Here is a 72,089-nt window from a genome sequence, read left to right on the forward strand (position 1 = left end):
ATCAAGCCTTTCAACCTAAAAGTAGCACATTCTTGTACAAAGCAAAATAATATCATGATCCTCTCTCTACTCGATCAGATAATCACCATCATCAGGTAGTGGCTGCGTTGTTACGGCCACAAGCACATCCTCGTGCCTGCAAACATCATATAAAAAACAATCAGCAATCCAGTCATTCACCTGTTTCAAATAAGAGGAGCATCTATGGTAGTGGAATGATAGGAAAAATAGGACGACACCTACTGTTGCTGCGTAGATAGGTTGAAGGTCAAGATTCACAGGTTTCAAAAAAGTGTTGGCATCACTAACATCATCAAATACAAATAAGAATTAATATAAATGGCCATGGATACTGCAACAATTAATTAAAAAGAACAAACAGTCAGAGATGAATTAACCATGAATACTGCAAAATCAATCCAAAAGAACAATGAGATAGAAATTATAACGGATACCAGTATGCATCAGCAAGAAAAATAAAGTGAGCCTTTTACTATTTTCAGATAAAGAAAATGATTCGGGCATACAGTACCCTAGGAACAACAAATACTTATTCAACTAAGGTAACAATTACAAATTAACTAATACATCTACCTATTAATATGTAGAAACATTAGCTAAAATTTCACTGTGTTTTCAGAATAATTAACACCCTATGAAGAACAAATAATAATTATGCAAAGGAAAGCATTATAACTTGACGAAGACCTCGAACTATTGTGACAACAGAACACTTATGCAGAAATATTAGCTGAAATTCATTGCCTTTTCAGAATAAGCAGCGCATCACACTTGCCAATAAAAGAGTATTTGTATCGAGAAGTTGCATAAGTCACTTTTCCTAACAAAAGTGTACTGCACACCAAGACCTACCTATGCACTAACAAACATACCAGACCTACCTATGCACTAACAAACATATCTTTGCACGGAAAAATTATGGCCACCCTGGTATTATTTTAGTAGTATCTTAGGACGAAGGAAAGATTTGTTTTTCCAGTAGTACTCAAAAAATCTTAGTGTTGCACATAATAGCAAGCTCAATTCGAGCACCAACATAGTACGAGCGACGATTTTAGAAGTATACATAGTGTGAAAGGTAAGAGAATCTAAATAAGGTCAGTTAACATGAGCTAGACGAAGGAAAAAGATATGATCTCCACATTGTACCTGAACCAATGAATGATGCATATAATTTCTAAAGTTAATGTGCATGAATTTTTTCGAGGTGGTAATGTGCATGAATTTACACTTCAAAATAGAGTAATCAGTAGAGAGACAAATATAACCAACGAATGATGCACATAGAGTAATCAGAAAAAAAACAATATAAAACCATGTTGATGAAAAGCAGAGTAGAAAATAGGAAACACCAAAGCTGAAAGTGTTTGAGCTGTTCTCCTTGCAGGACTTTATCTTATTGATACATTAAGAAAAACTTCATTTGAATCGTCTGACTCCTCTTTACCCAAGAAGCACGTGCTCGAAATAACCAAGCATGGGCTTTTCTTGTTAAAACGTATCTTGTCTAAAGCAGTTTTGCAAATATTGAAACATGCATGATTTTGATATAAACACATAAAGTTTCTTTTTGTGAACATTTTTTATCTTATTTGCATTTTTCCGATTATATATGAATTAGTTATGATTTTTACAAGCTGAAATTTTGTCTGAAAAATAGAGAACTGCAGAATACAGAATTAGTCCTTTAAACTCTCTGAAAAGGTCTCACTGACTGTTAGGAAGCACTGAGTTTAGATGTATTCTTCCTACCATCAGGCATCGTTTAGCACTGCCCCCTTGGAGAATGATCTGGTCATGGTGTTTTTGCCGGCATAGCAACCTTGAGCGATGGTGTGTAGTACAAACGAACTCTCAGTGCATGAATAACACCATTTTTCATATGTAAGCGGGCACTATCTACCCAGCAGAATGAAATGGGAAGCGAATTTAGAATCCTAGAATAAATTCTTCCTGGGTCGATGCCCGAGCGGTTAATGGGGAGACTGGAGATTTCGCCTCATTGGCATGAAAATATTTTTGGGAAATAGCATCTTCAGTATAAACATTGATAAGCTGGCACTATTTTTTCTTACCTTACACATACCTATGGTATTTTAAGACCAGGATAATTATAAGCAGCTAATAGAAGTTAGCTATTTACTTTATGTTAATTATTATTGCAGTGCAGATTTCCAAATATATGGCTTATAAGCAACTAATAGAAGTTAAAGTCTTATGTATGTAACACAGAAGATAAAAAAAAATTGGCATTCATGTCGCAACTGTAGGTCTGGACATGACAGATGCATGCCTTGCATGCCCTTAGATGAAATCAGACAAATTGCGAACAAAATAAATCATGGCAAGAAACAGATTGACCATCATATTAAATTATACAAAAAAATGGAGATTTAACATGGCTATATATGTCAGGCAAAGTCAAATTAAGACCCTTTTTCATAAATCATGGATGTAAGGGCATGTGATGTCTTGTTTATGAGAAAATACCTTTCAAAACATTGTGAGATGTATGGGCAACCTGTCTAGCCTAGCTCAACTTTGCAAGTGGCGGCACACTAAAATCCAAATAGACATGGCAAATATTATCCACTAAAAAGTGCAAGTACTTACGGGCTTAAATTCGAGTATAATTTCCATGGACCAAACCAAATGATTAAGCTATTGATAAAATATGCAAACCTGGAGCGATTTGTGGCAAAGCCTGAATTTTGAAAAAGATAGTTTGGGTGCTGCTATGAAATCTGCATGGGTAATGGAGTAAATCAAGATAAGAGAGATGATGTACTATTACAAATAGCTCAAATCACTACTTTGGACAATCAATTTGTACATTGAAAAATCACAATACACTTTGTGACCTGGCTCCAACCTTGTTCAGATAGCTCAAAATAAAGAGTACATATAGTTTCAGCACCAGTTTTTATCCTTTGGAGTTACCTGGTAAATGAAATGATACAAGAAAAGGTAGTCTAGAAGTAAGCACAGCTGAAAGAAGAATCAAATATATTTTCTTCACTTGATACATCCCATCAACCTTCAGGATCTAAAAGTTTATCTAGTGTTACAATTGTCGCATTGCCTTTTCTATAAAAGGAGAGCACGGATTATATTCAATACATGAATAGCTAAGTAATTCTTCAGTACAAAGCCACTACTTTATAAGCGAATACATTTAGTCTGGGATTTCTTCTGTGCCATACCTCCTCTCCAAGTGAATTTTTTAAAGGAGAAACCAATCTTGATAAAAGATAATTACCCTGACATATCAAATTTTAACAGTTAATAGATAGTGTAAGTGATCAAGAGATTTATACGTACTGCAAAAAATAGAACATTAACTCTTCTAGCTACTTTGCTTAAAGTTCAGCAGTCTAAAATGAAGTAATTATTAGATTTAAAGCTAGAGATCCAAATTCAGATAACTATGCTAATTGATTTTAGCTGCTCAAGATAATTATAACTTCCCAGAATAGTCATAAGAACTTGAACACTGGCTACTTCTAAAATTCAGAGACTTATATGAGCTTCTGCACTTTCAATAAAAGACCTGCAAGCAGACCTAAAGAAATTAGCTTCCGACTAACATGAGGTACTTCACTATCAAAAGAAGAATATGAGACATGCAAGAAGAACCACAAGTCTACAACATCCCTGTAAATTACTTTAACAGCCCTACACACTAAAATTGCACATAAGAATATTTTCATGCAGTGCTCCCTGTAATGTCCTTTTGTGCTCCATTTTTATGCTTTACAGCTTAGCATAGCAGATAGTAAGTGAGCCTCTCTGTGAGCCGATAGTTTTTTTTTTCACTAACGGTGTAATGCATTAACTTTCACCATTGCATGTATTACAAAACCAACTGCATCAAGAATGGCATTTAGCAAAAGGAAACCAATAAGGGGATCAGAATACGTATATCTACTGGATCCTATTCAGTTGACCTGAGAACTCAGCACTCACCAAGAAACCAATCCTATTGCATGAAAACGAGATTGAGTTGATGTTCAGATCTTCACGCTTACCTCGAAATTATCTCCGATGTTGACAATGAACACGCCCTCGACTGGACTGACAGGAAACCAGATGTCATTCCTCTTGATCTGCACACCTTGCACATTATTTACTTGGAGCGCAAGAGAGCAGATCAGAATTGGAGTGTGGAGAGAAGCTGACGACTTTGTCCGGCTGCCGCATGCACAGGAGACAGGGACAGTAGTTCATCCTGAATGATTGTATCCCGCTGGCACATTTCTCAGCGATTGTTGCTGGTTCCAGTCCTAGATTCCTCGCCACGGTGACCAAAAGAGAATCCAGTATGTGCCTCACGGCGGTAGAATATTTATGCGTGTTGATCTGAATGAAATTCAGTCAGACACATGATGTTCCATCTAAGAATGTAATGGCAAGACTTACAACTAAAGATTAGTAGGCGATAGTGATACCGAGACCAGAAATGATATTTATAATTAATTTTCCCTAGCAAGTAATAGAAACACATTTTACTATAATTAAGTTGCACAGTAATGATACAAGTACAGTCGACAGGCAGTGAGCAATCAGATTCAGACCTGAAATTAGAAGGCTGGTTAGGCCAGAACTTAGGTGGCCGGCTGTGTGTACTGGTAAAGGATGTCATCCCAGTAAAGCTTCCGATCCTCCGAGACAACAAATCATTGGCCATAATCTTCCAACTGCACTCGCTCCTTGGAACGCCGAGTTCTTCGTCTCTGACGGTAATTGGAAGAATCGCTGAATGTTGTCTTCATCCCCTCCATCTCATCGTCTGGAACACAACTGTAATAAAACACCAATTATTTTCCATCAGGATCAGTGGTCAACTTCTTATGATTTTCTAATTACCAAGACTAAGGAATCATCCACTTAAACCACAAATTGTACATAATTATAACTGAAAAATTCAACTGAAATACAGGCACACCAGGCAGCCGTGATAATTATAGAATTGTAGAATGCAAGGCTCCGTCGATGGCCTCCGCCATGGCCAACACTCTTCAGATGCTATGACCTGCTGCAAGTTCACATCTGATCTCTCACTTCTTGGCATAAGATGGAGGTGTGGTTCTGCAGCTAGAGGAGGGGCATGGTATGGGAGATGGAACGCTGCCGGCGGCCAAGATGGCAGCAGTGCGAGGCGACGATACGAGCGGCGGCCTGCGCTCTTTCTCCCGGCCACAACAAGGCCCCGTCCGGCTCTTTCCTCGCCGCCGTCCACCTCCGGGATGCGCCCCTGCAGCGCCTCCCGCCCGCCACCAAGCTCCCATGGTATGGTGGTGCTGGGAGGCCTCCAGCGATGTCGGCGCGGGAAAACTCGGCGGTGGGAGCAGCGGTGCGGGAGAAATCGACGGAGGCGGCGGTCGCTCGGACATGGTTGTGTCCGGAGGACGCCGCCGCCGTTGCTGCTCTCCCTACTGGTCCGACGAGGGGATGTGGCGGCGTGTGTAGCAGAGAAGGAGAGACGGCGGAAGGGCGGCGAGCTAGAGGAGGAGGAGAAGCGGGATGGAGGCGATTGGGCTGCGGAGACGAGCGAGACGACGAACGTGATTGGGGGAGGTCGCGCTGAGATAGGCGGCTAGGGTTTGGCAAGCCTGGTTTTTGCTCTCTCCCGCGAGACGCCGGGCCAGGCGGGCTTTCCATGACCCATGGATAAAAAGCGGGTTTACGGGAGGGCCTCACGCCCTGGACGGAATTCGGCCGAGATCGCGCCACGTCACCTCAATCGAACGGCCGAAAATCCAAACGCTTGTGAAGCCCCCTATGGGGGGCATCATATACACCTTTAGATACTTCACAGAACCGAAACAGACAAACAGCTAGACGCTTTGTGGTCGAAATTTGTAGTAGCCTCTGCCTACCTCTGCTACGAGGACGGAGTTGCCTGGACGCTAAATTGTAACAAGTCCAGTTTGTTGAGGCGTTTCCTGCGAGCCCATCTCTGATAAAAATGTAGTTAATTAGTCGGTGAATTGATGTGCGCATTCATCCACAATACTTAAGTGGGCGATTTGCACAAAAATAACCCAAAAGTGGAAGAAAAGCACAGACTGACCCTCCGGCGAAACTATTTCACCAATCTAACCCTTTTGTGTGGCGCCCGTGGGAGCGTGCCCATGTGGCTCCCATCCTGCCGGCGCCACACACCCAGCCGACGTGGCCCCATCGACGCTGAGCTGGTGCGCCCGTCCGACGTGGCAGCATGTGTGGCGCCCCTCCCAACGGCGCCACACATGCACTTGAATCCCCGGAACATACTGTGAGACAATTCCTGCGGGACTTAGCCGTTTTGCGAGGCTCGATGTGTGGCGCCGATGCCACGGGCGCCACACCAGCCTGTATGGCGCCGATGCCACGGGCGCCACACATAGAGCCTCGCAAAACGGCTAAGTCCCAGAGGATTTGTCCCACAGTATGTTTTCGACCCAATGGTTCATATAAGTTGGCATGTGTGGCGCCGATGCCACGGGCGCCACACTAGCACTTGTGGCGCCAGTGGGAAGGGCGCCACACATGGACTTGTGTTGAAAACATGAAAAATCCTACCAAACTCCAACAGTTACGAGTACAACATTGGACACAACAAGTAGCAATTTCATGACATACACATATAACACTTCATAGGTCACATTGTAGCACATAGATTCAAACAACAAGTAGCATTACAGACCATGGTTCGAAATGACATAGGGTTCACAAATCGATACTTATGAATATAGAGTTCACAACAACACGTAGCACATCCTAGTAGCGTCCTCGACGTGCCGTCCTTGTGGGCTGCTTCCGGACGGCCATCCTCTTCGTCCGCTGCCTTGGCTGCTCCTGCTGCTGCTCCTGCTGCTGCTCCTGCTGCTGCTGCTCCTGCTCCTCCTCCTCCTCCTCCTCCTCCTCCTCCTCCTCCTCCTCTGAAGAGAACGGCTCGTCGTTCCTCATCCTCGACATAGCTGATCTCCGCGGCGGCCCGTCATCCTCCTCAGTGACAACCTTCTTTCCTCGGTTGACATAATCTTCCGGAGTGTACCGGTTTGGAGCCTTGCCCCTTGGCTTCAACTGGTAAGCTGACCGTTTGTGGTGACCCGGCATACCACTGCATGGTGTAGTATGCAAGTCTGATATAACACCAATGAAACACCGTTCCACTCGTATTATATCGCTCAGAGTGGTACAACAGAAACATATGCGGGTCCAAGGCATGTCTATAGAATTACAACACAGACTCTTTACAAAAGATCCACACAGCCTCCTACTTTACAATGAGGTAAAACTACAAATAAACTCCAGAAGAACGACTCGTGATCTAATCTTATCACGGACTCTATTTATAGAGTATTTAGCTAGCTATAGGGGCTATGAATAGATTCTAGCTAAATAGGAGCTGGGTTTAGGAAACTAGTTCCCTTCTATGGCTAAACTAGGTTTTCTCCTTGATGTATTTGGTATCTGACTCCTCTGACATGGTCCTGTCTCGTGAAGTAGTTGTTGACTCCTCGGTCTTCGAGTTGCACTGTAGATCCTCCTTCGATGCCTCCATATCTAAGCGGGGATTTAAGAGTGGGATGAGTACGAGCGTACTCAACAAGTTCATTATAGGAAAGAGGTGTTTAATGCACTAGCTACAGCATTAGACCGAGAAAGTCTAATACCAATGCAGGTTTTCATAACCATTTCTTCAAAAGGTTGCTTTTATTCGGAAGAACTATGTCCGTCAGCCTTCACCGGTTTACTAGAACTTCATGGAGCTCCTTTCCGGCAGCGTTCGCAGCTTCCATATCCCGGAACGGGGAGTGACAGGTCACGGTTCTTTACACTCGCAGAGGTGTGTTGCTTTACCCATAAGAGATCTTAACCTTGGTGCCAACCGGGAATGACCCGTCCACACTTCCTATGGTGTGAGGCCCGGTATAAGGTCTAGCCAATCATGTTCCTCCGCTACCTCGAACACCCACCCGTTGTTGCATGCGCCGACCCTGGGTCCACGTCGGTCCCATTATTCCTATAGATTTCAAGGTGGACCCCGACCACGACAACGATGCTTGGGCTCTACCATACACTCCTACGCCGGTGGCTGCAACCCATCATAGACCGCAATACCGTGGGGACTTAAGGCTTCCCCAGCCTACCGCTTGTTCTTCGAACGACAAGTGTCTACGGACTGTGCCGTGGGGACTTAAGGCTTCCCCAGCCTACCGCTTGCCGCCGACGGATACAAGTGTCTACGGTAAAGCGCATCCGTTGATGAACGAGAGGTGGAAACACTTTTGACTACTCCGTCCCACTCCGGATCTTATGGTTAACACGGGTATTACGGCACAAGAATCACTCGGCGACATTTGTTGTTTAATCCTAGATGGATATAAACCCGTGCAATGGAACCTCCACCATATCAACACAATCCATGGTTCCATTGCCCACCACATAGTCATATTCATAGTTATGAAAGTAGTGGTTTTGATTTTTATGCAATAGTGATAACCATAATACTTTGCAAGTAATTTGATAGAAATACTCAAATGACATGAGCAAGTGATGAACTTGCCTTTCTTGACTCGCAAGATTATGCGGGCAAGGTCTTCGATACGCAATAACTCCAAATTCTAAAATAGCATCATCGTCCGATAAGGACGATGTTTAAAAGATTGGCAAGGATGCAATAATGCATAAGTATGAGATGCAATCGCTCTAAGCGTGACCTAACCCCAATGGTTGAGGATCGGTGAGTTGTAATGCTTGGTTCAAGGTGGGTTGCACTTTTAGAGTGATTCACAAACAAGGTTCTTATTAAGGATTGTTTGCTTAGTATCATAAACAGATGCTGTAATAAATCATAATAATAACACTAATAGCATATAACAATAACATTTGGTATAATCCTAACATGTAATGAATAGTGGTGGGTTTTAGCACTATATGGCATGGTTAATGATTAATTATCATATACTTCAGAAGAAGAACTTTTGAAGAACATGTTCTTTGATAAAGAACAAGTATGATAATTAGGTTGGTGAGGTTCTATGGTTTTCCATGGTTTTAATTGGTTGTTTGAGTAAGTAGTAGATGGATCCCAATGTTGGATTCATCGACACTTATGTCTGGTAAGGCTGAGGTAAGCCTAGGCATCCTAAGCATTTGTTCCTACAAGGTTGCTATCAAGACTGGTTTACCTTGTTGGTGATAGCTAGCTAGGGTTTATAGGTCCTTATAAGCAGGGTTGATGATGGTTCTCTGTTTACTTCAAAAGAATAACTTTTGAAGAATATACTTCTTAAATAATAAGAAGTATATCAATTAGGTTGAGGTTGTTTAGGTTTGCTATTTAATTCCCTAAGTAAAGAATGGTTGATTCTTAGATGGAATGGTTCCTAAGTATTTCACACTAATAGGGTTTAGTGGAGCAGGGTTATGTAAAGTAAAATAGCAGGTATGGTTGCTATTAGGGTTCATCATAATGGTGTGATGCTAAGTAGAAATGAATATGGATGATGGATTTGGTAATAGGATCTAGGGTTTACACTTGGTTAACTCTACTTGATCATCTAGGTTTTATTAGGATGAGTTCATGGTATACAAACTTATAAGTATTATGGCTTTTATTATTTTATGAAAACAAGAACAAGTACTTAGTTACTAATTATGTACCTATAATGAATGTTAAAGTAGTAGGATTAAATTTCATGGTCCCTAGGGTTTTTAAGTCTCACATGAAATTATGGAGTTACGGTTTTATATATGCTCCACTATAAAAGAACAAGTATTAGGGTGAAGACATGAAATGAACAATTTAATTGGCATCTAGGACTTGTAAGCATTTAATAAAAGATGAGCCTATATATTTGTTGTAACATCAAATATAGTTAAGAAAAAGAGCATTAATTCCTTTGATATTTGTCTCCATTATAAAATCACATTTTAAGTGATTTTAGGTTAGAATTTGGAATTTTGAATAATTAAATATAACTTTACAAAAATAAGTGTGGACTAATGGATTATAGTTAAGAAGTAACCTTTGCATACATGTTATTTTGTATTTAAGATTTTCTGTTACCAAATAATATTACTTCATTTGATTTCTAGTATTGCTTTTATTCAAAAGAATTTCTTAAATGAAGAAAAAAACAAATAGACAAAAATTATTGGGTCAAACCCAATCTAATCTGGTTGGGCTAGACCACCAGGTCCGGCTTGACCGGCCCAGCCTGGTTTGGCCAAGTCGGCCCGACCGACCCGCTCCTCTCCCTTTCACTCGCCTCTCTCTCGACCTACACACGCACACGGCACACGCGAACCGGAGCGCCCCAGGTCGATTCCCCTTCCCGGAGATGGCGCCGATGCTGCTCCGGCCGGCCGCTGGCCAACTCCGGCGCCGCCGCCACCGAGGTTTCTCCGCCCTCTCCTATGTCTACTCCTCCAACTCTCCCTCGCCGCGACACCTCTATTGCCATCGCTCGCGGCCTCCACGACGCTCGTCGCTTCGCTGCTTTCTCTCGGCCGTTCCCGGCCGACTCCGACGCCGGCGAGGTGGAGTCTTTGCTCGCCCCAACGTGATCTACAACCTTCCCTGTTTGATTTGATTTTTGGTGGTTCCTTACTGTCGTCCCCAACCCCGGAACCCTAGCTCTGCCTCTTGCCCGCCCGGCCATCGTCGGCCGCTCCTAGCGCTGCGGCACGCCGCTGCTGCTCCACCTGGTTGACCTCCATCACTCCTCACTCGCCGCGACGCTCCTGTCGCCCGCGCCCGCGCCCGCGTCCCAGACTAACCCTAGCTCGTGGCTTGGCCTGGCCGTCGGTGTGATTCTGGTGCCGCCACGCCTCTGGTTACTCTTCCTCTTTGACTGCCTCTCCATGGTGCTCATGCTGCACCACTTCGCCAGCCCCAATCCTGAAATTGCGGGATGGCAGGGACTGCAACTCGGGTTTCTACAACTCCCTACCGTGGCGATGGTGTACCGCGGGGAATGATGTGGATGTGGTGATGTTGCCTGGTGGTGGCATGGTGTTGTGATGCCGATGATGGTGCCGTGCTGCTGCTACTACCCCCTCGACCTTGACGCCGGCGGGACGGTGCCGCGGACGCAACCCCGGCGTCAACTTCTTCTACAGCTACAATTGCAACGTGAGCTAATCCTCCCATTTTCCCTCTATGACTCATAGCTACTACAATTTGGTTACTGCTAGTCTGCAGCTATAATGATTCATTGATCTGGTTGTGATACTTTTGCTGGCCTGTGTTAGCCCCTGTTTGGGTGATTTACTCATCCAAGTATAATTTGCTTGCTGGGCTATTATCTCTGATGAAACTGAACCTTGACAGTTTCAGTTTCAGCCTTATCATAAGCATGCGCTCTTGGCTTATAATTATTTACTGATGGGGATGTGCTTTGGCATCTGTATGGATATAAAGTGATCTTATGATCCTCTAGATACTCCTTTATGTGATCTATATGTTGGTAAAGTGTTCTAGTGCTGGTATTTGATAAAATCAGCTACATACATGCTTGTCCAGGTAGTTGGTGATGCTTTTCTAAGGCTGGTCACTGCTGTGGTGTTCCAGGAATTTATTTGGTTGGCCTGGAATGACTTCTGGACCCCAAGTAATTCCTGGAGCAAGTTGTGTATTACAGGCTGATTATGGTGATGACTAAATCGAGTACACAAACAATACTGGACAGATCCTTGCTTAATAATTACAGTGATGCCTCTAATTGGATGATTAATCATCCAGGCATATGTAGCCGGCTGTATTTCCTTTATCGATGAAGTTGAGTATACACTCGCAGACATGCATTATTTACTTGATGCTTGGTTTGGTGGTTTGATCTGTGAGCTTAGAAGCATGCTTACGTAACTTTGGTGCCCCATTTTACTTGTGCTTTTAGTTATGGGATGTGGTTACTCATTCATAGATTATGTGTATATATAATCCTGAACAAGCTTGTCTTGGTGGTGTATTGAGATCTATCTCTGGATAGATATACTGCTTATAAATGGATCCTTCATATGGTGGTTAGCTTGTGCTTAAGTCGATGTTCTTACGACTTAGGTTTAATGTCTTTTCTTCCTTTACATAAGTGCCCATGTGCTTTCTAATTATCACATCTATCCTGTGGTGCCTCGGATGAGTGTGCACAGGATACATATGTATGAATAGGATCTCGGTGCCTGTAGGTGCTTGTGTAAAATGAGAAGTAGGCATTGATCATAGCTGTAGGGTCAGATGATGCAATCTGTCCATCCAAGCTCCTAATGATGCTTGAATTAACTTGAATGGACAGATCGATGCTTGCTTTAGCCGATGATGCAAAGGCTGAGGCTCAATATTGGATAAGGATAGATACTAAAAGATGGCTTTCCCAATCTCGATGATGTTGCAGCATAGCACCTCTATGCCTATCCGAGAGAAATAGATCCCTCCAACCCTCCTAGATCAAAATCTAGTTGCGGGGTATAAGGACCCGATGGCTTCATGTTTTTCCCCGTATTTCACTTCATGTGGTTATGCAAATGCAAGAACAGATATTTGCATTTCTGGTGGATTCCTACCTTCTGATCTTGATAGCTTGAGCTTCTTGATTCTGGAGTAAAACCTTTTCCTTGTGCTAGCCTGTAGCTCCTGATGGCTTAATTTGCTTCCTGATGGTTTTGAGTGGCCAACTATGGGGGTTCTTGAGTTCTACCTTTTCTGGATAACTACTGATGCGTGTGTGCTAGGAGAACTGCTGGTACTATTTATACTGTTGTAGCTGTGTTGACAACACACCAAACTGCATGTGTGTGTGAGCTGCCTGCCTGTGTGGTGCAAGTTTCCACCAGGTGCATCTCCCCTTGAGGATCAGCTCGGCCACCAAAATATCTATACTGTTTATCTTATTCTAACCTTGCCATTTGGCAATCACTTCCCTTTTTGTGTTTTGTTTGTTTTGCAGGGGATTGAGTTGTACAAGAAGATGATGTTGATCTTCTAGATTTAGTTTAGGATTTAATTTTCCTTTTCTCCTACTTGTAATATTTGTAAGTTGTATTAATATTGGATATTGTAATGACTTTGTAAATGTGTATTCAATTAATAGAATGTAATTTCCCTATTCTTAATTCAACATTGTTTGAAATATGATAGGAAAGTTATAATCTGAATTCAAATTTGAATTCAAATACTTATTTGAATTTCTTTTATATTTTATTGTATATGATTGTTTGGAACCCAAATTCAAATTATTGTTTGCATAGTTGTCATTTATATTTGAGTCAAGTTTCACTTGCCTTTCTCACAAGTTCTGAAATCAACAAAGGTCATGTCAAAGTTTATCGCACTCATGTCGCTGACCTTAGTCAATTCCCATCAACACAAGCGAAACCTTGATCTCTTTGTGTTTTAAATAAAAGCGCGAAAATTCCCCGGATTTTCTATGCATGAATGCAATGCACACATCTGTTTGCTCTATTTTTGTAACCCCAATACCTGGGATATTACAGTCTCTACCCCTTAAACTAAACTTCGTCCTCGAAGTTTGATCTCTCTCACGTTTCTGGAGTGTGGTTCTGACTTGTGCAGACTATGACTTTTCTCGAACTCCGTAGTGATCTTACTGGATATAATTGAATATATCCCTTGTCGAGATTCTTCCTGGAATCCAATAGTATCTGTCTCTGAACATTAGTTTCTTACTCCAGTGCTATGATTTTTTCTCTAGAATCTAATAATACTTGTCTCTGAACCATGGCTTCTAACTTTAATTAGTCTTTCAACTCTATAAGCTTGTTTCCTTTCTCATTGAAGATTCAATGATTGGGACTTATTATGGTGTTGTCAGTCTTAACTGAAACTAATTTAACAACATACTCCTAATTGGTAAATAGGTCTTTGTTTTCCCTTACTACCAAAACTGCAATAATGGTACTTGGTAAGGTACTTAACATGGAATGGTCGTGATAGTTTATTTTCCTAAGAATGGAGTAGACTCATTTAGTCCATCCAATCAAGGTTTACAGTTGATACCTATAACAATTTTGGTTTATTTAGGTTTCATGAAAGGAATCTTTCATGTAGTCTCTGATTCTGGTATGGTCACATCCCTTCAGTCTTTGACCTTCTTGAACTGTAATTGGTCTATAATATTTTCCTCGTCCAACTTCTTTATGCTTATCTTACTTGAGCTTTCGTACTTCTGAGTAAATATTACTCACTTTCTCAAGTTATAGTCATCTTCTTACTTCCTCGAGGTATAAACCTCGGCTTCTGGTCTGACATCCTTCTGAAAGTAGTGTCAAACAATCTTATGAAAATAAGATTGAACTTCCTCTCAGTTCAGACCTTCTTCTTCTATTATGCTCAAAGTATTGAGTTATTGTACATCCAACTCAATCTTTACTCTACCCCTTAGAGTTTTCTTATGGTCTTCAACTCCTTTTCTTCCAACTATTGGACTTATGGTTGGAATATTGGTCTGGTTCTAACTTATGGGTTTTACTTCTTCTAAGATCTCGCGAAGAATGTTTGTGGTGTATTCACTCAATTGTGGACATCCAATGTAAATCCTTTGGCTAAATGTTTATAGATCTAGCTATTTGGCGGACAAGATTTTTATTTGTTCACAAACTTTTGTTACAACTAATTAGATCGTGGACTATTTGTAATACCAACTAATACCAGCTGTGGTTATTATACCAACTGTGGCTATTTGATATCTAAAATTGGATTCTATTATAGGTTCTGATCAACTGGATGAGACATCTTCTACTTTATCTCGCCGTATTGATCCTATACAACTGTGGTCTTCTGTTACCAACTGTGGTCTTCTTATATTTTCTATGGTTTCATAGGTCATCTTCCTTTCTTCGAGGGTTTATTGTTGCAAGAAAACCATTATGAATATAGTTATCCAAAGTGATTTCCCATGCATTCCCTTTTCCATAATGACTATGGTTCTACTTCTACTTCTCCATAATCATCGTATTTCTCACCTTCATACTTCTCATGTACTAAAGTACTCCTCTGTTGAGGTAAAGCATGAATTCTGATTGTACCTCCTTCAGAGTATTGTGGTTACTTCCCACAACTTTACTTCATTTCTCCGATGAACCTTCATCTTGTCTTCGGAATCTTCCAGAATTCGTCGCTTCCTCACACGAATACTATTACCCTCTAGATCTATAGCATCAAGTCAGAACTTGATATAGCAACATGCATTTGCATATCAAAGTCGAACTTCATGTATGGATCTAGTCAATCAATGAAAATCCAATAAAATCCAAGAAAATCCAGCTTTGTGTTATAATATACACCATCATAAGCCTGAATATAATAGTTGAGTAAGACATCTCTAAACATCAGGCTCTGATGTGTAGTATATAACACCACATAATATAGGTTTATATCGTGATGCTTAGCACGAATATAGGGAATTCTACTATTTGTCTCAACCTTTACCTTAATTGCACATTTGCAATGAGATAAACTTGAAACAAAGTGGTCTAGGATAGTTAAGGTTAACCTAAATTTGTTTGGGAGTACTAACAAAGTTTTATATTGTATATAAGTGCTATTAAGGACTATTTTGTATGATACCACTAGTTCTAGTATGGTTACTCTAAATACATATTTACTAGGATATAGTTCCTATACTTCTAAGTGTTTCTACTATAAGCATATGGTCATGATGTGCTTGGCACACTTCCCATATTTTTGGAACACAATTCTTGCACTATTGTTTTGCACTTGGCTTCTTATTGTACTCCTCTTAATTAATTATGAGGTTCTAGTCCATCACATAATGATTCTCAGGTGAATCATATATGATTAGCAACTCTACCATATAAGTAGACAAATTTTATTCCAATCACTCTTCCTTACCTCCCATGATTGACTCATCATGGTCTATACTACCTCATATAACTCAGAGTTATCACTTACTATCAATTGTTTCACCTGTCTATATAATTTTACTTACTCATTACTTAACTTGGTCTACATCTCTTATTAGGATATCTTAATTATCTTCATCAATTGATATAACTCCTATTACCAGTCTGGATAACTCTTACTTAATCATAATATATGTTGGTACACATCTTCCAATAGGATAGCTTCCTTATGGTTGTATCCTCTCTTTGGACTACCATGTATTGTATACCAACTGTGATCTACTCAACTATTGTGTTAAGGACTTATTGATGTTCTACATACTTGGGATTGGCTATCTAACTTTACTTTATCTTGATAAGCTAGGTAAGAAATGTTGACTCGAGTGTGTCAGGATTATTCTCAAGTGAATATCCATCTCAGGTCATAAGAATATTTGGTTTACTTAGGACAACTTCCTATAGACACTACCAATCCTATAGGTCTCCTTTAAAGGGTTTTAATCCTAAGGTCAAAGCATTTGCTCTGATACCAAGCTGTGGTGACCCGGCATACCACCGCATGGTGTAGTATGCAAGTCTGATATAACACAAGTGAAACACCGTTCCACTCATATTACATCTCTCAGAGTGGTACAACAGAAACATATGCGAGTCCAAGGCATGTCTATAGAATTACAACACTGACTCTTTACAAAAGATCCACACAGCCTCCTACTTTACAATGAGGTAAAACTACAAATAAACTCCAGAAGAACGACTCGTGATCTAATCTTATCACGGACTCTATTTATAGAGTATTTAGCTAGCTATAGGGGCTATGAATAGATTCTAGCTAAATAGGAGCTGGGTTTAGGAAACTAGTTCCCTTCTATGGCTAAACTAGGTTTTCTCCTTGATGTATTTGGTATCTGACTCCTCTGACATGGTCCTGTCTCGTGAAGTAGTTGTTGACTCCTCGGTCTTCGAGTTGCACTGTAGATCCTCCTTCGATGCCTCCATATCTAAGCAGGGGATTTAAGAGTGGGATGAGTACGAGCGTACTCAACAAGTTCATTATAGGAAAGAGGTGTTTAATGCACTAGCTACAGCATTAGACCGGAAAGTCTAATACCAATGCAGGTTTTCATAACCATTTCTTCAAAAGGTTGCTTTTATTCGGAAGAACTATGTCCGTCAGCCTTCACCGGTTTACTAGAACTTCATGGAGCTCCTTTCCGGCAGCGTTCGCAGCTTCCATATCCCGGAACAGGGAGTGACAGGTCACGGTTCTTTACACTCTGCAGAGGTGTGTTGCTTTACCCATAAGAGATCTTAACCTTGGTGCCAACCGGGAATGACCCGTCCACACTTCCTATGGTGTGAGGCCCGGTATAAGGTCTAGCCAATCATGTTCCTCCGCTACCTCGAACACCCACCCGTTGTTGCATGCGCCGACCCTGGGTCCACGTCGGTCCCATTATTCCTATAGATTTCAAGGTGGACCCCGACCACGACAATAGTGCTGGGCTCTACCATACACTCCTACGCCGGTGGCTGCAACCCATCATAGACCGCAATACCGTGGGGACTTAAGGCTTCCCCAGCCTACCGCTTGTTCTTCGAACGACAAGTGTCTACGGACTGTGCCGTGGGGACTTAAGGCTTCCCCAGCCTACCGCTTGCCGCCGACCGATACAAGTGTCTACGGTAAAGCGCATCCGTTGATGAACGAGAGGTGGAAACACTTTTGACTACTCCGTCCCACTCCGGATCTTATGGTTAACACGGGTATTACGGCACAAGAATCACTCGGCGACATTTGTTGTTTAATCCTAGATGGATATAAACCCGTGCAATGGAACCTCCACCATATCAACACAATCCATGGTTCCATTGCCCACCACATAGTCATATTCATAGTTATGAAAGTAGTGGTTTTGATTTTTATGCAATAGTGATAACCATAATACTTTGCAAGTAATTTGATAGAAATACTCAAATGACATGAGCAAGTGATGAACTTGCCTTTCTTGACTGCAAGATTATGCAGGCAAGGTCTTCGATACGCAATAACTCCAAATTCTAAAATAGCATCATCGTCCAGTAAGGACGATGTTTAAAAGATTGGCAAGGATGCAATAATGCATAAGTATGAGATGCAATCGCTCTAAGCGTGACCTAACCCCAATGGTTGAGGATCAGTGAGTTGTAATGCTTGGTTCAAGGTGGGTTGCACTTTTAGAGTGATTCACAAACAAGGTTCTTATTAAGGATTGTTTGCTTAGTATCATAAACAGATGCTGTAATAAATCATAATAATAACACTAATAGCATATAACAATAACATTTGGTATAATCCTAACATGTAATGAATAGTGGTGGGTTTTAGCACTATATGGCATGGTTAATGATTAATTATCATATACTTCAGAAGAAGAACTTTTGAAGAACATGTTCTTTGATAAAGAACAAGTATGATAATTAGGTTGGTGAGGTTGCTATGGTTTTCCATGGTTTTAATTGGTTGTTTGAGTAAGTAGTAGATGGATCCCAATGTTGGATTCATCGACACTTATGTCTGGTAAGGCTGAGGTAAGCCTAGGCATCCTAAGCATTTGTTCCTACAAGGTTGCTATCAAGACTGGTTTACCTTGTTGGTGATAGCTAGCTAGGGTTTATAGGTCCTTATAAGCGGTGGTTGATGATGGTTCTCTGTTTACTTCAAAAGAATAACTTTTGAAGAATATACTTCTTAAATAATAAGAAGTATATCAATTAGGTTGAGGTTGTTTAGGTTTGCTATTTAATTCCCTAAGTAAAGAATGGTTGATTCTTAGATGGAATGGTTCCTAAGTATTTCACACTAATAGGGTTTAGTGGAGCAGGGTTATGTAAAGTAAAATAGCAGGTATGGTTGCTATTAGGGTTCATCATAATGGTGTGATGCTAAGTAGAAATGAATATGGATGATGGATTTGGTAATAGGATCTAGGGTTTACACTTGGTTAACTCTACTTGATCATCTAGGTTTTATTAGGATGAGTTCATGGTATACAAACTTATAAGTATTATGGCTTTTATTATTTTATGAAAACAAGAACAAGTACTTAGTTACTAATTATGTACCTATAATGAATGTTAAAGTAGTAGGATTAAATTTCATGGTCCCTAGGGTTTTTAAGTCTCACATGAAATTATGGAGTTACTGGTTTTATATATGCTCCACTATAAAAGAACAAGTATTAGGGTGAAGACATGAAATGAACAATTTAATTGGCATCTAGGACTTGTAAGCATTTAATAAAAGATGAGCCTATATATTTGTTGTAACATCAAATATAGTTAAGAAAAAGAGCATTAATTCCTTTGATATTTGTCTCCATTATAAAATCACATTTTAAGTGATTTTAGGTTAGAATTTGGAATTTTGAATAATTAAATATAACTTTACAAAAATAAGTGTGGACTAATGGATTATAGTTAAGAAGTAACCTTTGCATACATGTTATTTTGTATTTAAGATTTTCTGTTACCAAATAATATTACTTCATTTGATTTCTAGTATTGCTTTTATTCAAAAGAATTTCTTAAATGAAGAAAAAACAAATAGACAAAAAATTATTGGGTCAAACCCAATCTAATCTGGTTGGGCTAGACCACCAGGTCCGGCTTGACCGGCCCAGCCTGGTTTGGCCAAGTCGGCCCGACCGACCCGCTCCTCTCCCTTTCACTCGCCTCTCTCTCGACCTACACACGCACACGGCACACGCGAACCGGAGCGCCCCAGGTCGATTCCCCTTTCCCGGAGATGGCGCCGATGCAGCTCCGGCCGGCCGCTGGCCAACTCCGGCGCCGCCGCCACCGAGGTTTCTCCGCCCTCTCCTATGTCTACTCCTCCAACTCTCCCTCGCCGCGACACCTCTATTGCCATCGCTCGCGGCCTCCACGACGCTGCTGCTTCGCTGCTTTCTCTCGGCCGTTCCCGGCCGACTCCGACGCCGGCGAGGTGGAGTCTTTGCTCGCCCCAACGTGATCTACAACCTTCCCCTGTTTGATTTGATTTTTGGTGGTTCCTTACTGTCGTCCCCAACCCCGGAACCCTAGCTCTGCCTCTTGCCCGCCCGGCCATCGTCGGCCGCTCCTAGCGCTGCGGCACGCCGCTGCTGCTCCACCTGGTTGACCTCCATCACTCCTCACTCGCCGCGACGCTCCTGTCGCCCGCGCCCGCGCCCGCGTCCCAGACTAACCCTAGCTCGTGGCTTGGCCTGGCCGTCGGTGTGATTCTGGTGCCGCCACGCCTCTGGTTACTCTTCCTCTTTGACTGCCTCTCCATGGTGCTCATGCTGCACCACTTCGCCAGCCCCAATCCTGAAATTGCGGGATGGCAGGGACTGCAACTCGGGTTTCTACAACTCCCTACCGTGGCGATGGTGTACCGCGGGGAATGATGTGGATGTGGTGATGTTGCTGGTGGTGGCATGGTGTTGTGATGCTGATGATGGTGCCGTGCTGCTGCTACTACCCCCTCGACCTTGACGCCGGCGGGACGGTGCCGCGGACGCAACCCCGGCGTCAACTTCTTCTACAGCTACAATTGCAACGTGAGCTAATCCTCCCATTTTCCCTCTATGACTCATAGCTACTACAATTTGGTTACTCGCTAGTCTGCAGCTATAATGATTCATTGATCTGGTTGTGATACTTTTGCTGGCCTGTGTTAGCCCCTGTTTGGGTGATTTACTCATCCAAGTATAATTTGCTTGCTGGGCTATTATCTCTGATGAAACTGAACCTTGACAGTTTCAGTTTCAGCCTTATCATAAGCATGCGCTCTTGGCTTATAATTATTTACTGATGGGGATGTGCTTTGGCATCTGTATGGATATAAAGTGATCTTATGATCCTCTAGATACTCCTTTATGTGATCTATATGTTGGTAAAGTGTTCTAGTGCTGGTATTTGATAAAATCAGCTACATACATGCTTGTCCGGGTAGTTGGTGATGCTTTTCTAAGGCTGGTCACCTGCTGTGGTGTTCCAGGAATTTATTTGGTTGGCCTGGAATGACTTCGGACCCCAAGTAATTCCCGGAGCAAGTTGTGTATTACAGGCTGATTATGGTGATGACTAAATCGAGTACACAAACAATACTTGGACAGATCCTTGCTTAATAATTACAGTGATGCCTCTAATTGGATGATTAATCATCCAGGCATATGTAGCTGGCTGTATTTCCTTTACTGATGAAGTTGAGTATACACTGCAGCATGCATTATTTACTTGATGCTTGGTTTGGTGGTTTGACTGTGAGCTTAGAAGCATGCTTACAGAACTTTGGTGCCCCATTTTACTTGTGCTTTTAGTTATGGGATGTGGTTACTCATTCATAGATTATGTGTATATATAATCCTGAACAAGCTTGTCTTGGTGGTGTATTGAGATCTATCTCTGGATAGATATACTGCTTATAAATGGATCCTTCATATGGTGGTTAGCTTGTGCTTAAGCTGATGTTCTTACAGCTTAGGTTTAATGTCTTTTCTTCCTTTACATAAGTGCCCATGTGCTTTCTAATTATCACATCTATCCTGTGGTGCCTCAGATGAGTGTGCACAGGATACATATGTATGAATAGGATCTGGTGCTGTAGGTGCTTGTGTAAAATGAGAAGTAGGCATTGATCATAGCTGTAGGGTCAGATGATGCAATCTGTCCATCCAAGCTCCTAATGATGCTTGAATTAACTTGAATGGACAGATCGATGCTTGCTTTAGCCGATGATGCAAAGGCTGAGGCTCAATATTGGATAAGGATAGATACTAAAAGATGGCTTTCCCAATCTCGATGATGTTGCAGCATAGCACCTCTATGCCTATCTGAGAGAAATAGATCCCTCCAACCCTCCTAGATCAAAATCTAGTTGCAGGGTATAAGGACCTGATGGCTTCATGTTTTTCCCCGTATTTCACTTCATGTGGTTATGCAAATGCAAGAACAGATATTTGCATTTCTGGTGGATTCCTACCTTCCGATCTTGATAGCTTGAGCTTCTTGATTCCGGAGTAAAACCTTTTCCTTGTGCTAGCCTCGTAGCTCTCGATGGCTTAATTTGCTTCCTGATGGTTTTGAGTGGCCAACTATGGGGGTTCTTGAGTTCTACCTTTTCTGGATAACTACTGATGCGTGTGTGCTAGGAGAACTGCTGGTACTATTTATACTGTTGTAGCTGTGTTGACAACACACCAAACTGCATGTGTGTGTGAGCTGCCTGCTTGTGTGGTGCAAGTTTCCACCAGGTGCATCTCCCCTTGAGGATCAGCTCGGCCACCAAAATATCTATACTTGTTTATCTTATTCTAACCTTGCCATTTGGCAATCACTTCCCTTTTTGTGTTTTGTTTGTTTTGCAGGGGATTGAGTTGTACAAGAAGATGATGTTGATCTTCTAGATTTAGTTTAGGATTTAATTTTCCTTTTCTCCTACTTGTAATATTTGTAAGTTGTATTAATATTGGATATTGTAATGACTTTGTAAATGTGTATTCAATTAATAGAATGTAATTTCCCTATTCTTAATTCAACATTGTTTGAAATATGATAGGAAAGTTATAATCTGAATTCAAATTTGAATTCAAATACTTATTTGAATTTCTTTTATATTTTATTGTATATGATTGTTTGGAACCCAAATTCAAATTATTGTTTGCATAGTTGTCATTTATATTTGAGTCAAGTTTCACTTGCCTTTCTCACAAGTTCCGAAATCAACAAAGGTCATGTCAAAGTTTATCGCACTCATGTCGTCGACCTTAGTCAATTCCCATCAACACAAGCGAAACCTTGATCTCTTTGTGTTTTAAATAAAAGCGCGAAAATTCCCCGGATTTTCTATGCATGAATGCAATGCACACATCTGTTTGCTCTATTTTTGTAACCCCAATACCTGGGATATTACACCGTTGCTTGGAGGTACGCTTCGGAAGTACGCCTTGACTCAGAATTAGGTCGTCCTCAGGAGGAATCTTCACAAACATGAACACATGAGATTACAAAAGTTGAAATTAGTAAGAACATGTTTCACGACAACAAAATAGTCCATACATGTTCTTCGGAAGAGGAGGATGTAGGGATTTCGCCTTCGCGGCAACCTAGCAAGTTCGCTAACCGCCGCATCTTTCGTGCAGTGTTCTGCGTCATGGAACTCATGGTTACAAAGCCACCAGAACATAATAGTGTACATTCAAAGTTGGTGATCATACCTTAACGAAATTCCGCAACGGCCCGACAGGCTTTTCATCTCTGTGGCTCTGGTCCCACATAGTCTCGCACTCCTCAGCGGTTTTCTGGATCTCCTCCCGCTGTGACAAACATAGCATACACAATTTAAGCGAGCACATGGCAATCTAGATGATGTACTAGTTAGTGAGAGAATCCATTACCACGAAGTTCAGCTCGGAAGCAATAGAAGTCGATCTCCCTCTCGCGAGCAAAAGTGTCGTGCTCGGCTTTGCCCAACCTCATCGAACCGGATGGGGTCGTCCAAGATGTCCTCGGCATACGCGTGCTTAACTAACTCGATACGCGTGTTCGATGGAACCACTCGAGGTAGTTGTTGAAAGCGGTGAAGTCGTGAGGCACAATCTGCTCGGGGCCAGCATTCCGTGCCGCTTCCAAGCGGTGTTGGAACGCTCGTGATGTGGCCGCTATGATGGACTGGCCAATTTGTGATCTTCCTCTGCCGCTGCCTATCAAGCCTGCAAGAATCAACAAGTTAGTTTGTACCTCTTCTATCAAGAATCTTCCATCGCATGATTCCGAAGTTTACCCGTGAAGCGCCTTGTCCGTGTCTTGCCACATTGGTGGGCACTCTCGATACAGCCCAAACTTGTCTCATCACTCTTTGCGGCTGGTGGTGTTCAACAAGCCACATGCATATGAGTGGGCAGCGCATACGCCGTAACCGCGCCTCCTCCGTGCACTTGGGGTTTAGGTCAGCCATCGCCGCGCCAATACGGTAGTAGCTACCATATGGCTGCCATTCCACCTGCAGCATACAATTATTTAGTAGATGCCGAGTAGAATCAATCAAAACTAGGATTGCAACTCCGCGAGTGATCGGTTACCCGCTCGGCGGTAAGAGTGTCCAACTCCGCGAGTGTACTGCTCTGTACATGACCATTGGATCGCTCGTCATCTCCGAGACATTGTCCCAAAGGTATGCCCAAGTGGGCTCCCGATCGGGAAAGTGAGGGAAATGAGGCCATGGCGTCTCGTTGAGTACCCCGGGACGCCCAACCGATAGGCGGTCCCAGCTCCATACGGAAAGTAGGAGCATGCATCCACCAATACCGCCGCTCCCGGTCTTGCTCCCGGTCCTGCGACAAGCTTCGTCCAACTGCGTACATAAGATATTTGGTTACTACTTTGTGTAGCGCACTACTATAGGAAAATAGTACATAGAACAAATCATCACCTGCCGGTAGAGGTAGGCAAGTGCCGCTGTTCCCCAACTCCACCGGTCGTCCAACACCGTAAGCGCCTTCAGCCAACACCAATGGGCCAGCTTACCCCCACCGTCGTGAAAGAGAGTCCCGGAAATCATGTACCATAAGTACACGCGGGCGTACGTCCTCCGAGTGTCCTCGTCGGCCTCTATGGGGCATTCTGCAAAGTTAGTTCTGATCCAAGAGAAAGAAGCGCCGGCGGGAACTCTCTCCTTTGGATTTGCTGGCGCCGGAGGAGCCCCGCCAATAAGCCCCTCCATCCGTTGGCGCCACCCATCGGAAGCTGTGTTCATACACGGTGGCTCGCCCCGAATAGGTAGTGCAAGGATCATGGAAACATCCTGCGAGTAGGGGCCATCTCGCCGGCCCTCAAGTGGAAGGTGTGAGTCTCCGGCCTCCACCGGTCGACAAGGGCGGTGAGTGCCGAGGGGTTCATGTGTGCCCCCCACGGCTTACAAGGGATATGAACGGCATAAGACCGGTAGGCCGGATGAACTCCGTGTACCTCTCGTCATAAGGTATATCCGGTGTGCCATGGTAACGAATCTTCAAAGGGTGAAGATCCGTTCCCCTCTCCGTCATATGAACAGCCCGGTGCTCCCTGTCGTACTCTTCATCCGAAGCCACACCATCCTACATGTTTACACAACCATATTATGAGTCATTCCACTAACAAAAATGAGCAACACATACATGAGAGTTCATATCCAAATACATGAGAGTTCCATACATACACACATACATTCATATCTAGGGTTCCAACAAATATTTGGTTCAAATATGAGTTATTCCATCACAAATAGTAGACATTTCAAGACATACATACATAGAATTTGAACACATACATAGCCATTTTATATCTACATAGCCAAATCTAGGGTTCATATCCAAATCCACCAACATATCCAAATCTAGGGTTCATATCCAAATCCACTAACATATCTAGGGTTCCTACACATACACATTCAACACTTACATAGCCATTTTATATCTACATAGCCAAATCTAGGGTTCATAGCCATTTCAACACATACATAGCCATTTCAACACATACATAGCCATTTCAACACATACATGTAAAATTTCATATCTAGGGTTCCACCAAATCTAGGGTTCATATCCAAATCCACCAACATATCCAAATCTTGCTAGGTTCAGAGCCAAATGCACTAACATATCAATGGTTCATATGTAAATCCACCAACATGAATTTCCATGTCTAGGGTTCATACCCAAATCTACCAAATCCACCAACAATAGTGGACGAATCAGAGGGAATCGAAGGGGAATACCTTGAGGAATGGAGGAGGAAGGACTTGCCCGGATAGATCTGACGAATCCTTGGTCGATTTGGTGGGGGGGGGACGAAGGGGAGTCGGGCGGCGGCGGCGGTTTCCTGGGAGAAGAGAAGAAACAGAGAGAAGAACTGGCTGGGTCGGGCTGGGCGCGGGCGCCACACTTAAGTGGATGTGTGGCGCCCGTGGCATCGGCGCCACACAGGCTAGTGTGGCGCCCGTGGCATCGGCGCCACACATCGAGCCTCGCAAAACGACTAAGTCCCAGAGGATTTGTCCCACAGTATGTTTTGGGGGATTCCAAGTGCATGTGTGGCGCCGTTGGGAGGGGCGCCACACATGCTCGCCACGTCGGACGGGCGCACCGGCTCAGCGTCGATGGGGCCACGTCGGGCTGGGACAGTGGCGCCGGCGGGGAGGGAGCCACATGGGCATGTGTGGCGCCCGTGGGAGGGGCGCCACACAAAAGGGTTAGATTGGTGAAATAGTTTCGCCGGAGGGTTAGTCTGTGCTTTTCTTTCACTTTTGGGTTATTTTTGTGCAAATAGCCTACTTAAGTGCATGCATCCATCCATCACATGGTTGGTATGCCTCAAGAAAAAGCGTGCTGCACCAGACTTCCTATTTAAAAAGAGACATAATAGCACCAGAATAGCTTGTATCGTTATTCATAAGCATCACTCCCCCACCCCCGAGAAGCAAGGGTAGAGTCAAGTGGCAGATCGCCACATGGCATGACGAATCGCATATATGTCACACCATATGTACACGAAAGTACTAGTACATGGGATTAGGAGGCATACGAATTTGCGCAGGAGATCTTGGGCGCCACGATGGCATAAACAAACTTCATGACACCACCAGAATAGCTTGCATCCTTCCTACGTCGTGCATAGGAGCATGAGATATTTGTTTTGATGTTAGGCGTCATGAAGTTCACTCTGAGTCTGCTAGACTATTAATTACATCTGTGCTTTGGCGAACTTCCATCAGTCTGCAAGACTATAATTCTAATATCTTTGTATTTGATTTTGACAATAATATAGGAAAAACATTATTTATATCCTTTGGAGTATAGACCAGACAAATTTAATATGATAGAAATTATCACATAAGTTAATTATACATAGATACTACAAGTCTACAACACATGTTTGCTTATTACAAAATTCCATATCCTTATTCTACGACTTGTAGTTCGAGTGACAAAAGATGATCGCACCAAAGAGCCAAAATTTAGGAGAATTTGATTTAAATTAGGTAATGATGGTTGCGAAATTGCCTTTTTTTATCACTTTGTCGAGTTGTGAATCAAATCTAGAATTGAACTTTTGGTATGGTATATCTGCACTTTTTTGAAGATTTTATGTCTCCTTTGAAAATATAAAGGATTCCAAACTCTATTTTTTTTTCAAGAACACACATGAGACTTGCGTGTCTTCAATATTAAGGTAGAAAGAAGTGATTTTACAAGACTAGAAGGCGAAAACTAGCCACGCACGGCCAGATTTCACACTTACTCCACTCCACTAAGAACATGAATGAAAACCACTGCTCGATCTCTCCTACCGATCCACAAAGGTGAGCCCTCTTGACCTCTTCCACTGTTGAAACTCCGCCTTGATCTTCTTGCATACCTCCATAGGTATGATAGCGAACTTGTCAAAAATCATGTTGTTCCTCTCGAGTCAAAGGCTCCTAGATACCAACGTGACTAGTGCATTGACATCCTTTCTCTTCTTGCGTGGAACTGCCTCTGACAAATCTGTCCTCCATAGAGCCATCTCTACATTTGCGTTGGGAGTAAAGCGATGTAGTCGGTACTGCAGGAGGATATTGAACCACACTTGCTGAGCGTAGGAACACTGGAGGGTGATGTGATTTGCCATATCCGGTTCCTGGCAGCACAAGGTCCATACCGTCGGGTATTCCATCCCTCTCCTTTCTAACCTGTCCGCTGTCTAAAGCCTATGTTTATACAGAGCTAGCGATGAAATCCAAATGGCTAGGACACTCGTCAACCATCCAATGCTAACCTCCACGCGGCTGTTTTTCTATAGCAAGAAAAAACTTAGAAATGCCAAACCCATGCATCTTCACAAACCAATAGCACGGATAAAAGAACATATTGATGCGAACATTAATCTAAATTATTGATGCAACATAATACACACAAGAGACATAAACCTTACTAAGGAAATTCGTGTGGGAGATGAAAGACAAAAAAGACAAAAAAAATACGTGGACAACGAATGCTGCGGAAAACAATTGATTTCACGAAGGGTAGAATGACAAGTCTACACAGGAGGAAATCACATATCCTTTAAAAGATTAATGTAAAAATAATGTTAGAGTCTCGAGCTCCCAAAGAAATCATGTGTACAGACTTCGTGCGAACAAATTTTATATTGAAGAGTTAGGGTGTGTTTGGCAGTCTAGTATTTTTAAAGTTTTGTCATAATACTATGGTTTCTAAAAAAATACTATAATCTAAAATAGTTTGTGGTGTTTGGCTCTAACAAATATTGCAGGTTTGAAAACTAAGTATCTCTAGAACTCTGCTTATTTTCGTATTGAAGAAAGTGATTCCGTCCTTTTTTCTAAAAATGAGAGAGGGTAAAAATTATGGTATTGCTTTGAAAAGGGTTCAAATACATGATAAAACTGTTATTTAATAAAGAGTTATAACTCCTGATTCAGCCATGATGGGAGGAATATAGCCAAGAACAAATCCGTGTAGCTAGGCCGCTGCTTGATCGCTCATGTCAAACTAAAGTTGTACTCTCTTCCTGACCTAGCTTGCTAAGCATGCGCTGAGGTGTGAGCAAAACCATATCATCATCTGGAACATGTTTTCCTACACCGTGATGAGTGAGTATCCCTTCAGACGATTTGGATTCGCACACGTAGCGGGGCAACAAAGTTATGTTCCTCCCATGCGAACCTATTTCGCTCTCGTGAGGATCGTGGTATGAGGGAAACAAAATACACCTATAATGCATTTCATGCTGCAAGACGGTCCAAAGGCGAGGTCACTCATGACAATCAGTGGTAGTACAAAAAAGCACTTGCCTTTCTTATCAATAATCAAAAGTTTCCACAACTTTACATGCCATAGATTTAGAATAGTTAGACGGGTCATGGTAAAACATTATAGTGGCCTTCAAGTTTCCCTCTCCTCTGAGGACCGAGATTGCACGGATACTAGATCCTAAGTTCCTAACAAGCTGAGTTTGTTGAGACATTTCCTTCTAACCTAGCCTGATCAAAATCCAATGATCATAATGTTTGCTAAGGAGCTACTTCAATGAAGAAGGGATACTCACTCATGGACAATACTAAAGTGCATCGAAGAATCCATCGCTCGGTTGGTACACCACATGATGGGGACTTGCTATTTAAGAAGAGGCGGAATAGCTTGTGTCGTTATTCACAAACATCAACACTAACCAGAAGAGAAGCAAGGAGTAGACCCAAGTTGCAGTCGGCCACATAGTATGACAGATCACTCACTATATATGTACACGAAGTACCACATATGATTAGGCGGCATCAGAATTTGCGCCAGTGATCTTGGACAAGACAATGGCATAAACAAACTCCATGGCACCACTCGATTATCTTACATGCTTCCAAACTTCATGATGAGAGCATGGGAGATTTAATTTGATGTTATGTGCCACGAAGTTCACTCTAAGTCCGCTAGACTATCAGTTATGGATGTGCTTAGGGTCACTTCCATGAATTTGAGTCCTCGACACTAGATAGTATTTTCATTCTCTGGTCTCCTCCTTTTCCTATGTAATTTATTTGGACGAGAACATGGGAAAAGGAATTATTTTCATCCTTTGGACTATAGGATCAGGCAAATTTCATATGATAAAAGTTCTCATACAAGATAATTATATTCTTCAACTTGTAGCTTAAGAAACAAAAAAGATTGTATCGATGAGCCAAAAATTTAAGCAAGTTTGGTTTAAACTTGGCATGGTATCTCTGCACTTATTTTCTTTCGAGATTTTTTCCGTCTTCTTTGAAAATATAAGGGAGTCTAGACTCTATGGTGTTTATATATAGAGCTAACAATCAAATTCAAATGGAAAACGGTTGATGATCGAACAATTATGGACATCGGCTGCAGTCTGCTAGGCCCCACTACTCCTATGTCGCGGGTGCGCATATTAATTGAGAACCGATCACTCGAATCGAAAGACCGAGACCGAACCCATTAAACCAAAACCGAGAATTTGTATGCCTAATTTGGTCAGTTAATCTAGAAAACAAAATTAAAATTAGAAATTTTGGTTTTAACCCTTGGATAGCCTAAATTACGTAAAAGGCCAAACCTAGCATTAGTCATGGCCAAGCTACTAGCTCACTAAAGCACGATGTAGCCTTGTCTCTTAATGCCACCTACAATGGGGAGTTTATGCATACGCGCTAGAGATTAAGTCGAGATCATTTTTCGTTTGTTTCAAACCGTTTCTCAAACGTCGATGCATCAGTACCAGGTTAGCACCTAAACTATAGGTGAAAAATATACTAACTGTATTGTCACCGCTTCTCTGCATAAAGTAACTAGGTACATGAACCCTCAAGTATGAACCACGCACGCGATCTCACGATCTCCGTGACCGTCCGTCCGCAATCCACTCCCCGTCTCTTCCAAATCCAAGTCTCTGTATTCCTACTCGCTAGTCGATCGTGCGCCACCATGGCTACTCTCGGGCAACTATTGGATGTGTTGTGGGTATACTTCATGGGGTATCATCGACAGTGTCTAGATCTGGTAAACCTGGGTGGCCCATAGATGGTGATGGTGGCGTATGGCCCATCGGACGGCCCAGTTGCTGTAGATCAAGATGGATGAAGTCCAGCCCAGGAACGAGGAGCCGGATCCACCGACCAACTCTGGAAGTCAGATGCGGCCTGGCCCATTAGGGGTAGCCGGATCCAGTACGACGTATAACGGAAGGCGGATCCTTGACGTGCACGGCAATGTAATATTCCGTAGTTAGGTGACTTGTATTCCGGCTAGGACTCTCCGTGTAAACCCTAGATCCCGACGTCTTTATAAGCCGGATCCCGGGAGCCCTAGAGGGACAATCACAACTCATTGTAACAACGCGAAAGCGTCCAGATAATTCCAGACAAGCAGCAGTATAGTGCTAGTGTTCCAAAGCTAGGTAAATCGTGTACCACCGTCCCGAGGACTCTCCGCCCGTTGGCCCATACTTCTTCTCCCCCTCAGGAGGATCCCTTCTCCGAGGTACCGTCGAATAGGCAACTACAGGATGCCTCCTAGGAGACCCTTCTCCCTTCGAGGCTTATCACTCTCCTCTAGACCCTATCCATCCTCCCCAATTCGATTCTCGCGAGTCACACCATCTCTATCTCAAGACTACTTCGAACAAATGACATGTGACTAGTACTGCGGAGTCCACCTGGTAGGTTCGAGGAGATGGCGAATGGTGGGGGTAGCTCATTTCCCTTCAGAAATCATATCCTAGTTAAACAAATTGAACAAAGCACAAACCAGCTAAACCATAAAACTATGTGTGCTCAACCCTAGCCACCAAAGTCTCCTGCAATGACATCGACTCTCTCTGAAATCCATTTTCTAGTGCGGTGGTACTCAGCATCGGTTCTCCTCGGTTAATACCAAGGACCGAGCGGATTTTTTGTGATCGAAATTCCCGGTTAGTCGATTTTCAGAGGACCGACATCATTTTTTCAAAACCGAACAGTAAAACATGAAATAGAGTGTGGCGTTTCGGAGGCCGAGCTACATATAGCTCTTTATTTCCAAAAAGTTAAAAGTCGTATTTCAAAGTTCTAGAAAAATTTAAAACCAGATTATAGAGGTAGCCAATGAGGTATGCTAAATGGTGTAAAATATTAATGCAAACTAATTTGTATTTTAGGCTACACGAAATTGATAAAATGTGACAAATTTTATACTCTGTTTATTATAAAATTTATCAGAATTTATTATTTTGTGTAGCCTAGAATATGAAGTAGTTTATACTGATATTTTACACCATAGTACTAATATATATCATTGGCTCTCTTTAGAATTTTGTTTCGAGTTTGTTTGAAAAACTTTGAATACCCGATCGGTTTGGTTAAACCCAATGCCCAGGCCTTGATCGTGTTCCGGCCCGAACCGAGTCGTAACCTGGTCGGTGTGGTCACCTCCCGCAGCGGAGCCCGACCCGATCTGTCCATCCAAGGCCGTTTCTCCTTTTCCTGCCTTCCGCCGGCCGGCGCGGAGCTCGATCCCCACCGGAGCTGACCGGCAGCGCGCTCCCGATCCGCCTCCCCTGCGCCCAGCATGTACCAGTGGCGCAAGTTCGAGTTTTTCGAGGAGAAGGCGGCCGGGCGCGGCGGGGGAGGCGGCGCCCCGTCCGTGCCAGCCGAGATCGCGGGCCGGGTCACCTGCTGCTCGGGCGGCCGCGGCCGCGTCGCGGTAGGCTGCGACGACGGCACCGTGGGCATCCTCGATCGCGGCTTCCGCCTCTCCTACGGGTTCCAGGCCTACGCATCATCCGTCCTCTTCCTCCAGCAGCTCAAGGTACGTACGTACATACACGCAGGAGGAAACGCATCTGGAACCGTGCAATTCTTCTCATAGATTTGCTGTTAGTGCGGCGCAGAACTTGATCCCGTATAACGAGGGGACAAAGATCGATTACAAACTTTTTCTTACTTGGAATCGACTGCTAATTATGGTTACTCGGGCCCATAGTTCGTCAATCCAGATGAAATAATAAGCCTTGCTCTGTCGCTCCGAACAATGCTAGACATCATTACAAGTTTCGGCAGCAAACTGCCTTTAGTGGATGTTTTGTCAAGGCTACAGAATCTAGATCACATACCTTGTTTATTCTTGGAAGTACTAGTTCGTTTCAGTCGGGTTGCCAACAGCTGATAGTATTCTGATTATTTGCAATTTCCTTACCGAGGAAATAGTGTTGGCATTTTGCCACCAATTTCTTGCATGTACCAAGTACCTCTTACTGTTCCTAATATGCCTCATCTCTACATAGTTTGTAAAAGGGATATTTACAACTTAATGTCTTTGTATGAGCAGCAAAGGAATGTCCTTGTCACCGTTGGAGATGATGATCAAGCATCTTCCCAGTCATCTGCAATCTGCCTAAAAGTTTTCGACCTTGATAAAGTACAAGAGGAGGGTTCAAGTTCGACAACTCCTTTCTGTGTTCAGATATTGCGCATCTTCACTAATCTATTTCCTCAGGCAAAGGTAAATTTTTTGGTGACTGCCGTTGCAGGTCACATTCTATGCTCTTCTGCTACAAAAAAAGAAAAGAATATATACTTCATACTGTAACATCCTATTCCACTTGGCTTATTTATTCACTTCTGCAGATTACATCATTTTTGGTTCTAGAAGAAGCCCCTCCCATTCTTTTGATCGCCATCGGATTGGACAATGGTTCCATTTACTGCATCAAAGGTGACATTGCACGCGAGCGTATCACACGCTTCCCGCTGCAAGTCGAGGCTGTTTCAGGTGGCGCAAGTTCACCTATTACTGGTCTGGGCTTTCGAGTTGAGGGGCAGGCACATCAGCTCTTTGCCGTAACTCCTAGTGCCATAACCTTATTCAGCTTGCACCATCAACCACCAAGGAGGCAAACACTTGATCAGATTGGTTGTGAGGTCAATGCTGTAGCAATGAGTGACCGCATGGTTAGTATGGCATCTTTTCTTTTTTTTGTGCTTGTTCATCTGTTGGTTTTTAGATCACAAAAATGTACAGACTTGGTTCATTAGTCTGCTGGTAATCATGTGTGCTTTAGGGCCTGTAGGTGCCCCATTTTAGTTTGCAAGTAGACAGCAGTGTACCAGAAATAGCATGTCATGTTTTGTTCGCCCATCTGTGAGATTTGAAATAGGCCCTTGATGAATCATATTTGTTCTGCAAGGGCACAGCCTTTACGTCGCTAGTATGGTATTGAAAATACTCTACAACATATCCACCTTGATCACTGAAGCTAACTAAGCAAACATAACAATGTGTGCTACAAAATCTAGGAAAATTTAGCTGTTCTTTCAATCTGCAGCCTGGTCAATTTACTACATTATCTTTGCAGGATCTGATTGTTGGTAGACCTGAAGCAGTGTATTTCTATGAAGTTGATGGCAGAGGTCCTTGTTGGGCTTTTGATGGTTCAAAGAAGTTTGTAGGTTGGTTTCGGGGATATTTACTCTGTATTATTGAAGATCAGAGAAGCCGGAAGAATACCCTTAATGTTTACGATCTTAAGAATCGGTTAATTGCGCATAGCATGCCCGTGGGGGATGTTTCACATTTGGTCACGGAGTGGGGCTATATTATTCTCATAATGAGCGATAAAAGGATACTTTGCATTGGAGAGAAAGACATGGAAAGTAAGCTTGACATGCTGTTCAAGAAAAATCTTTATACAGTTGCAATCAATCTTGTACAGAGTCAGCAGGCTGATCCTGCTTCAACTGCTGAGGTTCTACGGAAGTATGGTGACCATCTGTATGGAAAACAAGAATATGATGAAGCCATGTCTCAGTATATCCTCACCATTGGTCATCTTGAACCATCATATGTTATACAGAAGTTTCTTGATGCAAAGCGCATCTACAACCTGACAAATTATCTAGAGAAGTTGCATGATAGAGGATTAGCATCCAAAGACCACACCACCCTTCTGTTGAACTGCTATACCAAACAGAAGGATGTTGAGAAGCTGAACCATTTTATCAAAGATGAAGATGGGGTAGGGGAAATCAAGTTTGATGTGGAAACTGCCATAAGAGTATGCCGTGCAGCGGGATATCATGAACACGCAATGTTTGTGGCCAAAAAGGCTGGGAGGCATGAACTGTATTTGAAGATTTTACTTGAGGATCTTGCTAGATATAATGAGGCGCTGCAGTATATATCCAGCCTAGAGGCAAATCAAGCAGGTCTTACTGTAAAAGAATATGGAAAAATTCTTGTGGATCATAGACCTGCTCAAACAGTTGAAATACTGTTGAAACTTTGTACCGATGTTGGAGATCCTACAACAAGGAGAGGTTCAAATAGCATGCGTTTGCTTATGATACCCTCACCAATGGACTTCGTAAACATATTCGTGCACAGCCCACAATACCTCATGGAATTTCTAGAAAACTATATCAAAGCCGTGAAAGACTCCCCTGCTCAAACAGAAATTCATAACACCCTTCTCGAGCTGTATATATCAAAAGATTTAAGCTTCCCATCTATGTCACTGGAAAATGGCTTTGAGGATCAGAACATTAAAGACAGAAAAGGTAAAGATACTGCAAACGGCTATAAATCAGGCACAAGGGAGAAGGCAAAACTTGGAAAAGAAGATGCTAAAATGGCGAAGGATATTGTTGATAGGCAAAGGAAAGGGCTTGCATTGCTCAAGTCTGCCTGGACATCTGAGATGGAAGAACCTTTGTATTCTATTGATCTCGCTCTTATTATTTGTAATGCAAATGCATTCAAAGATGGTTTGCTATTTCTATATGAGAAGCTAAAACTCTACAGAGAGGTTATCAGTTGCTACAAGCAAGCGCATGATCATGAAGGTTTAATTGCATGCTGTAAGAAGCTAGGAGACTCATCTCAAGGAGGGGATCCATCTCTCTGGGGTGATCTGCTGAAGTATTTTGGGGAGCTTGGGGAAGATTGCTCCAAGGAGGTTAAAGAGGTCTTGACCTACATTGAGAAGGGGGATATTTTGCCTCCTATTGTTGTACTACAGACACTGTCGAAAAACCCTTGTTTGAGTCTCTCAGTTGTGAAGGATTACATTGCTCGCAAACTTGAGCAAGAATCAAAGCTGATTGAAGATGATAGAAAATCTATTGACAAGTACCAGGTTAGTAATTCGATTTTGATACTTTTGCAGCATTTCATTCTGTGTTGCTATTCTCAACGCCTTTACAAGTTTTAGGCAAATTTATTAGTATAGCTTGGTTTGGTGCAAATCTATGACCCTGGAAAGCAATCCTCTATACGCTTCTATGTAATGCAAAATAGGTTTGAGTTACAGAACTATTAGGGAATTTGTCGTTCGTCTATTTGTGCTAACAAGTTTGTTGGAACTTTATTCAGACTAGTAAAGTTGCACGCGCTGCAAGCACGTCTCGATTAACATAATCATGAACGTGCAAATGCATATATTGACTAATGTAAAATTCATGTTATTGGGGATATTAATACTTACTCAAATTTTAAAGCTAATATTACTCTTTACACATGATAGCAAATATCTGTAGTGCATTACAGAAGCATGTCAACATATGTAATCAATCCACTAATGAAATCACATAACAACAATCAACTAAAATATGTGGGTTTAGATTTTCAATAAATAAAGAACTGGACAGAGAAGCATGAATACAATCACACGTGAAGTATTGAGCCCATATATGATTGAGCCTGCAGGTGAATAAGCAACTAAAAGTTACAAGGTGTCTCTTCGTCGTATCTATCGTCACCAGCCAGGACTTATTGCGCTCCTGTTGCTTTACCTTTCGACCAGTGAACACGATTGCTGTGCACGGTGATAGCGTTGTCCAGGAATTGAGGCACTCGCTAACCAGCATGCATCCTAAAAGCTTGACGCGAATAGGGTAGTCCTGCTTGGCGACCTCACGCAGTGACCTTTTTGTTAGTCATTAGCCGGCTGTCAGCTCCAGCAACATGAAGACGGCAGCGATTGCAATTTGAAGAGTTTTTTTTTTTTTTAAAGTAGTGCTAATAATCAATGAACACAGGACATTGCAAATAGTATTTAACATGGCCAATAAAATGCTAAATAATACATATCAAAAGGCAAATCATTCTCCCCTTCTAGATATGAAGACAATAAATCAGCAAATTTATAAAATCAAAGATGCAGGTTATCATAAAGTCATTCTTTGTTCCGAAATAGCAAGCATATAAGCACAGCGGATATAGATAGGCACAATTTGGAGAAAAAACTTGACATGACTTCAGAGCTTCAGATTTCTCTTATTTTTAGGTGACCACGTATCTCTTTTACTCTAGTACCAAACCAGAAAACATGCTTAAACATCTTAACCATGGTTTGTAAAGCAAATTGTTGCAAGCATATTGTTGAGTGTAATCAAAACGCAAAGTAGCTGCAGAAACATATGAGATATTTGGGCATACCTACTTCAACCACTATGTTGTTTGTGTGCAATAGTTTTCGGATTGCTGGCCCATCAGCGAATGTGTTCAGTAGGTCTGCATTGCAAATTAGGAGAGAAACCTTTGAAATATTCGGTAAACCCATTGTGAGTACTCCCTCCGGCCACAATGCATTCCGAGGTAGAAGTTTAACTAACAATTTGACCAACATAACATGAGTTATATGTCACCATAAGCATATCATTGGATTCATATTTGAAAGATGTTTCCAATGATATGTTTTTGATGTTATCTAACTTATTTTTTATCAATTAAATCGTTAGTCAAAGTTTTGGCACGGAATACTTAGTGGCCTTATATATAAAAACGAAGGAAGTATTTAATATTTCAATCAATATTGTCCTATAAAAGTTTGCTGCTAAAAGGAAGCACCTGAAAAATAGATAGTACTGGAGCCCTTATAGCATAAAAGTAGACGTGCACGTGCAACACGTCTAGCAAAAAAGATACGATAACTTTTTATCAAATACAAGATAACATTATTGAATGTTTGAAATTTCACACCCCTAATTTCTAGCTCATACAGACAACTTGAAATATTTTACATGGGACTTTAGGTAGCCAGATAATTGTAAAATATGTCTACACATAATACACACCTTTATCAGAAGGGAGGTATATCTCACAACAAAATACACCAATTATCTATCGAAGAGATTAAAGCATATGTTGTAGAGAACACAGTAAGGTTTGACAAGTAGGTAATGCGAAAACAATTGTGTTAATTCTAAACTTGATCTTTACACTGTGATTTCAAATATATTGAATACCTGAGCAAAGTCAGTTGTAACTGTTGTGACTCTGCAGGCAGAATAGATACAAGCCTTGGATGCTAAACAAGGAGTCATCTCTCATTTGCACTAACCAACATAACGAGCTGTCCTTGTGCTAGTATATTATTTTCATGTCAACATGAGATGCTAAATAAGAAATCATCCAAAAAAGTTTAATTTTTGTAATTCCGTATAATAAGATGCAAAAACTAATGAAATAGTTTCCTGCTAAATAAATCTTGATTACATGCTGCATCATTTTACCATATAGGTGTTCTTACCAAGTGAAACACGACGGTAGAGGATTATGGTAAATCCACATTAACATTGAGAGCTGCAGATTCCTTCCAGTGCTCTTATTTCTTCTCATTGAATAGTCTACCAGCCCTGTCCACTTCGTTTTTTGGGTCCCACATTGATTCCTTCAGGTGGATGATCACCCCCCACGGAGCTTGCAGCCATATCAGCTGCATCTGGCACACAAGAGGAAATCCTCAACCCATAAATCAGTACAAGTTATAATTTTCTATAATTAAGTATGCACTCTGAATTTCTCCATCCCTGTCCTGTTAATTGGTTTGGCCAAACTGAGATTTGCACATTTGTATTCTTGAAATATGTAAAAATCCATATTACTTCAACCTCTACAGTGATTTGAAGACAATACACCTGGTCATGCAGAAAATAAGAGTGATATTGATTATAATAAAGGGTTGTAATAAGAGTAAAATTCTTGCACTAACTGAACATATTCGATGGAGAACATTGTGTATCAGAAATGACACACAAAAAACAACAGGGATGAAGAAAATTCAGAGAGCATACTTAATCTTTTCTTCTACCAGTTTCGTGGAAACAAAAAAATAGTCTGTATCATAACAATCTGGTTGGCATTTCATATATCAATAGCAGATACTATTTTGTATCAATCTGGTTGCAGTCACATACGAATGAACATGGTAGGGAAAATGATTAGGTGACACTTCTGTTACAGAAAACAGTGAAAAGTTGCACTAACACAAGCTAGTTGCTGACTGGTCTTTACCCAATCCGCAATTATGCTTCTTCTCAATCTTTGCTCGGCAGTTCAGGTTGTCCTGTGATAAAAAAAAATTAAGTCGTATGGTTCAGTATTGTGGTGAAGAAAACACTTCACCATGCTGATAGTTGCACTGTAAGCATCACGACTACATTTTATAACCTCCTCTGGTGTTATCATGACTCGGTTACAAAGAGCATATGTCAAGGCACCAGGATCACACATGACATACGGTAGGTGTCGACACTCATTGGAACAAGCACAAAGTAGTTACATAAGAAGTTCAGCAGCTGTGTGAAGATGGAACTTCGATTTTTCATCTTTCAGAACTGAGGATCACCTTTTTCCCCATTGGCAAATTCAATGTTGCTAATCTGAAGGATATCTACAACAGCCCCGAAAATAGCTTCCTGTTAACAAGTTCAATTGAAAAAGTATGTAACTCACGTCTTCAGTCCTCCTTGGCGGCGGTGGCACTTGCGTCCTCCATGGCGGCGGTGGCGGTTGCATCCTCCAAGAAGGACCGTGGCGGCGGCTCTTTGCGGCGACATGGTTCGGGCGGAAAAGGCGTGGCGACGCGTGAAGTCTGAAGGTAGGGCGAGGAGCGTTTGGAGGCGGCAGACCGAGGTGGAAATGGAGGACTGAGGGGGAGGGGGTGCGGGGTAGTGGGTAGCGGACCTAGCGGTGAGCCGGTTACACCCGGAGAGGGTGGATCTCGAGGGCGCCGGAGTTGGTCGCGCCATCGCGGGGAGGGCGTACAGCCGCCACGGCCATTGCCCTTTTTGCTCTCGGGCGCAAGAGCTGAACAAGTTCTTTTTATTTAGACCGAAGCGGTTGGGTTAGCGACTAAGTGGGAACCTGTGCTTAACGCGTTGAGGTGCTCAACTTTGGATGGTTTTGGATCAATGGATTCACGTGGATGAACGGTCCAGATCATTTGGATCTCCGGCTCTGTGTCTTTTTATGCTAGTGGAGATGACTTATTGTTGATATACTGAATTTTTGTAGTTCTAGTAGCATAGCATGCAGCAGCTCTCACATGTTGCCTTTTTGGGTGATGAAGTTTGTACAGATATACCTACAACCAAGATTTCAATAGAAATCAAAGCTTCTGTTGCTAAGAGAAGGACGTGTAGCAAACCATTTAGTCCTAGTTTACTGACATTCAACAATTGACTTTTGCATACCACGCCCCATGAATCTTCATACCACTTTAGAAATAATAGTATTTTGAATTAAACATAATTATCATGCACACAACATAATCGGAGAGGTTAACAAAAGAACCATGTTTGTCTTCAGTTTGGGAGTGTACCATGTAAGGAACTTCACTTTCATGCTAGCAATGAAAATTTTGAAGCTGGAGTTATCAAAGTATCTTTCATGTTACAGACACCTCGAACAGAATCACATGCTTTTTTATCATGCTGGTGCCTGGTAGTCCAGTATCATATTTGGTGATCACAGTAACTTCTTCAAGTAAGCTTATGATTTTATTTTTTGCTTATACAGGAAGAGACAGAATTGATGAGAAGGGAGACAGAAGACCTCAAGACAAACGCAAAGGTTTTTCAGCTAAGCAAGTGTACGGCGTGCACCTTCACCCTTGATCTTCCTGCTGTCCATTTCATGTGCATGCACTCGTTCCATCTTCGCTGCCTTGGGGACAACGAGAAAGAATGCCCGGAATGTGCTGCTGAATATAGATCAGTTATGGAGGCAAAGCAGAAGCTAGAACTAAATGCCAGGGATCACGATCTGTTTTTCAGGCAGCTGAGGGGTTCAAAGGACGGCTTTTCTGTGGTAGCAGACTATTTTAGCAAGGGCGTAGTCAGCAAAACAACCATTCCACCTGAAAATGCCTCGTAGGGGAGAGTTACTGCCACTGTTTTGCGTTGTACAGCATATATATCGTATTTGTTCCCATTTGAGTGTTCTTACGGTCTCCGTCAATCATAGCCTGCGCCACGGCGTCATCTGTGATGCTGAGCCTCCCTCATGTACTCAGTTGTGCTCTCTAGCCTTTTGATCCATGCTCTAAATTTTGTTGTACAATGGCATTGTAAATACTTGTTCCAGCCGCCCTTTTTTGCTGGGTGCTGGAGAAGGCTGCCCCGAGTGAGGAACTTCCAGCATTTGAGTTTGGTTGTGTGCCCTTATATTGGACATAAAAGTTTCTTATGAAACACAATTTTTAAGTGCTATAGTATTATCTATTTGTACAACATTTTGTGGTCTTTTGCTAAACTAGAAAGAAGTACAGCTTCCTTCTCGTGTATTTGTCCCATAGTTCACCATCCTTATTTGCGTAAACAAAATGTTGTTCTGTAGTACAAACTGTGATCTGGTACAGTTTTAGCTCTCTCCTAATACTGCAGGTTCAAGTGCTGTGGTATTATGCGCAAGATAAAATATTTTTGTTGAGCATATACATTTGGTTCTTATTCCGTTGGGATTATTGAGGATAACTGACTTTTTTAGTTTGTAGTACCATTTGTGGATTTGCCTTTCATTTGACATAATTGCCATGCGAAATCTGGGCACTCATTTGAAGGTGGTGTCTCAAAGCTGATTCCTTGCATGATTCATTTGAACCACCTGCAAGCTTCTCAACTACTGCTGGCCCCAGAGAACGTGGAGATGTTGCACGGGAATGGATACATTGCATCCACGGAAATAAGTGCTACAGAACGCGACAGGGGGAATGGTAGAGATCTATCATCTACGATCATGCATGTGTATTTGTGGTAGTAGGTGGCGTGTCCAATAATATGTGTACACAGGATCACCAGCGTGGACGTTCAAGCTTTACATTAGACCGTACCATGGGTTTAAAAAGAGATTTCCACTAAGAGTATCTCTAATAGATGATATATAATAGAACAGGCCATGTAAAACCTAACTTGTACATCACATGAGTTCAAACAATCTTCTCTAACAGGTGTTGTAATTTTTTTTAGGGTAGCCCATTTTTGATCCAGGTGATGTAAAACAAATCCCGCCCCTGCACAACTCCCTGCATGGTGATCGGACCGCCATGGACGAGGCCGATGTAGCCCGCGCCACCCTCCCTACGCCTCCCGTCGCCGATTCCACCCGCCCGATGGTCACCGCAGCTACCACCACGCCCGAGCTATTCAACGATACATGTGCACAACGTGTATGATGAGATGACTCAAGGGTAAGAAAACTTGCCGCCAGGCCCCCTTTTGTTTATTTATTTATTTATTTTGTTAGCCATGCTTGACATGCGCAATGTTGATTGATTGTGTTTGTTCCACATATGTGATCTCTGTAGTGTTGATGATGATGCATTTTTGCACACTATGAATGTCTCATCTCAATTTGATACTCCATGGCCACATTATGAGGTAGAGAACCAAGAGGGCATGCTTTGCTAGATAAGAAGGCAAACTACACCGAGGCCAGATACATTTTGATTTGCACCGCTTGGAGAAGATCGGCCTAGACCTGGCCGTCGGCACCGAACATCCCAAGGATGCCTACTGGAGGAGGATGAATGAGTTCTTCGATGCTTGCAAGAAAAGTGCGAACGGACAAGGGGAGGCTTCTATTCTTCATCGATGGGGCTCAATTTCCATGGAATGCCAAAAGTGGTCGTGTTGTTTGTCACATTTGTGTGTCAGTTCATATATTTTTACTTTTTCATAGTCAAAATCATGAAGTGTTGGGCGTCAGCCGTGCCCTATCATCTAGTGTAGCACAACTGCCCTATTTTACATCATCTTGTAAAGCCAAAGCCAAGAAGGTGATGTAAAAATTATAGTAGACCTCTTTTAGATGCCATATTATACATTATTTATTGGAGATGCTTCTATTTTAAACACGAAATGTGTGTCTTTTGATCTGTTTAGCTCGACACGCGGGTAGAAACTTGGACGGGTCCTCCGCTCGTCCGTTTGGAGGTAGGATAATCTAGTCAAAGATTTCGAGGAGTTATTTAAACCAGGATTGGGATTCTACTGCGTCGCCTGTGATCCGGATATAGCAAGAGCACGACAGCACATGGAGGATATATACTCACCAAGAACTTTGTTGAAACTTTGACAGATTAATACATGTGGTCCAGAACTCACACGCCGGCCGAAGGTTTGGTCGTCGCTCTCCTCCACCCTCTCCGCACTTCGATCGGCGGCTGCCATTGCGCATGTGCTCAGAGCTTCGACGTCCATTTTCCCGGCCATCGGTTTCGAAAATCCGGCGCAGGTGGTGAGGTACGCACCTTGGAGCCCAGTACCGGCCACCAACCCGTCGTTTCACGTCAGCTCACGGCGTGCGTGCGTACGTTTACGAGTACTCCGTAGTACGTTAGCAGGGCACGACAAGCCCCAATCATATGCGGCGCACCACGGAGACAGCTCACCTTCAGAGGCGCTTGCTCCCTCCCCGGCCGCGTCCCGTCGCGTCGAGTCGAGCAGTACATAGACATAGGAACTGTTCATCTCCAGCGGCGCGATTCAAACGGTCGCTGAGCGACCGTTTTCGTCCGCCGTGACCGGTAATGCGTCTGGGGTCTGTTCCAGCGGGCGACGCAAAGTGATCGGGCCGTCCGCGGAGACGCAAACCTGGCCCAAATATGCGCCTCGGATGCGTTCCGGATGTTCGCTCGTGTCTGGCGGACGTTTCGGCGGGCCCGCCTGGCAGCGACCCTGCGTCGATGCGTCTTCTCAAACGCGCCAGCGACTGCAAAGCTGCGTCGCTTCGGCACTCTGCGCCACGTTAATGGCGACGATGTCTCGGCTGCCGAGCGGCCGCCCACCTCCGCCAACCACGTTATTGCCGACGCCACGCGTACCGCGGCCACCGCATGCCGCCAGCCTATATAAAGGGGGCGCGCATTCTTCTTCCTCATCCACTCCTCCAAAGAAACCCTAGCCGCCACAAAGCTCGACCGTAGTGCCGCCTAGGTGTTCCTGCGACACAGCCAAGCCCGCGAGGAAGTCCATGGCCGGTCCTGGTGGCCGACGAGGCGGTCGAGGCCGCGGCCCTGGGCGCCCCCGTGGCCGGGGCAGGGGCCGCTGTGGTGGAGCAGCTACGGCCCCACGCTCGCCATCGCCTGCGCCCTCCTCGTCCTCGCAGGAGGAGCGCTGCTTCGACTTCCTCCTCCGCATCGACGACGACCCACTCGCCATCAAGTGGCTACCGGACAAGTTCACCGAGTTCGTCGACAGCGTCGAGCCGGCGCACTTGCAGCTACGGGAGGCCAGCTGCAACTTCTGCCGCTGGACCGTGGAGGTCCTGTTCGACGGATAGGGCAAGATGTACATGCACACGGGGTGGGACAAGTTCGCCCGTGACCTCGACCTCGAGCCCGGCTGCCAGCTCACCTTCCTCTACGAGGGGGACGACGAGATGATCGTCAACGTGTTCGACGACACAGCTGTGGTGACCCGGCATACCACGCATGGTGTAGTATGCAAGTCTGATATAACACCAATGAAACACTGTTCCACTAGTATTATATCGCTCAGAGTGGTACAACAGAAACATATGCGGGTCCAAGGCATGTCTATAGAATTACATACAGACTCTGTTACAGAAGATCAGCACAACCTCCTACTTTATAATGAGGTAAAACTGCAAATAAACTCCAGGAGAACGACTCATAGACTAGTCTTGTCACTAACTCTACTCGTAGAGGTTTTGACTAGCTATAGGGGTTATGAATAGATTCTAGCTAAATAGGAGCTAGGTTTAGGGAGCTAGTTCCCTTCTACTGCTTAATCTAGGTTTTCTCCATGGTGGATGTGGTATATGACTCTTCCGGCAGGTTCCTGTGCCTTGAAGTAGTTGTTGACTCCTCGGTCTTCGAGTTGTACTGTAGATCCTCCTTCATGGCCTCCATATCTAAGCAGGGGATGAGTACGAGCGTACTCAACAAGTTCATTGTAGGAAAGAGGTGTTTAATGCACTAGCTACGGCATTAGACCAGAAAGTCTAATACCAATGCAGGTTTTCATAACCATTTCTTCAAAAGGTTGCTTTTATTCAGAAGAACTATATCCGTCAGCCTTCACCGGTTTACTAGAACTTCATGGAGTTCCTTTCCGGCAGCGTTCGCAGTTTCAAATCCCGGAACAGGGAGTGACAGGTCACGATTCATTACACTCTGCAGAGATCTTAACCTTGGTGCCAACCGAGTCTAGTTCTCGTCCACACTTCATTTGGTGTGAGGCCCGGTATAAGGTCATAGCCAATCATATTCCTCCGCTACCTCGCACACCCACCCTTTGTTGCATCCCCGACCCTGGGTCCTCGCCGGTCCTCTTACACCAATTAAGGATGGACCCCGACCACGACAACAATCTGGGATCGAACCAAACTCCTTCGCCGGTAGATGCAACCCCTCATAGACCGCAATACCGTGGGGAACTTTTGGCTTCCCCAGCCTACCGCTTGCTCTTCGGGCAACAAGTGTACTACGGACAAAGCCGTGGGGAACTTTTGGCTTCCCTAGCCTACCGCTTGCCCCCGGCAGATGACGAGTGTCTACGGTAAAGCGCGTCCGTTGATGTACAAGAGGTGGAAATACGATTGACTATTCCGTCCCACTCCAGATCTTATGGTTAACACGGGTATTACGACACAAGAATCACTGGACGACATTTGTTGTTTAATCCTAGATGGATATAAACCCTTGCAATGGAACCTCCACCATATCAACACAATCCATGGTTCCATTGCCCACCACTTAGTCATATTCATAGTTATGAAAATAGTGGTTTTGCTTTTTATGCAATAGTGATAAACATAGTACTTTGCAAGTAATTTGATAAAAATACTCAAATGACATGAGCAAGCGATGAACTTGCCTTTCTTGACTGCAAGATTATGCAGGCAAAGTCTTCGATACGCAATAACTCCAAATTCTGAAATAGCATCATCGTCCGGTAAGGACGATGTTTAAAAGATTGGCAAGGATGCAATAATGCATAAGTATGAGATGCAATCGCTCTACGCGTGACCTAACCCCGATGATTTAGGATTAGTGTGTGGTAATGATTAGTTCAGGGTGTGTTGCACTTTTAGAGTGATTCACAAACAAGGTTCTTATTCAGGGTTGTGTTGTTTTAGAATCATAAGCAAGTGGTAAAATGCATAGTGATAATCATACATACCAAGGGATAGTAGTTGTATAATAAGTAAAGAGAAGTTGTCAATTTTAAGTCCTATAGTGCATGGTTGATGATTACTTATTATATAATTCAAAAGAATAACTTTTGAAGAACATGTTCTTTAATAAAGAACAAGTATGACAATTAGGTTTGTGGGGTTATATGGTTTTCTATGGTTCCAATTGGTTTCTGGAGTAGGGATTAGATGGATCACAACAATGTTGGATTCATCTACAACTAGAGATTATAAGATTTTAGTGAAGCACATCTAAGCAAATCACTATACATAGGTGGTATCAAGGTTGGTATACCTTGCTGATGATAGCTGACTAGGGTTTATGGATCCTATTAAGTATGGTTTGATGGATACTCCTTATTTACTTCAAAAGAATAACTTTTGAAGAACATACTTCTTAAGTAATAAGAAGTATATCAATTGGGTTGAGGTTGTTTGGGTTTGCTATTTATTTCCCTAAGTAAAGAATGGTTGGTTCCTAAATAGGATGGTTCATAAGTATCCAACACTAGTAGGGTTTAGTGGAACAGGGGTATGTAGTGCAAAATAATAGGTATGGTTGCTATTAGCTAGGGTTCATCACCATGGTGTGATGCTAAGTAAGGATGATTAGAGGTTGGTGTCTCAGAAGATAGGAACTAGAGTTGGTCTTATATGATCATCTAGGCATGAACACATGTAATACCAATGTATTAGAGATAGGTCTCTATTATCTTATGAAGACTTGGTAATTGTTTAGTTGCTACTGTGGAGCTATGAAAGTATCATGATCACACGTTCTAATCTAAGGTTTGGGTTAGAAGCAAATTAAGGTTCACAAGAAATAGTGGTCCTAGGGTTCTTGAATGGATTAGGGTTTTTAGGGTTCCACATAAAATAGTGGAGCTAGGTTTCCTAATGGAGTTAGGGTTTTAGGATTTCTCATGAAATGATGGGTTTCTAGTTTTCTCCCTAATGGAACTAGGGTTTTCTAATTACCCTAAAATCCTTGAATTATTAACTTGTTTGCAAAGTTAAAGTTATTAATAATTTTGAAATAAAAAACTATTGGATTTGGCATTTTTTCTATTTTTAAATATTTTAATATTTACGGTAATTATTAACCAGGGTTTAAATCTTTCTAATAAGGATTTAATAAAATAATGATAAAATAAAATTAGTTTTAGTGTTTTATTTAATTTCTTACTAGTTTTTATTTAATTTAGAAAATCTTCCTAATTATTGAATTTTAAATTCAATTAAGAATTAAAGAAAAATGCTTAAATAACAAGTATTAAATACTTAAATTTTTATTACAAATAAAAATTTCATATTATATTTTTATTGGATAGATTTTTCTTTTCTAAGAATTTTGATATCTAATTTGTATTTTTCTGAGCTTTTATGAATTTTCTAGATTTATTTAAAGTTGCAGAGATTATTGAATTTGAATTTAAAAAATTAAAAGCTAAAACTACCCGGGGACTCCACCCATACAGTCACTGACTGGTGGGCCAGTGGCCACGTTGGTGGCCACGTAGGCATTGAGCAATGTCAAAATTGGGGAAATGTCTGGGACACGGTGGCCGGCGGAAATTGGCAACGGCGGCGAGACTCCGGCGACCTACGAGCGCGCGCTGCTCCGTGCGACTCTACGCGACACGGGGAGTCTAACGGTGGTGGCGCCGCCCACTATTGGTCGCCGGCGCTTGCTCGACGGCAAGCCCGAGCGGCGGTGCTTGCAGGTCTCCGGCGATGGCACGATATAGGATGCTAGGGAGAGAGTGGAGTGGTCCACGAGGAGCAGAGGCTCACCACGAACGCGTAGGAGGGCTCAGGCGATGCAGAGGTGGCCGGACGGCGATTCCACCGTCGACGGAGACAATGGCCGGGAGCGGAGGGGATGAGCTTGGTGAGGTCGCCTCGGGACGCTCCGGCTCAATTACTCCCGCTGGTTGAGCAAGTAGAGTATGGCGGAGATGATGGCGTCAACAGCGAGGCACGGGGTTTCTCCAAACGGCGGCGAGAGGTGGCGGTCCGGGAGCTAGGGTTTCGGAGTTTTTGTCGGTTGAGACGAAGAGAGGTTGAATTGAGAGCTTCTTCGCATTTTATAGGGTTCCTGGCGTGCGCTGGCAGTCAATATCGGCGGCGACGACGCAGGACGTGGACCTCACAGCGCCGTGGCGCTCTCCAGGGCGTCGACGGTTGCGAAGACGAAGACGACGACTTCGTCTTCGACCTTATCTGCCCGAAGCGGTACTTGGGCTGGTTCTGTGCTGGCCTGGCCGAGCGTTGGGCCGCTGCTGGGCTCGGTGGCCGCCCAGGTAAGGTCCAGGTAAACTTCTCCTCATTTATTTCGGTTTCCTTTTTCTTCCTTATTTTTCTGTTTTCGATTTTCTATTTTGAATTCAGATTTGAATTCAATTCTGTTTGCAGATATTTGTAACTTCTTTAACTTGGCCATTACCTCTTAAATAATAATTCTACTTGAGAAATACTATTTTGATCTTTAATATAATGATAGTTTCAACATACACAATATTTTAAATAGATATGTTAGTTATTATAATTTCTATTTTCTTTCTTTTGAAATTCCAAATATTTTTATAATACTTATAATGCTTTTTAACAATAGGTAATATGTTTACTTTGTTTTATATAGCAATAATGTATTTATGAATTATGATCTTAATGCTAAATTTCCTTATTTTGAAATAAGATTTCAAAGGTGTGACTTCATGTGTCCTAAATTTTATAATTTAAGGAGGTGATCTAGTGGCATGATTTCATGTACCAGAACATTTTTAGGGGCTTGACCTCTTATTTGATAATTTGATTACTTGCATAATATTTTATGTGGGCAACTATTTGTTAAGGTTTAATCTCCCCTAACCAAGGTAATATGGTTACTTGCTTAATTGTTTATATTCTCCTTTAATTACTAGGGACTTGAGAATTGGTTTTATCTTATACCAATAGATTTCTATTATATCCTTAATCTATTGTTAAAGTAACTAAAGTTGTTATAGTTCTTTTTATAGTTAACTTTGGTTATAATGATGAATGGTTTCTCACCATACAAGGTATAGAGTTTGACACTAAGGTTTGCTTAGGTTCTTTAATTTATGAAATATAGATGTGGTAGGATTCTACTTATGATCACCAAATGATTCACAAGTTAAGATTGAGATATAAGCCTAGGGTTTATTACTAATGATCTCCCTATAATTTCATGTGGTGAATAATATCTACTTATCCTATTAGGATTTACTTATCCTCACAAACCTCAAGAGCATGATCATGGATTAGGCATGCATGATCACTTGTTCTTAATATTTTTACCTCAAGTTCTTAGGGTTTATGATCACTACACAATTTATAATGATCAAGATTGGGATTCCTAGGTTATCTCTCATGGAATGGGTTCTTATTTCTAGGCTCAAGCATTGTCTTGATCAACTAGGGTATAACCCTCCTATTTTACTTTCTAGGATGGGCATGGCTATGGTTGTCTCAATGGATTATATCCCAGGAGAATGCCTGAGATATACTCGTTAGGGTTCTACTTAAACAATTATGATTTAATCATCGGGACATATGGGTAGTTCTCTCCCATAGAAATAGTTATTCTAGGATTTATGGTGTATTCCTAATATCTTATTAGGTATCTAGGCTAAGGTTCCATTTGTCTAGCTTAATTGGGTTAGTCTCTTCCTCACCTTATCAATTCATGGACATGGTATTATTCCATGTGATAATAGGGTATCTCACCACTCCAAGATGAAATGGTTATTCCTCATACTTTAGTTCAAAGGTTGTCCTTTATTCTTAAATAGGTAAAGCTTGGATTAGTATGAATGGTCTCACTCATTTGGGAATGACTTGAATAATGCTCTAGGGTTCCTCTTGAAGATGATGATTAGAATACTTGGATTTATATCCAAGGTTTAGCTCAAGGTTTATTATTATAGAACTCTCACCTCTCTAGGTTTGATGTATAATAATATGGAATAGAGAAGGATATATACTTGTAGAGTTGATCTCCTTGTCTTGTTTCCAAGATTGAAATAGAATGAATACCATGAGGTTCATGGTAGGATCAAGGATTAGTTTAAGACATGGAAAAGATAAGTCAAGAATGGCTTCTCCATTTTATTGTTACTTGATTTGCAATTGAATTGGTGTTCATATGTTATGACAAGGATTACCATATTATAATCTTTTATAAGATCAAGTAATTGATCATTGAGTAAAGTATTGTTGTGTTGATTATTGGTTCCATTTGATCTAACCCCTTAGATCAAATCATCTCTACCCAAACAAGGTTTTATCAAAGTCACATTGAGGTTTATAGCGCTTGACTTGATGAGCTACTTCAATTCCACCAAGGTCAAGTGAAACTTCGATTCATTGTGATCTGTTTTACTTTAAAGTGCGAAAATTCCTATGCATGAATGCAATGCACACATCTGTTTCCTCTATTATTGTAACCCCATTACCTGGGATATTACAGTCTCTACCCCTTAAACTAAACTTCGTCCTCGAAGTTTGAACTCTCTCACGTTTCCGGAGTGTGGATCTGACTTGTGCAGATTACGACTTCTCTCGAACTCCATGGTGATCTCACTAGATATAATTGAATATATCCCTTGTCCAGATTCTTCCTGGAATCCATTAGGGTTTGTCTCTGAACCATGGCTTCTTACTTCAATTCCATGATTTCTTTCAATATCATAATCTTGTTTCCTTTCCCATTGAAGATTCAATGATTGGGACTTCTTCTGGTACTGCTAGTCTTAACTGAGGACTAATTTGATAACATTCTCCTAATTGATAAAATAGGTCTTTGTTTTCCCTTACTACCAAAACTGCAATAAAGGTACTTGGTAAGGTACTTACCATGGAAATGGTCGGGATGGTTTATTTCCCTAAGAATGGATTAGACTCATTTAGTCCATCCAATCAGGGTTTATAGTTGATACCTATAACTATTTTGGGTTCTTTAGGTTCCATGAAAGGAATCTTTATATTACTCTTTGATTTTGGTATAGTTAAACTCCTTCAGTCTTTGACCTTCTTGAGTTATATTTGGTCTCCGGTATTTCCTTCATCCAACTTCTTTATCCAAGACTTACTTGAGCTTCCGTACTTCTGAGTAAATATTACTCACTTTCTCAAGTTATAGTCCACTTTGTACTTCCTCGAGGTATGAACCTCGGCTTCTGGTCTGACATCCTTTTGAAAGTAGTGTCCGACAATCTTATGAAAATAAGACCAAACTTCCTCTCAGTTTAGACCTTCTTCTTCTATCTTACTCAAAGTATTGAGTTATTGTACATCCAACTCAATCTTTACTCTACCCCTTGGAGTTTTCTTATGATCTTCAACTCCTTTTCTTCCAACCATTGCATTTGTGGTTAGAATATTGGTCTGGGTCTAACTTATGGGTTGTACTTCTTCTAAAGTCTCGCGAAGAATCTTTGTGGTGTATCCACTCAGTTGTGGACATTCATCATGAATCCTTCGATTGAATGTTTTATAGGTCATAGTTATCTAGCTGACAAAATTTTATTTGTTCCCAACTTCTTGGTATGAATAATCCAATTACGGACTACTTGATACCAACTGTGGCTATTTGTTATCTAAAAGTGTACTTTATTATAGGTTTTGACCCATTGGTCGGAACATCTTCTACTTTATCTCGCAGTATTGATCCTATACCAACTATGGTCTTCTGATACCACTGTGGTCTTCTTATATCTACTATGGTTTCATATTTCATCTTCCTTCCTTCAGGGTTTATTTTTGCAAGAAAACCACTATGAATTTTGTGTCCAAGGTGATTTCCCATGCATTCCCTTTTCCATAATGACTATGGGTTTACTTCTACTTTCCATAATCATCATATTTCTCATCTTCATGATTCTTATGTACTAAAGTACTCCTCTTTTGAGGTAAAGCATGAATTTTTATTGGCACTTCCTTCAGAGTATTGTGGTTGCTCCCCACAATTTTGCTTCCTTCTTTTAATGAACCTTCATCTTGTCTTCAAAATATTCAGAATTCGTCACTTCCTCACACGAATACCACTACCCTCTAGATCTATAACATCAAGTAAGAACTTGATCTTGCAACATGCATTTGCATATCAAAGTCAAACTTCATGTATGGATCTAGTCAATCAATGAAAATCCAAGAAGATTCAGCTTTGTGTTTATAATACACATCATCATAGGCCTGAATATAATAGTTGAGTAAGACATCTCTAAACATCAGGCTGAGATGTGTAGTATATAACACCACATAATATAGATTTATATCGTGATACTTAGCACGAATATGTGGATTCTACTATTCGTCTCAACCTTTACCTTAATTGCACATTTGCAATGTGATAAACTTGAAACAAAGTGGTCTCGGATAGTTGAAGTTAACCTAGTTTTCTTTGGAAGTACTAACAAAATAGTGTACCATATATACGTGCTATTGAGGACTACTTCCTATGATACAATTAGTTCTAACATGTCTACTCTGAATACCTATTTATTAGGATAAAACTCCTACACTTCTAAGTGTTTCTACCATGTGACTATGGTCCTGATGTTCTTGACACAGTTCCCATGGTTTTGGAACATAATTCTTGTATTATCTTTTAACATTTGGCTTCTCCTTGTACTCCTCCTAAATATTTATGATGTTCTAGTCCATCACCTAATGATTCTCAGGTGAACCATATGTGATTACTTTCTTTACCATATAAGTTGACATATTTCATTCCTATTACTCTTCCTTACCTCCCATGATTGACTCATCATGGTCTATATTATCTCCTATAACTTATGTTCACCATTTACTATCAGTTGTATCACATGTTTGACTAAATTTTAATTATTCACTACTTGTCTTGGTATACATCTTCTAGTAGGATATCTTACTTATCTTCATCACTTGATATTACTTCTATTACAGTTCTGGATAATCCTTTCTTTCTCTAACAGGTGTTGGTACACATCTTCCAATAGGATATCTTCCTTATGGTTGTATCCTCTCTTTGGACTACCATGTATTGTATACCAAGTGTGATCTACTCATCTATTTCTTAAAGACTTCAATGGTGTGCTACATATTTGGGATTAGCTAACTAACTTTATTTAGGAAGGATAGGTAAGAAATGTTGACTCAAGTATGTCAGGATTATTCTCAAGTGAATATCCATCTCAAGTCATAAAAAGATTTGGTTTAGCATAGTTGACTTAGCTAATACAACTTCCTATAGACACTACCAATCCTATAGGTCTCCTTTAAAGGGTTTTAATCCTAGGGTCAAAGCATTTGCTCTGATACCAACTGTGGTGACCCGGCATACCACTCGCATGGTGTAGTATGCAAGTCCGATATAACACCAATGAAACACCGTTCCACTAGTATTATATCGCTCGAGTGGTACAACGAAAACATATGCGGGTCCAAGGCATGTCTATAGAATTACATACAGACTCTGTTACAGAAGATCAGCACAGCCTCCTACTTTACAATGAGGTAAAACTGCAAATAAACTCCAGGAGAACGACTCATAGACTAGTCTTGTCACTAACTCTACTCGTAGAGGTTTTGACTAGCTATAGGGGTTATGAATAGATTCTAGCTAAATAGGAGCTAGGTTTAGGGAGCTAGTCCCTTCTACTGCTTAATCTAGGTTTTCTCCATGGTGGATGTGGTATATGACTCTTCCGGCAGGTTCCTGTGCCTTGAAGTAGTTGTTGACTCCTCGGTCTTCGAGTTGTACGGTAGATCCTCCTTCATGGCCTCCATATCTAAGCAGGGGATGAGTACGAGCGTACTCAACAAGTTCATTATAGGAAAGAGGTGTTTAATGCACTAGCTACGGCATTAGACCGGAAAGTCTAATACCAATGCAGGTTTTCATAACCATTTCTTCAAAAGGTTGCCTTTATTCGGAAGAACTATGTTCGTCGACCTTCACCGGTTTACTAGAACTTCATGGAGTTCCTTTCCGGCAGCGTTCGCAGCTCCAAATCCGGAACGAGGAGTGACAGGTCACGATTCATTACACTCAGCAGAGGTGTGTTGCTTTACCCATAAGAGATCTTAACCTTGGTGCCAACCGAGTCTAGTTCTCGTCCACACTTCCTTTGGTGTGAGGCCCGGTATAAGGTCATAGCCAATCATATTCCTCCGCTACCTCGCACACCCACCCTTTGTTGCATCCCCGACCCTGGGTCCTCGCCGGTCCTCTTACACCAATTAAGGATGGACCCCGACCACGACAACAATCTGGGATCGAACCAAACTCCTTCGCCGGTAGATGCAACCCCTCATAGACCGCAATACCATGGGGAACTTTTGGCTTCCCCAGCCTACCGCTTGCTCTTCGGGCAACAAGTGTACTACGGACAAAGCCGTGGGGAACTTTTGGCTTCCCCAGCCTACCGCTTGCCCCCAACAGATGACAAGTGTCTACGGTAAAGCGCGTCCGTTGATGTACAAGAGGTGGAAATACGATTGACTATTCCATCACACTCCAGATCTTATGGTTAACACGGGTATTACGGCACAAGAATCACTGGACGACATTTGTTGTTTAATCCTAGATGGATGTAAACCCTTGCAATGGAACCTCCACCATATCAACACAATCCATGGTTCCATTGCCCACCACTTAGTCATATTCATAGTTATGAAAATAGTGGTTTTGCTTTTTATGCAATAGTGATAAACATAGTACTTTGCAAGTAATTTGATAAAAATACTCAAATGACATGAGCAAGCGATGAACTTGCCTTTCTTGACTGCAAGATTATACAGGCAAAGTCTTCGATACGCAATAACTCCAAATTCTGAAATAGCATCATCGTCCGGTAAGGACGATGTTTAAAAGATTGGCAAGGATGCAATAATGCATAAGTATGAGATGCAATCGCTCTACGCGTGACCTAACCCCGATGATTTAGGATTAGTGTGTGGTAATGATTAGTTCAGGGTGTGTTGCACTTTTAGAGTGATTCACAAACAAGGTTCTTATTCAGGGTTGTGTTGTTTTAGAATCATAAGCAAGTGGTAAAATGCATAGTAATAATCATACATACCAAGGGATAGTAGTTGTATAATAAGTAAAGAGCAGTTGTAAATTTTAAGTCCTATAGTGCATGGTTGATGATTACTTATTATATAATTCAAAAGAATAACTTTTGAAGAACATGTTCTTTAATAAAGAACAAGTATGACAATTGGGTTTGTGGGGTTCTATGGTTTTCTATGGGTCCAATTGGTTTCTGGAGTAGGGATTAGATGGATCACAACAATGTTGGATTCATCTACAACTAGAGATTATAAGATTTTAGTGAAGCACATCTAAGCAAATCACTATACATAGGTGGTATCAAGGTTGGTATACCTTGCTGATGATAGCTGACTAGGGTTTATGGATCCTATTAAGTATGGTTTGATGGCTACTCCTTATTTACTTCAAAAGAATAACTTTTGAAGAACATACTTCTTAAGTAATAAGAAGTATATCAATTGGGTTGAGGTTGTTTGGGTTTGCTATTTATTTCCCTAAGTAAAGAATGGTTGGTTCCTAAATAGGATGGTTCATAAGTATCCAACACTAGTAGGGTTTAGTGGAACAGGGGTATGTAGTGCAAAATAATAGGTATGGTTACTATTAGGGTTCATCACCATGGTGTGATGCTAAGTAAGGATGATTAGAGGTTGGTGTCTCAGAAGATAGGAACTAGAGTTGGTCCTATATGATCATCTAGGCATGAACACATGTAATACCAATGTATTAGAGATAGGTCTCTATTATCTTATGAAGACTTGGTAATTGTTTAGTTGCTACTGTGGAGCTATGAATGTATCATGATCACATGTTCTAATCTAAGGTTTGGGTTAGAAGCAAATTAAGGTTCACAAGAAATAGTGGTCCTAGGGTTCTTGAATGGATTAGGGTTTTTAGGGTTCCACATAAAATAGTGGAGCTAGGTTTCCTAATGGAGTTAGGGTTTTAGGATTTCTCATGAAATGATGGGTTTCTAGTTTTCTCCCTAATGGAACTAGGGTTTTCTAATTACCCTAAAATCCTTGAATTATTAACTTGTTTGCAAAGTTAAAGTTATTAATAATTTTGAAATAAAAACTATTGGATTTGGCATTTTTTCTATTTTTAAAGATTTTAATATTTAGGGTAATTATTAACCAGGGTTTAAATCCTTCTAATAAGGATTTAATAAAATAATGATAAAATAAAATTAGTTTTAGTGTTTTATTTAATTTCTTACTGGTTTTTATTTAATTTAGAAAATCTTCCTAATTATTGAATTTTAAATTCAATTAAGAATTAAAGAAAAATGCTTCAATAACAAGTATTAAATACTTAAATTTTTATTACAAACAAAAATTTCATATTATATTTTTATTGGATAGATTTTTCTTTTCTAAGAATTTTGATATCTAATTTGTATTTTTCTGAGCTTTTATGAATTTTCTAGATTTATTTAAAGTTGCAGAGATTATTGAATTTGAATTTAAAAAAATAAAAGCTAAAACTACCCGGGGACTCCACCCATACAGTCACTGACTGGTGGGCCAGTGGTCACGTTGGTGGCCACGTAGGCATTGACCAATGTCAAAATTGGGGAAATGTCTGGGACACGGTGGCCGGCGGAAATTGGCAACGGCGGCGAGACTCCGGCGACCTACGAGCGCGCGCTGATGCCTGTGCGACTCTACGCGACACGGGGAGTCTAACGGTGGTGGCGCCGCCCACTATTGGTCGCCGGCGCTTGCTCGACGGCAAGCCCGAGCGGCGGTGCTTGCAGGTCTCCGACGATGGCACGGTATAGGATGCTAGGGAGAGAGTGGAGTGGTCCACGAGGAGCAGAGGCTCACCACGAACGCGTAGGAGGGCTCAGGCGATGCAGAGGTGGCCGGACGGCGACTCCACCGTCGACGGAAACAATGGCCGGGAGCGGAGGGGATGAGCTTGGTGAGGTCGCCTCGGGACGCTCCGGCTCAATTACTCCCGCCGGTTGAGCAAGTAGAGTATGGCGGAGATGATGGCGTCAACGGCGAGGCACGGGGTTGCTCCAAACGGCGGCGAGGGGTGGCGGTCCGGGAGCTAGGGTTTAAGATTTTTGGTCGGTTGAGACGAAGAGATGTCGAATTGAGAGCTTCTTCGCATTTTATTGGGTTCCTGGCGTTCGCTGGCAGTCAATATCGGCGGCGACGACGCGGGATGTGGAGCTCACAGCGCCGTGGCGCTCTCCAGGGCGTCGACGGTTGCGAAGACGAAGACGACGGCTTCGTCTTCGACCTTATCCGCCCGAAGCGGTACTTGGGCTGGTTCTGTGCTGGCCTGGCCGAGCGTTGGGCCGTTGCTGGGCTCGGTGGCCGCCCAGGTAAGGTCCAGGTAAACTTCTCCTCATTTATTTTTGTTTCCTTTTTCTTCCTTATTTTTCTGTTTTCGATTTTCTATTTTGAATTCAGATTTGAATTCAATTCTGTTTGTAGATATTTGTAACTTCTTTAACTTGGCCATTACTTCTTAAATAATAATTCTACTTGAGACATACTATTTTGATCTTTAATATAATGATAGTTTCAACATACACAATATTTTAAATAGATATGTTAGTTATTATAATTTCTATTTTCTTTCTTTTGAAATTCCAAATATTTTTATAATACTTATAATGCTTTTTAACAATAGGTAATATGTTTACTTTGTTTTATATAGCAATAATGGATTTATGAATTATGATCTTAATGCTAAATTTCCTTATTTTGAAATAAGATTTCAAAGGTGTGACTTCATGTGTCCTAAATTTTATAATTTAAGGAGGTGATCTAGTGGCATGATTTCATGTACCAGAACATTTTTAGGGGCTTGACCTCTTATTTGATAATTAGATTACTTGCATAATATTTTATGTGGGAAACTATTTGTTAAGGTTTAATCTCCCCTGACCAAGGTAATATGGTTACTTGCTTAATTGTTTCTGTTCTCCTTTAATTACTAGGGACTTGAGAATTGGTTTTATCTTATACCAACAGATTTCTATTATATCCTTAATCTATTGTTAAAGTAACTAAAGTTGTTATAGTTCTTTTTATAGTTAACTTTGGTTATAATGATGAATGGTTTCTCACCATACAAGGTATAGAGTTTGACACTAAGGTTTGCTTAGGTTCTTTAATTTATGAAATATAGATGTGGTAGGATTCTACTTATGATCACCAAATGATTCACAAGTTAAGATTGAGATATAAGCCTAGGGTTTAATACTAATGATCTCCCTATAATTTCATGTGGTGAATAATATCTACTTATCCTATTAGGATTTACTTATCCTCACAAACCTCAAGAGCATGATCATGGATTAGGCATGATCACTTGTTCTTAATATTTTTACCTCAAGTTCTTAGGGTTTATGATCACTACACAATTTATAATGATCAAGATTGGGATTCCTAGGTTATCTCTCATGGAATGGGTTCTTATTTCTAGGCTCAAGCATTGTCTTGATCAACTAGGGTATAACCCTCCTATTTTACTTTCTAGGATGGGCATGGCTATGGTTGTCTCAATGGATTATATCCCAGGAGAATGCCTGAGATATTCTGTTAGGGTTCTACTTAAACAATTATGATTTAATCATCAGGACATATGGGTAGTTCTCTCCCATAGAAATAGTTATTCTAGGATTTATGGTGTATTCCTAATATCTTATTAGGTATCTAGGCTAAGGTTCCATTTGTCTAGCTTAATTGGGTTAGTCTCTTCCTCACCTTATCAATTCATGGACATGGTATTATTCCATGTGATAATAGGGTATCTCACCACTCCAAGATGAAATGGTTATTCCTCATACTTTAGTTCAAAGGTTGTCCTTTATTCTTAAATAGGTAAAGCTTGGATTAGTATGAATGGTCTCACTCATTTGGGAATGACTTGAATAATGCTCTAGGGTTCCACTTGAAGATGATGATTAGAATACTTGGATTTATATCCAAGGTTTAGCTCAAGGTTTATTATTATAGAACTCTCACCTCTCTAGGTTTGATGTATAATAATATGGAATAGAGAAGGATATATACTTGTAGAGTTGATCTCCTTGTCTTGTTTCCAAGATTGAAATAGAATGAATACCATGAGGTTCATGGTAGGATCAAGGATTAGTTTAAGACATGGAAAAGATAAGTCAAGAATGGCTTCTTCATTTTATTGTTACTTGATTTGCAATTGAATTGGTGTTCATATGTTATGACAAGGATTACCATATTATAATCTTTTATAAGATCAAGTAATTGATCATTGAGTAAAGTATTGTTGTGTTGATTATTGGTTCCATTTGATCTAATCCCTTAGATCAAATCATCTCTACCCAAAACAAGGTTTTATCAAAGTCACATTGAGGTTTATAGCGCTTGACTTGATGAGCTACTTCAATTCCACCAAGGTCAAGTGAAACTTCGACCATCGTGACTATTTTACTTTAAAGCGCGAAAATTCCCCAGATTTTCTATGCATGAATGCAATGCACACATCTGTTTCCTCTATTATTGTAACCTCATTACCTGGGATATTACAACAGCCTGCCGCAGGCACTACCACACCGACGACTCCGGCTCCGACACCGATAGTTAGAACGTCGGGTGTTCTTTCTTTGCAGCGAATCTAGCTACGGGCCAGACGAAGCCAGTAGTCGAGGTTTCTGGATGTTCGCCTCATCGGTAGAACCAACAAGGGCACCATCTCCTCCCGCTGGATTTTCCAGTTTGGGTGATTGGGTGTGCCCTCGAATGTTCTTTCTTGGCAGCGAACATACGGAAATCAACACAACTGGTTTCCTCATTTTGCAATATTTTATTTGTGTCCACCATGGTTCAAACTATGTGTTAGTTTGTGTAAACCATGTTCCAAACTATGTGTTAGTTTGTGTAAAATCATGTTTCAAAATGTTATATTTGAAACTATGTTTAAATGAACACTATGTCAAAAAAGGAAAAAAAAATGCGTCACCCCGCTAGAGCAGACCCCAGACGCAAACGGAAGCGCGGACAAAAACGGTCATTTTTGCATCCGCAGCGCGACGCAAACGGACGCTCGCGAATATTAAAATGCGTCACGCCGCTGGAGATGCCCTGAGTAAAAACTGAGTTTGGCCTGTTTTCGCGCTATGGTTGCCAATAACGTTTGAGCCTGCATGAAAACGCCATTTGAGCATATTTTGATCGGTTGACAACGTATCGGGATTTTTGACTGTGCTGATGCAACACGTCTGTTTGGGAGGTTGCCTATGGCCCGTTATGGTAATCGCATATCTATACTTGGTGAGTTTTTCATCTACTAGTTCAGAATTTAGGGTTTTACACGCTTAGTACATATAATTACAGACGTTTACGAGAAGATAAAATACATGATCAGATCACTAGTCGACGATGATGAAGTCCTTGAGTCTACTTGCTCACCATGGCATGCGATCTTTGACGCTCCAGGTTCTTCGATCTTGGGAACGACATGTCCTGCAATTTTAGGAGGTTTGAACTCTACGTTGCCTGATTGTTCCGCTAAGAACTAGGAGTAGGTTTCTTCTGCCTCATCTCTCGCCATGAACCCTTTGTGGCGGTTTCCCGCATAACCTGTCACTTGTAGACTAATATCGTAACAACTTGTGTAGAATTTGCATACTTTCCAATAGAACATCATGTACGAGCTGTATTTCTACCAAGATAGAACATAGGCACAAAATTCAGCAGGCATGATCATATATAAGCAAGAGCATAAGGCAAGTAATATAAGCATGCATGATCTAAGAATCAGAGTTGTTCATCCTACCATCTAGTGTAATATTACTAACGATCACAATTATAGTAGCTACTACGGGGTCATGCTATCACCACATCAAAAGAGAGTGTAATCTACCAACCGCAACATCGCAAGTTCAACATCATGTGAGGAGTTAGTATATACCACAGACGTGGGCACTACCCTTCGGGTAATCCACATTACCCTATCCTGTATTGACTAATTAGAGGCCCATGAAGACACATGAAGGCGAGATGGGCCACTAGGACGGCGCACCAGAAGGTTCCTTGACGGGCAAGACAAGGAAGCGATCGAACAAGGAAAGATCGGATCTAAAATTACTGTAAACCTAGTCGTACTCGGTGAGACCTCTTGAGACCTAGCCTCCTATATAAAGGCCAGGAGAGGGGCTGCCGAGGGACACAATCAATCTTAGAAATCTTAGCCAGAAGAAGCTTAGAGCTAGGTCTAGCAATAACCATCTCGACGAGATCTCAACCGAACTATTAGGCACCCCATTGTAACCCATTATCATCATAATCAAGAACAGACAGGCAGGACGTAAGGGTTTTACCTCATCGAGGGCCCCGAACCTGGGTAAATCGCTCTCCCCGCTTGTCCGTGAACCGATGTCTCGTGTCGCCTTGCGGGATTCCATCAACCCTAAGCCCCTATCGGAGGGCATTGGCGAGGAGTACCTCGATAATTGGCGCCGTCTCGTGGGAAACCCGTCGGCACAAGATCGGACATCGGCCGAACCCGACATGTCATCGGCAGCTTCATCAACACCGTCATCGCCTCGTTTGGGAAGCCCGATTCGTTTCGGTTCCTACGAGTTCACCCCACATAGCGATTCGTCTCGCTCGACTTTGTCCGGTCTACAAGGCAACATGGAGATGGCCTTCGGGAGCGTCCACTACAACGTCAACTCAGAAGGAATTCTTCGGCTGCTGGAATCTCCCATCTCCAGGTCGACGAGTCCAAGCGCATCGTCGTCACTCGACCTTTCGGCTGGCTTGGCCCGTCGAGTCCATCCACACCTTCGACTCCCCGTTTGGCGTCCTCCATGTCAGTCGGATCCGATAACCCCGCGACCTCGGAGTTAACCTCGTACTACTGCATGAACTGCGACACCAGGCACGGACTAGGGTCGAGCGACACGCCGTTCATCTGCAATGCCTACTATTCATCGAGAGAGGACAGCATCGACGAGCATCACCCAAGGAGACACCCGAAGAGTGGCGCCCCTCCAAGTTTACGTCGCTAACAGGGGAGACGGAGATCGCACCCCCCGTTCCAGCAGACGAGCTAGTTTTGAGAACAGCGCCAACAAGAACAACAGCGACCACACCATCACAGAGGAGGAGTGGGCAGCAGCCAAGGCAGCCGTGCTTAACGACACACCACTTCCGGCGGGAACCACGGTTGGCACTCTCAATGCTTACCGCTCCATATTGGAGAAAAATCGTGAGCGCCTATCTAAGGAGCAAGCCACCCTCGAGAGACGCCTATCTGCGGCAGACCGATCCAGCGGACGACGAAGGGGCTCGCAGGGAAGTGCCTCTCGAAGTACCCACGGAGGCAAGCATCGATCAAGGATGTCCAGGCTTTCGGAAGATGATGCAAGGGAGATAACGTCAAACCTGACCAAGTCCTTTATGACTACGGATACCGCGGGCATGCCACGGCCAAAAACCGTTGCAGGAGCAACAGCCAACCTTGCAGCATACCTCATTAACCAGCGTCCCGAAGGATCCATGGCACAGGCTCACCGTGGTGCCTTAGAAAGTCTCGCGATATTAGAAGATAATCTAGTTCCACGGAAGGAGAAGACCACCTTGCAGGCCAGCGGCCCAAAGCACCACGCAAGAGACGCTCGAGATGAAATTACTCAGAGTAGAATCGACAAAGCAAGGCGACGACGCGCCGCCAGAGAGGAATTCGACAGCGATTCTTCGGATGAGACCCAGGAAAACGACGGCGAGCTTAGGGGAGCCGATTGTTTAAGCTACAAAATTCGGGAGGCAATGCCACCTAAGAAGTTCAAACCCACCCCTACCGACGCCGCCAAATACGATGGGCAGCAGGAGCCGAGATCTTGGATAGAGGACTATCTACGGACGATAATTCCGCAAAAGGGAACCGGATAGCAGCAATGCGGTGCCTACGCCTTTACCTAAAGGACTCGGCCGCGAGCCCGGCTCGGAGGTCCGCCAAAGGGTTCCATCAAGTCATGGGACGATCTAGTAGAAGCCTTCGTCGCCAACTTCCAAGCAACCTACAAAAGGCCCGTCGGGATCGAGGAGTTACGGCATTGTCGGCAAAAGCGAAGGAGTCGATGCGCGCATACATCGGGAGATTCACCAAACTCTTGAACCTCGCGGAAGACGTATCCGTCGACGCAGCAATCGACGCCTTTAGTGATGGCATCCGACGTCAAAGCTATATAGAAGAACTTGGGCGCAAGAAGCCAAAAACCATAACCAAGTTAATGGAAATCGCCAACAGTTGGGCCGATGGCGAAGACAACGTTCGACAGCCACGACAGCGCAGCGACGATGAAGAGGATGACCAGCCGAAGCATGATTCGGGTGGTCGGAGGGATCACAACAAGAGAAGGAAGAACCGCAGCTACGATGACAATAACTTGGTGGCCGCAGGCTACTCGATCGGCGAGGATGATCGGTACGATGACGAGGCGAGATGATCGACGGGACGGTAATCGGAACAACTGCGGGAACCGTGGTAACTTTAAACCACGACAACGAGAGAACTCCCGAACTACCCTACGCCGAGCGGATCAACGCCCCTGCTACCCGCATTCGTATACCGATTCCAATGATGGTAAAATAAAGTCTAGCCACCTGCTCGAAGACTGTCGGCAGTTCATCGATATGCATAAACTCATCCAGCGAGCGCAGGCCGACAACGGCTCCCACCGCCACCACCACCACCCCCACCACAACATCGAGTCCAACAAGCTCAACCTCATCAACCCAACGAAGCATTTCCACCACCACGTGGGCAGATGAGTATGATCCACGGAGACGGGCGTTTCAAGGAGGGAAATGAAGAAGCTCACCCGAGAAATCAACCTCGGCGGAAAGCGTCATGGCGAACATCCCTGAGTATGTCGAGTGGTCGTCTGAGAACATCACGTTCAGCCGAGCGGATCACCCGATGACTATACCAAAACCAGGACATGCCGCCCTAGTGGTCGAAGCACAGATATGAGGGTTCAAGATGAGCAAAGTCTTCATGGACGGAGGCGATGGACTCAACCTCGATATTCCTTGACACAATTCAAAGTATGGGGATCACCATGAGAATGTTAGAAGAGTCGGACACCCGCTTCCATGGGATCCTCCCTACTTCACCGGCGTACTCTCTTGGCAAAGCGTACACGAACGTCGTCTTCGGCAAACCCGACAACTTCGGGAAGGAGAAGATCGAGTTTGAAGTCGTGAACCGGGAATCACGGTATCACGCCATACTCGGGAGACCAGCTTATGCCAAGTTCATGGTTGTGCCGCACTATGCATACCTCAAGCTGAAAATGCCTGGGAGCAACGGGACGAACATCACAGTCTATGGAAGTTTCTCACGCTCGGACAATTGTGATCGTGATTTTCGGAGGATTGCTGCAAAGTTTGGGTTACAACGAGAAATTGTCGACCCTCCGCCCAAGCTAACGATACGAGAAATCAAGGAGGAAAAACATGACAGGGAAACCAAGAAAAAGCCAGCCAACCTTGCCCTTGAAGCCTCGGCAGCAGAAGCTCCTACAACAAAAGCTTCGGCAGAGGACGGCATAGAAGGCACAGGAAACAACAAGACGCTGACAATCACTGCCCAGACCCCTGGTGAAATCAACAACGCCGCAGCTACCACTAGCATGGCGAAGAAGCCAGAAGATGCTTTTGAAGATGAGAAGGAACCCTTCCTTGATTAAGCACCTCCTTAGCATTTAAATTTTTTCCCTTTACTTTACACAGGGCCTCCCTGTTTCGCCCTCTAGTTTCGTACTTACTCTATTAATGTGCACTTCAGTTTCGATTCCTTGTTGAGCATTGCAGTAACTTAAAGCATCTATGACCGCACCACCGTGAACCTTGCTTACAAGCAACGGTACAACGTAACGCGCGGCAGAAGATCGCGCCCCAAGGGAAAAGCTTCTACGACAGCTGCAAAGAAAAACAAGGACATTAATCCTTCCCTCTGCTTTAGATGCCTCCACGAGTGCCGTAAAAAGCAAGAGTTTGGAAAACATAAACACAACCCATGTTCGATATTTTACTTATGGAAATATCAATGAACAACGGGCTCATCGGCAGAATCATTGCACCCGAACTATTCGGGAGTGACTGTCGAAACTTACAATCGGTTGAAAGCAAAGTTGCGCATACAACAGGTTTAGCAAAACCTGCAACACGAGCTGATCACTCATAATGATTTGCTGACCAACCAGGATACATGCATATAACGGGCAACTAAGATTTGCTCCTTCAAAAATTTGCCAATGGCACGGTAAAAGTACATATTCATGTATTTACCAACTAACAAGCTTCGGCTTAACAATCCTAACACTTGGATGGATTAGCCAATGCAATTTATTTTACAAAAATAACTTTGCACCCTAATGTCACCCTTGCGGAGTTTCCCCTTCCTCAGGTACATTTGACTCCTCCTCAAGCCTGTCGACAATTATGTTGGCGGGCAATAAAACCTTCGGGTACAGTTCTTCAAAATCACCAGTTGCGTTGGCAATAGAGAGCAAACATGCTGAGGGATAACGAGCAAGCACAAGAGCAAGCGTACACTGGGCCCCTGCGAAAACTTGAGCTCGCACCAAATCCCGAACCTTCTTGGCGTTTCCAAACTCGGACATCAAAGTCAAAAGCGTGGGGGGAACTGCATTCAAAGGAAACATCGTCTTCCAAACCACCCTCATAGCTTTATAGCACTTATCAAAGATTTGGTGGACTTGTTGGACCCGATCCTGAAATTTCGCAATAGCCGAAGCCTTCAAGTGATCCCGCCAGAAAATCTCTTCGGATGAGGAAAGCTGGGTTAAAGCATGCACTCGCTCGTGTATCCGCTTGTTCTCTTCCGCACGGTTCAACGCTATGATCGGCAAAAGAATCGGTAAAGAGTCGGACAAGGCGTTGTTAACAAAAGGGCAAAGGAATCGGGAAACTTACGAGTTCAGACTCTCGGTAGCTTTATGCAGCTCAGTAAGAGTGTACCGTTCCACGTCGGCTGCAATCTCGCTCTTCTTGTTGACAATAGCAGCTAAGGCATAAGTGCTGCGCAGGTCCTTTTCCATCTGCGTAATCCGATCCTTCATACGCCGGATTCGATCACTTTCAGGAAGGGCACCCGAAGAGTCGTCACAAATGAGGGTACTGGGAAGACCTGCAGGAAACACCGTTGCAAAAGGGTGATGGATATGGTACAGCTAAGCATCCGAAATAACTCCCATCGGGAGAAATACAAGAAGAAATATCATAACAAAAGTGTGCTAACAACATTGCTAGCACGGAGTTTATTACAAGCATAAGTTTTGCGGCAGAATAACGTTTCACATCAGTTCAAGCGTAAAGTTTGCTACAAGAATCAAGGGGCTTGGGTCTGAGTCGATAAACTAGGCCCAGTCGACGATTTCCTTGATGAAACCAGTTCAAGGAGCTGGCGGGCACAAGTGAGGGCGGACGCTTTGAAGGCGCTTAAATCAACAAGCTGCCCGTCTTGCTCTTTCGGCAGCTCCTTGGTCATTCCTTCGATGTCACCCTTAAAGCCGTAACCCATCATAAGCTGGAAGGCAAGGACGGCACCGTAAGTGCGCGATGTACGCTTGAATACCTCGATAACCTCCTTGGTGTCAACCGCGAAGGCATCGACCAGCTGCCCCAGGGTCTTCTCCTGCTTGATCTTGGGGAAAATCATCGAGTGCATCCGCGCCAGGGCACCCTTCCCCTTTACAAGGAGCTCCCGTGTAAGCTGGTGAGAGGCAAGAATCATCGACATAGCATTTGCTGGAGAGTTGTTTGGAACTCTGTCCAGGGCATCAGCAGGGATATTCGCCGCTTCTGCAGGAAAAAGAAAGAAAAAAGAACAGCGGCAAAAGGATCGAATCCATAAGTACATTAATCGTTAGAGGTGTATAAAAATTACCAAGCAAGGCCAAAGAAGACTGACGAAGGACTTCATCCTTTTCGGCTGCCCGAGCTTCAGCCACCAGCCTGGATGCTTCCTCCTCCTTCAACTTTCCTTTTAGCTTGCCCAGTTCCACCTTCAGAGAGTCAACCTCTCGGCGAGCCTCAGCAGCTATCTTGACTGCGCCATCCAATTTTAAGGAGGAAGATTTGACTTCCTCTTGTAGCCGAGCCTTGTCAGCTTCCAGAGAAGTGAATTGGGAGGCGAAGGCCTCCAAAGAGGAAATAACGCCTCGAAAGTCCTTAAAGAAAGAAGGATATTTTACCAGGAATTGTCAAGCAAAGCACTCCAAAAGATTGGCTTCACATTTAGAAAAAGACTTACAGAAGGAGGAGTCGCGGTGGCAGCAGTTGGAGAGACGTCTTTCCCTTTGGAAAGAGAAGAAGCAGTCGATGCTTCGGAAGCCACTACGACCGGCGAAGCAACATCAGATTTGGCTTTTTTAGACGGAGGCTCGATAATGCCTTCGTCGCTGCAAAGGTGAAAGGAAGACAATGAAGAGTAAGAAAAATAAAAGGGCAAAGTATAACTTCAGAAAAGAAACTACTTACATGTCGAAGAGATCATCTTCATCGGCAAAACCGCCGGTCGATCTCTTCACAGGTGATGCCCTGGCCTCCTCGGCAGTTTGCATCAACAAAGGTATCATGATCGGCGTCGTCATTACGCATTGATCCATCTGCGACACCGGCGTCATCGGCTGAGGAAGGAAGGTCGGTGTGGGCAACTTCAAAATCTATCGGACCATTATATTTGTCCTCGCGGGCCTGTGTGCTCGACAGTGTGAAAATCTACGGGGATTGAGGATCCTCTCCCCTCAGAAGTATCATCCGGCGAATCATGCATATTTTCAGAAACAATGGGGATCTGTCAAAGAAAATAACAAGTAAGAACAATGGAAACCATGTTAGCCAAGAAAAAGCAGCATAATGAGGACGTGAAGAAAGATAAAATACCTTTGGTGGTGGATGGTCAGCGTCAAGGGGAGTGTAAGAAGAAACCAACGGAATCGAATCTTCCTGGGTAAAGGAAGTAAGACGACGGACTTCATCAAGCAACTCCTTTTCCGACAGATCGGCAGCGTTAATCCTGGTCTTGTCCTTTGGACCCGAGTACAACCACATCGGGTGAACTCTGGCCATGGCTGGTTGCACTCGACGTTTCAAGAATACCGCTGCCACCTCTGTGCCGATTATAGTTTGGCCATCGGCCTCTTTGATTCGAAGGAATTTGGTAAATAGTTCTTCGGCTGCTACTCTTTCATCGGGTGAGAGGATATTCTTCCAGGAATCCTTGGGCTTGGCTTCGGAAACATCGGCAAAGCAAGGAAGCTGAGATTCGGGTGACGGGGAGTCCTTGATGTAAAACCATTTCAGCCTCCACCCTTGCACGGACTCTCTCATTGGGAAATTGAAGTAATTGACCTCCGAACGAGCTACAAACCCCACTCCTCCGGTGACAAAGTATCCATTACTGCTTGCTATATCTCTTTACATAGAAGATCTTTTTCCACAGCCCGAAATGAGGTTCGATACCCAGAAACGCCTCGCAAAGGGTGATGAACACAACAACGTGGAGGATTGAGTTGGGGGTAAGTTGCCATAGTTGAATTTCGTACATCCGCAAGAGGTGGAGGAGGAATCCATGAGTAGGAAGCGAAAGGCCTCGGTACGGGAAAGATAAGAACATCACGGTAAAGCCGGCGGGAGGATCAGGCCGAGAAATTGCACCTGGAAGGATCACGTTTCCCTCTTCGGAAGAAATCAATCCTAGGCTTCGGGATCTCTTCTCGTCACGCTTGGTGACGGTTGACGCCACCCAATCTCCGGGCTTGGCCTTTGAACTCGATGGCGCTGGCGGCGCCGGAGTTGGGGGAGGAACGCTTGGAGCGCTCCCCTTCGGAAGAGAAGAAGAGGACTTGGCGGCGGCGCCTCCGCTGGTGGAACTGGCAGCGGCGGCAGGATTCTTCTTCTTCACCATTGTGAGATCTGATGAAGATTGGAAAAGCAGTGGTGGCGGCGCAGCAACGGCAAAGGGAGGAAGAAGGAGAAGAATGAAAAGATGCTACGGAAAACGTGGAGAAGATTAGAGATTTCTCGCCCTTTGGAGATTTTGAGGAAAAGATAAGTGCTGTGTAAGCACGTGGCGCTTGAAGAAAGAATGGAACCGGCGGCCCATTGTTCCCACGTTGTGCGAAAATCGAGGAGACACCTCGATCGCCACGCGTGCAATGGTCAAGCCCTAAAAAACTGCCCGCGCAGAACTAGGGTAGGCCCGTCAGGTCACTTCTTGTCAATCAGCCCACAGCAATTACACGTCATCAGTGATGTCATAAAAAAAAACTTGAAGCATTCGAAGGAAAAAAGAAAAGCTATCGGATGAAGGACTTGAGTCTACGCCCGGCTGCAGACATCCGTACCTAGACTCGAGGGCTACTCCCATCGGGAGCGCTGACGCGCACCCGATAAAATGAAGACTCGACAGAATGAGCAGTCGAAGGAAGAAGGTTTGAGTCTGCACTCGGTTGCAAGCGCTTGCACCCAGATACTCGGGGGCTATTACTCCCATCGGGAGCGTGTTATGCACACCCGATAGAAGTTTTTTGCACTCCAGGATCATGCCCGGGGACTTGATTCTGTGTAGGGTAACGTTGTTTTGCCATCGGCAGTTAACCAAACAACAGTTGGGCATGTTACTCATTATCCTTTGCATAAAGAAAATATATCGGATGACCTATGAAAATCTGTGGAAAACATCGGCAGAGGAAAATATTCGAGTGGTACAACTTGAGTCTACGCACGGACTGTGAGCATCCGTACCTAGACTCGGGGGCTACTCCCATCGGGAGCGCTGACGCGCACCCGATAAAATGAAGACAAAGCAGATTCAAGATGAACAAGGACAATGAAGGAGAAGAACATCAGGAGAAGACATACTTTAGTCTCTACCCGAACTATCTTCGGCTAGACACTCGGGGGCTACTGACGTGGGCACTACCCTTCGGGTAATCCACATTACCCTATCCTGTATTGACTAATTAGAGGCCCATGAAGACACATGAAGGCGAGATGGGCCACTAGGACGGCGCACCAGAAGGTTCCTTGACGGGCAAGACAAGGAAGCGATCGAACAAGGAAAGATCGGATCTAAAATTACTGTAAACCTAGTCGTACTCGGTGAGACTTCTTGAGACCTAGCCTCCTATATAAAGGCCAGGAGAGGGGCTGCCGAGGGACACAATCAATCTTAGCAATCTTAGCCAGAAGAAGCTTAGAGCTAGGTCACCTTAGCAATAACCATCTCGACGAGATCTCAGCCGAACTATTCGGCACCCCATTGTAACCCATTATCATCATAATCAAGAACAGACAGGCAGGACGTAAGGGTTTTACCTCATCGAGGGCCCCGAACCTGGGTAAATCGCTCTCCCCGCTTGTCTGTGAACCGATGTCTCGTGTCAGCTTGCAGGATTCCATCAACCCTAAGCCCCTATCGGAGGGCATTGGCGAGGAGTACCCTCGACAACCACCTCACACAATATACATGCCTTAGCATCAATGTTCAGCAAGTGCTAGCTACTTCAAAATATACAACCAATATGTGAAGGCAGAACTACACGTAGTAGTGCTTGGTGAGGTAGGTCCCCAGCTAGAGCAGTCTATGTTCCTCAACCATCTGAACAAAGACTTTCCCCTGGGGTCGGTTGTCAAAGAGGTGGCTCAAAGCCACCGTCTTTGCAACTGCGCTAAAATCCAGTGGCATCAATAACGGTGGAGTAGAGGTTCGGGTTAACGTTGGGAGGGGTGGCATTGGTGATGGCCACCGCCACCGCCTTGACGGCTTCACTCATGATGCTCATGTTACTGACGTCCTACTCTCCCAACACCGACATCTTCCTCTTCCTAATAGGGTCAACATATGTCTTACCAGCTGCGGCAACACTAGCATGGGTTGTAGGAGAAGGAGGTTGTGCATAGTCATCATCAATTGGGATGGTGCCAGAGTTCTTGGTGTCAATGTAGTCAGAGAAATGCTGGCCAAGAGGCTCACTGGAGCCCATGGAAAATCTGCTAGTGGTTAGGCCAAAGGAAAATATCTATCGCATCTGGGAGTAGTTGTTAATAGGCTTATTCAGGTACTAGGCATCCTTGGGGTGTTTATAAGACAAGGAAGTGTTTGTTAGTTGGTGTTCTCATCCCATTGTGCACCGCTAAGAGCATCTCCAGTCGCGTCCCCCAAACCGTCCCCCAAACCGCGCCGGATCGAGCGTTTGGGGGACGTGTTTCGTTCGTGCCGCGTTTGGGGGACGTCGCTCCCCAGCCGCGTCCCCCAAACGCCGCCCCCAATCAGAAATTCAAGTAGATGCATTCAAAAGAGATCGTTCCCGCCGATTCGTCGCGATCGCAGTAGCGGCGATCGATCAAAGTACTGGGCGCGCGATCATATTACAGACCGGTGGTGCATGCAAATTAGAAGAAGGGGAAGGGGTTGGGCGACGGCGTCGTATCCTGAGTCGACGCCGGCCCGTCGAGCACGGTGACCTCGTCGCGATCTGCCTGTTGCTGTGCATGGTGCGTCTGCTCCGTCGCCGACGCAGAGGCCGACGCAGGTGTAGCAGTAGAAGACGCGTCAGCCTGCTCTTGCTCGCTGCCGCCGCTGCCGCCGATGCCGCGGCCGGGGCCGCCGCGTCCGCCGCCGCCATTTTGGCTTCGATGTCGTCGAGGATCTGGCCTTTGAAGAAGTTGTGCGCCGCTCGCGTCCGGGGAGACATTCCCTCCGTCGACGTTCTCGGCGGGGACATGTCGTCCCTGCGTTTCTTGAGCTCTAGCTTCTCCTCTTGCCTCTTGAGCAGCTCGGCCCACCTTTGGTCGGCCTTCTTGTCGCGGGAGATAAAGGTCGAGGAGACGTCGGCGAGGCATTTCGTGATCGACGCCTGCGTCTTCTCAGACGACGCAGCGTCGGCCAAGGCGGCCTTGGCAGCCTTGTTGCCGATGAGGACGCCCTGTCGAAGTTGCCAGCGGCGCGTCCAGATCAATGGCGTCCTTCCCCTTGGACAGCGACAAGCGCGTCAGCCGCCATTTCTCATTCATTTTGAGCTAGCCATAGCAATGCATGAGCATGAAAGACTTGTGACCTTCCGAGTTCTTCGCGTACAAATCCATGGCCCTATCAAACTAACCAAAGGAAGC

General features: G+C 43.2%; 1 protein-coding gene across 1 annotated transcript; it reads left to right on the forward strand.

Annotated features, from left to right (window-relative positions):
• The first annotated feature begins 31,927 nt into the window (after positions 1–31,927).
• On the forward strand, positions 31,928–40,921 carry LOC124669432 (vacuolar protein-sorting-associated protein 11 homolog). The gene is made up of 5 exons (XM_047206052.1): positions 31,928–32,246; positions 32,766–32,939; positions 33,065–33,388; positions 33,793–35,571; positions 40,236–40,921. Exons 1-5 carry the CDS (start codon positions 32,007–32,009, stop codon positions 40,590–40,592), a joined length of 2,874 nt encoding a protein of 957 aa, XP_047062008.1. The 5' UTR covers positions 31,928–32,006; the 3' UTR covers positions 40,593–40,921.
• Positions 40,922–72,089: the final 31,168 nt, after the last annotated feature.

Source organism: Lolium rigidum, chromosome 7, assembly GCF_022539505.1.
Source record: "Lolium rigidum isolate FL_2022 chromosome 7, APGP_CSIRO_Lrig_0.1, whole genome shotgun sequence".
Taxonomy (NCBI): Eukaryota; Viridiplantae; Streptophyta; class Magnoliopsida; order Poales; family Poaceae; genus Lolium; species Lolium rigidum.

Bases quoted from the DNA above. Each gene is read 5' to 3' on its own strand.
- LOC124669432 (XM_047206052.1), top strand. From the start codon at position 32,007: ATGTACCAGTGGCGCAAGTTCGAGTTTTTCGAGGAGAAGGCGGCCGGG. The intron at 32,247-32,765 runs GTACGTACGTAC...TTGTATGAGCAG, and splicing joins TCTTCCTCCAGCAGCTCAAG to CAAAGGAATGTCCTTGTCAC. The intron at 35,572-40,235 runs GTTAGTAATTCG...TTGCTTATACAG, and splicing joins AATCTATTGACAAGTACCAG to GAAGAGACAGAATTGATGAG.